The 72,089-nt window shown below is 38.1% G+C and overlaps 1 protein-coding gene across 1 annotated transcript; it reads left to right on the top strand.

The window, feature by feature from the left end:
* Positions 1 to 14,630: 14,630 nt before the first annotated feature.
* On the top strand, positions 14,631 to 65,887 carry UBE2N (ubiquitin conjugating enzyme E2 N). The gene is made up of 4 exons (XM_007503212.2): positions 14,631 to 14,884; positions 62,934 to 63,180; positions 63,364 to 63,504; positions 64,185 to 65,887. The coding sequence occupies exons 1-4, from the start codon at positions 14,855 to 14,857 to the stop codon at positions 64,223 to 64,225; spliced, it is 459 nt and encodes a 152-aa protein (XP_007503274.1). The 5' UTR covers positions 14,631 to 14,854; the 3' UTR covers positions 64,226 to 65,887.
* The last annotated feature ends 6,202 nt before the right edge of the window (positions 65,888 to 72,089 follow it).

Raw genomic sequence — 72,089 nt, 5'->3', positions numbered from 1 at the left:
CCCACTCCCCTCCTGGAGCCAATGAACAATTCCACTGGGTTTTACATGTGTCCTTGATCCAGACTTATTTCCTTATTATCATCATTTGCACTAAGGTGATTGTTTAGAGTCTCCATCCCCAATCACATCCCATCAAACCATGTGATCAGGTAATTGTTTTTCTTCCGTGTTTCTGCTCCCACAGTTCTTCCTCTGGATGTGGATAACGTTTAAAGATAGTAATTTTGGATGCCTTAAGAAATCCCTGATCAATGCAATAGCCAACTGTGATTTCAGGGAACCTGCAATCAATCAATGACCATTGATTAAGTAATTACTATGGGCCAACTGCCGGACTAAGCTCTGGGGATACAGAAAGACGCAAAAGCCAGTCTTGACGTCAAGGAGCTTACAATCAAATGGGAGAGACCTGTAAACATCTACATACAAGCAAGCTATCCAGAGGAACAAAGGAAATAATTACCTGAGGAAAGGCATTCAAATTAAAAGAGGTAGAATAATGAATCCATTCCAATCCAATAAACATTCAAGTACCTACTAGGTGCCTGGCACTGTGCTCAGTCCTGGAGATACAATGAATAAGCAGTTCCTTGCACTCAAGTAGCCTACGGTGGAGTGGAGGGGAAAACTACAGAAAAAGGGAGACAGGAAAGGGGAGAAGGGAAATAGGATGGAGATGGGAACTGGACCCTGGGAGTGTGTAGAGTTGAAACCAGGCAGAGCAGCAGATACAAAATAGAGTGGAGATCTTTACAGGCCAGTCATTTATTTAAATACAGAAACATGGCCACTGTGGGAATTCATTTTTTTTTTTGGACTGGGCTTATTTGTAACAAAGCTGTGTTTTCCCCTTTTGTCTATTTTTAATTGGAGGAGAGAGGTTGTGAGAAGAGAGTATTAGGAACCCGCCCCTCCAAAAAAAGGGGGCCATTTCATTTGTTTTAATTGTATAGTAAATAGGTGAAAGAAGTTTAAAAGGAAGCATGGGTAAGCAGGACAGTTTTGAAAGTAACATGTAGGGGCTCTCTCAGATAGAGAGCCAGGCCTGGAGATGGGAGGACCAGACACCTCCTAGCTGTGTGACCCTGGGCAAGTCATTTAACCCCCATTGCCAAGGCCTTCCCATTCTTCTGCCTTGGGATCAGTACTTATTATAATTTCTAAGACAGAAGATTAGGGTTTTTATAAATAATAATAATTAGGGGCAGCTAGGTAAGTATAGTGGATAGAACTCCAGGCCTAGAGTTAGGAGGACCTGGGTTCAAATTTGACCTGAGACACTTCCTAGCTGTGGATAGATCACTTATCCCCAGTTGCCTAGCTCTTACTGCTCTCCTGCCTTGGACCAATACTTGTACCAATTCTGAGACAGAAGGTAAACATTTTTTTAAAAAGAATTAATAGTAAAGTATTAATTATTAAAATTTAAAAGTATTAATTAAAATTAAAGATGAGTTTTAAAATAAAAAATGTATATTTATAATGTTTTCAAATTTTATAAGAAAGCAATAAGTAGCATTTATTATATTTAAAGTCAGAATTTATAGAGTATCTTCTTTTTGTGTGTTATATGTATCAAAATACTCTTTTTGAGTGTTTTTAATTAAAATTTTTTTAAAAATTCTAAAAAAAAAATAGAAGAGGAAGAACGAACTCGGGTCTTAAAGTCAGAAGCCCTGTGTCCCAGCTTCACCAATTACTATCAGTGAGACGTTGGGCATGTCCCTTCACCCTACTGGGCCTCAGTGTCTTCATCTGTCAAATAAGGAATTATTCTCAATGGCCTTTAAGGTCCTTTCCAGCTCAAAGTCTATGATCCTTTAGCCTTCTCTGATGCTCAACTTCTCCATGGCTACAAACAGGATAATGAAACCCATCCTGTTCCACAAGATAGTTGAAGATCAAATGAGATCTGGCATACAATATGTGTTTAATAAATGGATGTTGATTATTTTGATAAAGTGTATGCAAGAGCTTTTTTTTAAACCCTTACCTTCCATCTTAGAACCAACTATGAATCTATTTATTGGTTCTAAGGCAGAAGAATGGCAAGGGCTAGGCAACTGGAGTTAAATGACTTGCCCAGGGTCACACAGCTAGAAAGTAACTGAGGCCAGATTTGAACCCAGACGCTTCTGACTCTGGGCTTGTCTTTCTATCCACTGAGGCACCTATCTGCCTCCTCTGCAAGAACTTTTTAAACTATAAGTCACCCCACAAACCTGAGGCATTATTATAGTACTCCCTGACAAATAGGAGCTCTGGGGAATTTTTAACAGTCCTAAAGGCCTAGAAGCAAAGTACCATATTATATTAGAACCTGAATTGTCTTTTGCTTGTTGTGGTTGTTCAATTAAGTCATGTCTGACCATTGACGACCCCAATTGGGGTTTATACTAGAGTGGTTTGCCATTTCCTACTCCAGTTTATTTTACAGATAAATAAACTGAGGCAAATAGGGTTAAGTGACTTGTCCAGGGTTTCACAGCAAATAAGTGTCTGAGGCTAGATTTGAACTTTGTCTTTCGCTTGTTGTGGTTGTTCAGTTAAGTCATATCTGACTCTTCCTGACCCCATTTGGGGTTTTCTTGGCAAAAATAATGGAGAGGTTGACCATTTCCCTCTCCGGTTCCTGTTACAGATGAAGAAACGGAGGCAAACAGGGCGAAGTGACTTGCCCAGGGTCCCCCAGCAAGTAAGTGTCTGCAGTCCAATTTCAGTGTTGTCTTTGGTTTGGAAAGAAGCTAAAGCGGAGCTGTCCTTCCATGGAGTCTTCCTGTGAAACTTTCTCCGCCCCGCGCTGGTTCTGTAACATTCCTGTCTCTGGCTGGGGTCTGAAGCAGGACTACGCGCTTCACTTGTCTTCCCCTTCCAGGGCCTGTGTGTTTACATCTCTCCCCGAGGAGCGCGTGGCTCGGCCTGGACCCCAGGGGAGCGGAAGGAGGGGGCGATGACGAATGCTTCCTGGACCCCGTTTCCCCATGACCCGTCCTGTCTGCACAAGCTGGCCCTCAGACGGCCCTCTAGGATGGACAGATCGCAGCCCTGCAAGGCGTGTGCGCGCAGCTATTGTCATGCCCTTTTTATAGATGGGGAAACTGAGGCTGAGGGAAATGTAATGGCTTGCCCAGGACCCCACGGCTAGTAAGCGTTCTCAACGCGGGTCTTTCCTTCTCCAAGGCTAGTCCTGGATGCACTGGAGGATACTGTATCCGGGAAGCAGGCCACAGCAGAATCATGGGGGAATGGTGACAGGGCTCCAAGGGCGGGGGCAAAGCCGGGGTGCCTTTTTCAGGATCCCTTCTCTGTTTTGTCAAACTTTTCTTGTATGCGCTAAAGCTTCAGCGTGAGAGGTTGGGCAGCATACTGGGTAAAGGGTGGCTGTGGAGTTAATAAACCTCAGAGAAAGTACCATACTATGTGTAACACCCTGGATAAGTCACTTATCCTCTCCGTGTCCCACCCAGCTGTTGCTTTTATTTTTTAACACTTACTTTCTGTCTTAGTAACAACTCAGGGACAGAGGGACAAGGGCTAGGCCAACAGTTAGGTGACTTGTCCAGGGTCATACAGCTAGGAAGTATCTGAAGCCACATTTGAACCCAGGTCCTCCTGACTCCAGACCTGGCACTTTGTCCATCCACTGTGCTACCCAGTTGCTGGGCAAGCACAGGTTTCTTGTTATTCGGTTGTTTTTGTCTTGTCTGACTCTTTGTGACCCCATTTGAGGTTTTCATTTTACAGAGGAGGACACTGAGGCAAGCATAGTGACGTGATTTGCCTAGGGTCACCCAGCTGGTAAGTGTCTAAAGCTGGATTTGAATGTAGGTCCTCCTGATGTCCAGTTCTCTATCCACTTGTAGCTGCCCAAGGCAACTGTGAGGAATATGAGGTAGATAGACTAGCTGTTAACTCTACAGCGGTGGAGATATTTTTCAGCTGGGGCATTCCCTTAACCAATGAAGGACCCAAAAATGCCATGAATTCTGAGTTCTAACTCTGGTTAATGGGTTTAAATAACATCACCTTGTAATCTCGGGGTTTTTTTCAGTCCTCTATGATTTAGAAGCAGCTAAAATTATGTTGAATGGCCTCAGACACCTCCTAGCTGTGTGACCCTGGGCAAGTCACTTATCCCCCATTGCCTAGTCCTTATCACTCTTCTACCTTGGAACCATACATAGTATTGATTCCAAGGTGGAAGGTGAGGGTTTAAAAAAACAAACAAAAAATAAATAAATGAAATAAAATTATGTTGGAAAAGACAAAGGCAAATCACTCTAGTTTGCCAAGAAAACCCCAAATGGGGTCACAAAAAGGTAGACACAATAGAAACAAATGACAAATAATAAAAATTTAAGATTTTTTAAAAAAATCTCACAACTCTATTCATAATAACAAATCGGACACTGTATGGTTTTGTAAGTGATCAGGGCAGCTCTTATATTTTCTGATTCCAATATTTCCTCTCTATTTTATTTTGTAAAAACCCTCACCTTCTAGCTAAGCTATGGAGGTCAAGTGACTTGCCCAGGGTCACCCAGCTAAAAAGGGTCTCAGGCCACATTTGAACCCAGGACCTCCCGTCTCTAGGCCTGGCTCTCCAACTACAATTATCTAACTGCCCCACAATAAATATTTATTAAACACCTGCTATAAGGTAGGCTTTCTGCAAAGCCCCAGGAATACTCCTCCTACTATTGCTACTGCTGCTGCTGTTACTGCTACTCACTACTATGCTACTACTACTACTTACTACGACTGCTTCTGCCACTACTACCACTACTAGTACTACTTCTACACTACTAACCAACCAACACTTAGATAGCAGTTACTATTTGGGGGGGTACAAATAAGCCGAATGAAGATCGTCCCTGTCCTCGAGAGGCTTACAGTCTAAAGGGGGGGGGGGTGCTGGGTTCAAATATGACCTCAGACACTTCTAGCTGTGTGACCCTAGACAAGTCACTTAACCCCATTTGGCCAGCCTTCCTCGTCTGTCTAGATTGTTTCTAAGATAGAAGTAAGGATCCACAAAGGAGGAAGAGGAGGGATCCCTGATGTGGGCCTGCTGCTGCTGGATCCAAGGAGCCCAGGGTGGGGAGGAAGAGCTGCCTGGGTTTGGGGGGTCTTCATGAAGGGTGCTTTGGAAGGCATTTTTGCTCCCAGCCTTCCAGTCACGGGGCAGAAACAGCCGAGGTTGCTGATGAGTGTGGCACCCAACGGCAGCCTCGTGGGGGCCGAGGTTCCCGGCCATGGGCGGGATGACGGGGGAGGGCAGTGGCGCCTAGGGTAGGGCACCACCAATGGAGGTCATCAGGAAAGTCTGGGGGTGAGTCAGGAATCCCAGGAGCGGCTCCTCATGATGAAGCACCCAGGTGGAATGCATTGGCCAGAGAAGAGCTGATAAGCCAGCTGCTCTGGAATGTGGAGGGCAGTAATAGGAAATTGGGCGGAGGGATAGGTTGGAGCTCCACTGGGAAGGGCTGAAGTGCCCAGTGGAGGAGTTAATTTAGAAATGACAGGAAGCTTCTTGCCTGGGGGCTGGGTGAGTGGAGGCTGACAGGTTCAGGGGGGTGATTCCGGGATATTAACTAGAGAGTTGACGGATTATGGAGGGGAGAGGCTGGGGGCAGGGCTGGAAGGCTCTTACAACCGCCTGTTGGGCACAGGGTGGTGGCAAACAAAGGTGCCAAGCAAAGGATCAAATAGAAGCAGTCTGGTATAGTAGATAAAAAAGTAGATAAAGATAAACTTGGAAAGGCCTGGAATTTTTCCTAAATGTAAACCAATTTTACTATGTAAAACCAAAGGTAACCAGGGAATGTGTGTTCTTTTTTCTTTGTCTTTTTATCCATTCAGTTTGGTGTGAAAAGCATGGGACTTTGTCAGGAAGTCAGAAAGATCTGGGTTCAAAGTCTGCCCTTATATGTAATAGATTGTATGATACAGGCACATTATTTAACCTTTCTTCTTGAGCATCAGATTCATCACTATAAAATGAAGATAATAATAGCACCTATCTTCCAGTGTTGTTGTGAGGGTGAAAGGATATAATCGTTATAAAGTGCTTTGCAAACCTAAAAGGGCTAGGTAAATGCTAGCTATTATTATTGTTACTTAATTGGTACATACTTTAATTTTATAAAGAAATTCTACTAAAAATTTTGGGTAGGTAGGAGGTATAGTGGATAGAGTGCAAGACCTGGAGTCAGAAAGACCCCTCAAGTTAAAATCTTGTTTCAGATACTTCCTAGTTGGGTGACCCTGGACAAGTCACTTAACCCTGTTCAATTTCTGAATCTGTAAAATCAGTTGGAGAAGGAAATTACAAATCATTTTAGTATCTTTGCCAAGAAAATGCCAAATGGACTCACAAAGAGTCGAACATGAGTAAAAAAAAGGCTGAACAACAACTAAAATTTTAATCCAAATTAAATTTACATGTACTTTGATTCATGAAAAACTCAGATTGCTTACTCTCTGAGAGAGGAGGGAGGGAAGGGTGGAAGGGTGGGAGAGAATATGGAACTAAAAAAATGTTTAAAATGGTTGTCACATGCAATTTAGAAAAAATAAAATATTATTATGAATATTCTTTGATTCTTGGTAAATTCACTGAAAATGATAACAAATTCACTCATGAAAGGATAACAATAAATGTTAGAAAATATGTATCATCAAAAAAATGAGATCAATTAAAGGTTTATACACTGTACAACTGATACAAACCTACCAATTATTAATTTTTTTATAGCCCTTACCTTCCATCTTAGTATTGATACTGGGTATTGGTTCCAAGGCAGAAGAAATGTAAGGGTTAGGCAATGGGGCAAAGTGACTTACTTGGACTCACACAGCTAAGAAATGTTTGAGCTAGATTGGAACCCAGGATCTCCTGTCTCTAGACCTGGCTCTCAATTCACTGAACCACCTAGCTACCTCCTCAATTATTAACACCTTGAGAAGAAAATCAAGAGGTCATAACCAGAGCAAGTACAAATCCCCCCCCAAAATAAATTGCTTATATTTTGAGAGAAAAGAATCAGTTGGCTATCAATTGAGGAATAATTTCTGAATCATCATTCTGGGTACAGTCAGAACAATAATTGGCTAGATCAAAGATCAAACCCCTAAACAAACTAGAGGAGTGAATAAATTTAGAAGATATGGCATGCCCTTGAGGTAATGCTAGTTTGATATATTTAAATAAGCAGTTGAAGCTGAAAAAATGGGAAATGGATAAAGGAACTCACATTGACACTGATAATTTTGATTTCTTAAGGAAGTCTAAATGATAGAAATCCATCTTCATAATAGGGACATCAAAAACCTAGAAATTGCCTCACCCAGAAAAATTCAAGTCTCCCTGTTAAACACTAAGAGTAGCATTCTGATTTAGAAAGTAAAGTACTTTGTAAAATCTTACAAAGGAAGTTGTTGGAAGATTATGATTATTATCTCACAAAGCAGTAAGAATCCATAAAGGGAAAAGCAATGACAGCTTGACAAGAGACCTAAGTAATCAAAGTCATCTCACGAGTCTTTTTTGAAATGAAACTGAAAGGAAGACAACAGACAGAAATGGAAAAGATCCCTGTTTAGGCGCCATTTATAGAGGTCCATCCAGTGGCCTCTCTGAGGATCCAAGGTCTCTCTGCCCAGATGTGATGTCATGGTCGGAATAAGGAGATGAGACACACTGTGTATTCAACCCATGTATGCAGGCACACAGTGCTCTTTGCAGACCCCATTTCCTCAGGCCGTGACCTTGTCAACCAATCGGGGTATGATGGTCTCTGGCAGATTTTAATAAATTCTTTTTCCCATTGATAGTGAGATCACCACATTTAGCCTAGTCCCCCATCTTTTCTAATCATAGGCCTCTGTAATGCTATCATTTATGCCTCTAAAAGTCAGTTCTTCATTGGTAATGTGGTACAGTCTGAAATATAACAGCTCCAGATATGTTTTAAGAGGCAGTTTAAATGGCACTGAGGGAGGCAAATGAGGGAACAACAGCTGGACTAGACCAAACATAAATAAAGGAGGTTTGACCTAGATGATGCTGGCAATCCTAAGGGCACTGAGGGATCATTTCTTAAAGAATTTTGAAAGAGATGAGTATACTAAAGGCTAAAAAACAACCAACTCTCCCCAAAATCCCACCTCCATTTTTATTGTCAAGAAAATTATAAACATTACCAACTATATTTCTATTTTACTATCTTCCATGGACATACCAAAAGCATACAGAATTCCTTGAAAGCTACAACAAAAAATATTTTTTCTTGATGATCATGTGCCTATTAACATCAAACAAAGCATAAAATAAGGAGATATATGTGTTCAAAGATGTTGGCATGATCATGGCATGTCCTGATGAACAACAGGAGTAGATTCTGTCCCTAATGGAATTCAAATGGAAGAGGGATCCCTTAACAATAGTGAAGTTATCCATGTGCTTCTGTTTGCTAATGGCATTGTATTGATTCCATCAAACACTGGAACATTTTCCTACAGTTACTACAGAAAGTTAGACCTAAAATCCATGCAGAAAAATCCTAGCTGATGAAAAATGTCTATAAAGCACAGTTGGAGGGACAGCCAAAGAGTTTGTCTAGAAGTACACATATCTTAGACAGGCGGTATAAAAATTAGTTGGGTCTAGAATTGAACAGGAAGGGTAGAGCAGGTTGAATTGTTTTTGGGAAACTGCATAGAGCCTTTAATGGACACAAAGCTTCTTCCAGGGCCAAAGACCCATCTGTTGTTGTTCTTTTTAAATCCTTATCTTTCATCTTAGAATCAATACTGTATATTGGTTCCAAGGCAGAAGAGCAGTAAGGGGTAGACTATGAGGGTTAAGTGACTTGACCAGGGTCGAATAGGTAGGAAGTATCTGAGGTCATATTTGAACCCAGGACCTTCCATCTCTGGTCCTGGCTCTCAATACACTGAACCACCTAGCTGCCCACAACCCAGTTTTTTTCTTCTTCTTTTCTTTTCTTTGCACAACAATAATCCTTTAGAGGAGCTGTATGGCTACAGGTCATGGAAGAGCATAGTCTCCAAAGAATTCAAGTTGAAGGTCACCAAAAGGTGCATAATGGGTGTCAGTAGACTCCACCATATTACCAATAAAGAACTGAGTATGAAGAGGGGCAAAAAGGATAACATCAGAGAGATATATGACTAGAAAAGAGGAGGTCTAGTGATGTGACATGGGAAAAACCAAGTGATAGATAGCCCATGTGGTATCTATTCAATATAAAGAAATCTAAAGCAGGGATTCTTAATTTTTTTTTGTATCATGGATCTGTTTGGGGAAGTTTATTGGTCCTTTTTCAGAACTCTGTTTTTAAATGCATAAAATAAAACATACCAGATTATAAAAGATTTCAGTTATATTAAAATAAAGATGTATCTTTTACCCTGTCTAAGATCATAGACTCCCTGAAATTTATCCACAGATGCCTTAAGAGTGATATGTTAAAAAAAAACTCTGGCCTACAGAAAGGTCCCCAGCATGTTTGGTAGCCCTCTGTGGAAGATTTATAGAAAGACATAAATGAGAGTTGTGATTTTGCATCTGTGAGATCCCAGATCCATCAAAATACTAATGGCATTATTCAGTCCACTTAGTTGACAAAATCTGGTTGCTGGTCAAGGACAGGGAGGCAACAAAGTTATGGTTAAGATATAGAGTAAATAGTGGTTCTTCTCCATCCTACCCTTGGACTGCCTAAAAAACACAGAAAATATCTTATCCCAGTGTATTCTGAAAGAGCAAAAGCACAGGCAACTAGGATTGCATGCTGTTTTAACATGTGAGAATACCCCATATCTGGATTCTGCCCTATGGAAGAGCAATTCTGAAGTATGAGAAATTGATGGAAATTGAGAAACATTGGCCTACGTCAGGGAAGAAGACAGGGCAGATGGGAGTGTCCTGAAAAGGAGTTTGGGTAAAGCATGTGAAGTGGGAGGAAGGAGAAGTCCAGACCAGGGTGTGTAGATTTTTGTGCCTAATCACAAGGGAAGGAGGGGGAATAAATAGACAGGATGGAGTAAAATGCAAATAATGGTCCCTAATTCCCCCTCTGAGCCTGGATGGTAAGAGGTAGACAGAAGGGAAAAGAGCTCCCTTCCCAGATGTCCTCTTATAGTCAGGCATATGGCAGATGTCTTGAATCACTATCACCTGTCAATTATTCAATCAACAGTTTTTATTAGGTAACTACAATATGCCAAGGGGTGTATGGGGTGCTCAGGGAGGGGTAATATCTCTGGTATGGAGGGCTTGTCGTGCCCTCCTAGGGCAGCTCTCCAGCCTCTGACCCATACCTGAGACCCAGCTCTCACTTGTGGCTCCCAGTAGCTGCTAGCATGCGGCAGCAGCCACACCCCGGGCAAAGGTTTCAACAGGCCAGCTAAACCTTGTGAGGGTAGCCATCGGGTCATCGACCCCTGGTGAACCAGGGCTTTGCTCACCCAGCATGTGAAGACTGCTTCGGCGGAACAGGCAGAAGAAACCAATAAGAAGGTTCAACGGCTGAGAGGGCGACGCAGCAAAGCACTGTGGAGTGCTCAGGGCATGTTGGAGCACAAAAGACAACACGGCCATCCAATGCAGCTGAGGAAGTCTCCAGGTGTAACGACTTTTCGTGTCAATGGACCCAGGCTTCCAATGCCAGAGAGTGGGACTGTCTCTGTGCATCAACTTTTCCACTTAAATCTTCATGCACAAGTGTCTTTGTGCACAAAAACACACAAAGACAATCGTCATCCTCGGTTTGAGAGACAACCAACCAACCACAATATGCCAAGCACTGTGCTAAATGTTGGGATTAAAAAGAAAGATGAAAACAATTCACTCCCTGCTCTCAAGAAGCCCATAATCTAATGGGGGAGATAACATAAAAACAATTATGTACAAAAAGATAAAGAGAGGATCAATTGGGTATAATTAATCAGAGAGAATATCATTATGAGGCTGGGGTTGGGGAAAGGCTTTCTGTAGAAGATGGGATTTAAGCTGGAACTTCAAGGATGCCAGGAAGTAGAGATGAGGAGGAAGTCACATTCTCACCATTTGGGAGGGGGGGAAAGCCAGTATGTATGTGTATGTATGTATGTGTGTGTGTGTGTGTGTTTACACAGAGAAAGGGAGAAGGGAGGAGGGAAGGAGAGAGAGACAGAGAGAGAGAGAGAGAGAGAGAAAGAGAGAGAGAGAGAGAGAGAGAAGTGGAGAACATTCTTGATTATAATCCTCAGATGTAGCACTACCCAGTGATTAGTATAGATTAGTATATTAGTAACAGAAAAAAAAGACCAATGCCCCCATATATCCATAGTCTTTATGTAACCTGTCTGCTAAAGCAACAGGAACTCATTAATATGACTTGTCCTAGCTCCACAGTGTCTGAGGCACTGATTGGATTAAGACTTTTCCAGGGTCACACAGTTAATGTGTATCAGAGACAGGATTTGAACCTAGCTCTTCCTTGTTTTGAAGCCAGTTCACTCTGTAAGATTCAAAAGATATGTACAGAAACGATGTTGTAAAGCTCTATGATTTATTATTATTGTGCTTCAGTTGTTTCTATTATTTTTCATTTAGGGACTATCTGTATTCTCTCTCTGTCTTTCTATCTATCTATCTATCTATCTATCTATCTATCTATCTATCTATCTACATACACTCCCTCTGAGAGTTTAACTAAGGCTGCTTTTACTTGGAGCACAAAGTCTACTTTGGTTGATCATCTGTGGTTGTGCTTGCTGGGTGCCATAGGCTGATAGAGAACCTCAAGTTGCTATGAGATGCTCTGCTGAGTCTGGAGGGCCCTGACCCCATCTGAGTGGACTGTTTTATGCCCTTAGGTGATCAGGAAACCCTCTCAATATGGCTAAAGACTAGGAGGAAGTTGTATCAGGAGATAAGCAGCTTGAGCCATGGCCTCCTAAGACAAGCAAATCCCTGGGTAAGGCTTTGTCACCTTTTAGGGGAAAATTAGGCTAAGAGGCAGCTAGATGGCTCAGTGGATAGAAAGCCAGGCCTGGAGATTGGAGGTCCTGGATTCATATTTGGCCTCAGATACTTCCTAGCTGTGTGACGCTGTGCAAGTAATTTAACTCCCATTCTCTACCCCTTATTGCTTTTTGTTTTGGAACTAAAACACAATATTGATTCTGAGACAGAAGGTAAAGGTTTAAAAAACAAAGCAAACTAGACTAATTCATATTGTGGGGGGCATGGAAAACTCTAGCAAATATTGGTCCTGTCATGGATCTAGAGCTAGCAGGAACCTTCAAGGTCATTCAGTCCAACTCTTTGTTTTACAGATGTGGAAATTGAGGACCAGTGAAGTAAATAAATTGCTCATGCTTACAAACAGGTAGTGTGAAAGGTACCAAATACATCAATTAATTTTGGGGACTATTAAGTGGAATTTGATACATGGATCTGCCCTCCTTTACCTAGGATTATCTTGCTATCAGACCTCATTTGAAGTCTTGTGTTCAGATCTAGTTGCCATATGCTTTTCTTCATATTAATTAATATGTTTTTTTCAACTGGTAAAAATCTTCCTTCTAGCCATCCCCCCAATGATAAAAAAGAAAGAAAAGAAAATGCAAAGAAAAAAGAGCATAAAAGGAAATAAAAATGAAAGAATCAAAGAACAATAAAGCCTGTTACAAACATAGCCAATCAAAGCAAATGTTTACCTTTGGCCCAGGTACCATATTGTAACAAGAATGATGTTCAGTTGAGAAGTATCCAAAAGGTTGGTGGCCAAGATAGTTAAGGCCCTCAAGATCATGTCATATGAGGATCACTTAAAGGAACTGGGGATGTTTGGCCTGTATAAGAGAAGAGTTGATGGGGATATAATAGTGGTCTTCATCAATCTGTCATGGAAAAAGAGAAGAAATATTTGGCTTGTTTTAAGCAATGGGAATAAATCTAGAGAGATGATTTATTGGTTTTGATATATGGAAAAGCTTCTCACAATAAGCCCATCCAAAAATAGAATGGGCTCTTTGGAAGTTAGCTAGATTCCTCTCAGTGGAAGTCATAGGACTGATCAGAGAGCTAGGCCTAGAAGGAACCTCAGAGACTACATGTATTGTTTTACAAGTAAGGAAATGAGAACTTGCCTACGGTCACTCAGATAAGTGGCAGAGATGATATTTAAACCCAGAGCCTCTGACCCCAGACTTGGGGTTCTTTCCATTTCCCCACACTTGCTGGGATGAGCACTTTTGGAGTTTACTATAGAGGAGATTCTCTGTCAATAGATTTGAAGGTCTCTAAGTTCCTGATCACTCCAAAGAGTTTGTAATTCTATAATTCAGTTACTCTATATAGCTTGTATTATTAATAATTCTAGCCACCTCTTTTCTTCCCATTGAGGCTGAGGAAAGAATGATATACACTATTGGAGGTAATACCTTTATCCCTACTTTAAGGTCTAGAGAATCCATGTTATGAATGCTACCTATTTTGGGACTAAAACTCTCCATTCAATGTACTGGGTCAGGTCTGTACCAACTCTGATAAACAAGACACATCCTGTTAAGCAGGATTGGTTAGGTGAGCACTTGTGAAAGATATTGTAGATAAAATTCATAATGTAGATTGGGGTTGGAGTAAATGGTTAAGTTGTGGAATGATCCCTGGATTTAGAATTAAAAGACCTAGGTTCAGCAAATAGGTCTTGATCAATGACACATGTAAAACCCAGAGGAAATGCAGCTATGGGAGGGGGTTGGGGGAAGGAGAAGGAAAGAACATGAATCATGTAACCATGGAAAAATATTCCAAATTAATTAATTAAATAAAATTTTCTAAAAGTAAAAAAATATAAGACCTGGGTTCAAGGTCACATGGGAGTAGGGCACTGAAAGGTGTGCTGAAAAAGGAGTTAGAGGGTCTGGCTTCCAATCCTGGCTCCATAATGGATGACCTCTAATATCTCCCTTAGTTCTAAATCTATGATTCTAAATTATTTAACTCCTATGGAACCTTGGTTTCCCCATATGCCAAATGAGAGGGCTGGACTAGATGGTTTGTGCCTTTACATTTATAATCTGTATGACTTTATGAATGAATGGATGGACGGATGGATGGAGGAATGGATGAATATATAGATGGATGGCTGACCATAGATGGTGGGAAGGAAAAATGGATGGATGAATAGAGGGAGAGATAGATGGATGGAAGAAGGGGTGGAGGGTGGAATGGATGAATGATGGAGAGAGATGAATGGATGGATGAAGAAAGGGATGAATATATAAGTGGATGGTGTAATGGATGAATGGAGAGATGGATGAATGGATGGATGAAGGAGGAGCAGATGGGGGAAGATGGAAAAGGATGGATGAAGGGATGGAGGGAGGAAAGGAGGTATGAATGAATAGCTGGATGGAAGGAAAGATATGAAATGAATAGACAGCTGCTATGCCTGCCTCCCTTACCACCATTTCATAGAAGAAGGCCTGGGCAGCCAATTCCTTAAGAGGTCGGACCCTCCTCCCACAAGGGCGGGGTCCGGAAAGAGTCAGAAGAGAAAGGTGAAGGGTAGCCCCAGTCATCGCCCCTCCAGGCTTCCGTCATTTCCGCTCCCCTCTCTCAGGGTCTCGTGTACGGACGCGCAGGGGCGGAGGGAAGCAGCCCTCGCCTACAGCTCGGGTCAGCCGGGACTACATTTCCCGTGGGGCATGTCGGCAGCGGCGGCTACGACGACGCGGTAGCGTCGCCCGGAAGTGAAGCCTGGGACTTCCACTCGTGCGTGAGGCGAGCGGAGCCGGAGACGAGACCCCGAGGCTGAATTCCGGATCAGACAAGATGGCCGGGCTGCCCCGAAGGATTATTAAGGTAACTGCCACGGCCGCTCGCCTCCACCTCCCTGCGCCCCTTTTGACTCAGCCGCGGCTCCTCCCTTCAGCCCCGTGGGGCCACCGGTGGCAGCTCGGGCCTGGGGCCTCGCCGGAGACGGGAGGAGTTTGGCCGGAGCCCGCCGGGGCAGCGCGCGGGAGGTGCCGGGGACTTCCGGCGGGGCGCGGTGAGGCTAGGCGGTGGGGCCGGGTCCCCGGCTCGGGCTCTTGGAGGGGGCCTCCTCGGGCCTCTTGGCGCGCGCCCGCGTTCGCGCGGCCTCGTCGTCGCCTCGCCCGCGCGCCCTCAGCGGGCCCCGGGCGGGCGGGAGGGAGCACGCTGCTGGCTGCGGCGAATGAATGGGTGCGAGCGGTGCGACCGCGCTGGGCCTCCCGCTCCCCAGCTGTGCTGCGCTCGGGCCTGGCGCGCTTGTCGCAGGCAGGGAAACTGAGGCCCACGGTCGCGAGATGGGCACCAGCGAACGTCCGAGGCTGAATTCGAACCCAGTTCCCTCCCGACTCCTGCCTGCTGCCGCCGGAGGGTTTGACGCCGCGATCTACGGGACCGGCCGAACTCTTCCCCTTCCCCCACCTTACTTCCTCCCCGGTACTCGGCCGGACACGCGAGTTCCTCATTCCCTCATTTGATGGTTCCCGCCAATCAGCCAACCAACTCTCCTGAAGAATCGTTTGCTTTAGGAATAAAATCACGGAAAGAGCCCGAGTTCAAAGCACGGATGGGTTTCGGCCTCTGCACAGGGCCTGGTACATAGTAGGTGCTTAGTGTATAAGCGTGGTTTGGACTGGATTGGATTCGTTGAATTCCACCACCTCCACTTAGGAAGGTTAGAGAGGTTGGGGTGAGATTTGCAAGTTTTGTAATCCAACCGCATACTTTAATTTTGGAAGTTCAATTCAGTAAACAGGGGTCGCCTACTGTGGCAAAATTGGGATTACAAATAGAAAAAAAAATCAATCTCCACCCTTAATTAATTGTTATCGATTAGTCAATAAGTGAACATTTATTAAACGACTATTTTTGGTCAGGCACTATACTAACCTGGGGGTACAAATAGAATTTTCAAAAAAGTAAATCCTTGTCCTCAAGGAATTTTTATCAATTTGTCGATAAAGATACATTTATGAAGAGCCAACAAGATGCTAGGTATGGTGCTAAGGTTGAATGTAATATCAAAAAAGGCCTGATAGTCCCAACCTTTCAGGAGCTTACAGTCTGATGGGGGAAAGCAAGCAAATATAGACAAAACAAGTTTTGAGGGTACAGTTAGGTGGCTTAGTGGATTGAGAGATGGGCCTGGAGACAGGAGAGCCTAGTTTCAAATGTGACTCAGACACTATGTGACTCTGGACAAGTCATTGATTCCAGTCGCCTAGCTCTGACCTCCTCAGCCTTGTATTGACAGTATTGATTATAAGACAGAAGGTAAGAATTAAAAACAAAACAAAATACCAAGCGATGATAAATAGAAAATATTGGAAAAGATCTAACTGAAGATCAGTGGGACAGTAATTCCACTGATTTTTTTTCTCCACAGGGACTAAAGGTTGAATGGTTAGGGCACAGAACTTGGATGTGTGCCCTAACCATTGAACCTCAGTTTCTTCCTTTTTAAAAATGGGGATGACCTCTGAGGTCCCTTTGACCTGTACCTCCCTGATCATCTACTACACCCACATGAACTCTGAGGCCAGGCAACAAGTTTACTGTGTGCTAAGCACTGGACTAGATGGGGAGGGAATAGCCAAGGAATTCCCTTTTCTCTTGGCTATTGGATGCTCTTCTGACAGAAATAGAATTGTCTTTATGCTTTTTTAATTTTTAAAACCTGGGATTTTAGTATGTCCTTTTTTTTTTTAACCCTTACCTTCCATCTTGGAATCAATACTGTGTATTGGTTTCAAGGCAGAAGAGTGTTAAGGGCTAGGCAATGGGGGTTAAGTGACTTGCCCAGGCTCACACAGGGTAGTGTCTTGAGACCAGATTTGAACCTAGGACCTCCCATCTCTAGGCCTGACTCCCAATCCACTGAGTACCCAGCTGCCCCCTAGTATATCCATTCTAATAGCAATGTAATTTTTTTTTCTTGATGGATATGTTAAAATAAGATGTCGTGGTTTAATTTCTTTCCATCCAAAATTTCTACAGTTTTCACTTATTGTCATTTATTTCCATTACTATCACTCCTGACCATATTTCTTAGGCTCATAGAACTAGAACTTAAAGGGACCCTATTGTTTTTGAATGATCTCAGAGTTCATCTAGTCATAGACTCAGATCTTGGAGAAATGGAAGGGACCTTAGAGACTATGGAGTCCGACTCCCTTCCTTAAAGAACTGAAGCCCAGAGAGGAAAGAATTTGCTCAGTCAGAGGCTTGTCTGAGACAGGATATGAAGAGAACTCTTCAGACTTCCAACACCAGAGCCCTCTTTAAAATTTTTATAATATCTTTATAATATTTTATCATATAGATTTGTGTTTTCCTCTTGACAGCCTCATAAAATAAAAATTGACCATTTAGACTTGAGTATTCCCCTCTCTACAACAATGATGCTAGACTGAATGGCTTTTGAGGGGTCTTAAAAAATCTGAAGGCAGTTATTTTGCTTTATTCTTAGCTTATTTCACTTCTAGCAGTGAGGTGTGTGAAAGGCTATCTCAACGACTGTTTTATTCCACAGTAATGCAACTAATTTCATTGTACTTGGTGAATGAATGCTTGTCATCTAATCAGTAATGGGCCTTTTGAGTTATAGGAGCAGGGAACATATTGCAAAATAAAAGCCAGTTAAGAATAACAATACTAGCTAATAACAAGTAATTAATGAAGGCCTGCCATACAGAATATTGTATAGTGTATTTGTTCTCTGATTTTATACATGTGCATACATAGGTAATGTGGTTTTATATTTAATCTGCATTGAGAATATATCAGGTGCTGGCTCAGTAGTTTAAAGTCAATATTTTAAGGTAACAATTCTGAAATTCTTATCAAGGGCACAGAATTCAGTGTAATATAGATTCATCATGTGTCTAGTCCAAGGTATTCCAAGCCAGAAACCCCCAAGAGTTTTTATAATGTGGTTTTACCTTTAAAGCTGTCTCTTGGTGTGGACCAAAATGATCATCCTAGGTCAGTTTTTGATGGATTTGGAAACCAAATAAGAGGGCAGTCAGCAGGTGAGAGACTTCATAATCCTCTCTAGAATTTACATTTACTCTTACTAGAGGGCTTTAGCTTTGCTACAAATGCAAATTGATATGCCAGATAAATCTGAGAAACACAACTGATTGATTTAAGATTAAACATGAATTAGGCTACCCAAATTGTGAACTCTTCCAGAGGAAACTGTGATGCAAAGATCAGGTATAAATAACAGTGTATAAATATAATAAATATAAAAGAGTATGTAAATAACATGACATTATCTTAAACTTATACATTTTAATTTTTAGTTAAAGTAGGGAGTTTATAGGTAGATTTATTGTCTATTTTACTTTCCTTCCAAAATAAAATTCTTCCTTCCTAGTCCAAATGACCTTGAGCTTCTCACCTAAGATCTTTAGGCCTCAGTTTTCTCATTTGAAAAATGATCTCTGGCATCCTTTTAGCTCTAAATCTATCTCATTTTTTCTATCTTCTGGAATTTTCCAGCTTTATACCTGCTTCATCATCTAAAAGTGTTAGAGGCCTACTTTTGCCTTGGGCCCAAGTTTTCTAGTACAGTACTTGACAAGAACAGGTGGGGTGAGCAGTATATTGTTACATGGATACCAGCCTACAGTTTCTCTACATTTTAACTAGACTGTTGGGTCTGTCTGCAGATAGACTTTATTTACCAAATGCTGCATGCACCAGATTATGAGTCTCAAGAAGACATTTTTGAATTCTGAGTATAGGTAAGATGAAACTCAGGTTTTGCAAAGACTTGACTTAATTTATTTAGATGTTGCAGCTTTTTAAAAAAGTTTTGTGGCCCAGTCCTTTTTACACAACAAATACAAGGAAGGATCAGCTATTCTGATTACTGCCAACATAATTTAAATAAATGAATTATATATATATATTGTCAATAACTATTAAAACAATTCTTTTACATTCTAATTATTTCATTGGCTTACCAAAATGACTTCTTTTCCAGAGTAGTTTAAATTAAAGCAACATCCAGTTGTGATCATTGACAGAAGCATCACTACTCTTAGAGAAATGATTTTGTGGTGTGTGGGGAAAGTCCGAGTGAGCCCATCATGGTTAAGGTGTCAGGTTTATTCTAAAATTGAACCTCCCCCCCCCCCCCAGCCCCCCATTGGATTATAGAGCAGGAGATTTAGTCCTAGAAGAGAACACATAGGTTCAGTATACTGTTCAGCCTCCCTAGATTGACATTTGAGCAACTGAAGCTCCCTAAGGTCACCTAGGGAAGTGGCAGACCATAGATTTTAATATAGGCCCCCATCCAGTGCTTTTTCCATCACAGGTTATTTTATTTGGTATATTGCTTCTGGTTTCAAGTCTTTTTATAATACTTTTATCTGATTAACTTTTGCATGAATTGGGTTTGGGGTCGCTTAACTTTTATTTTGGTTGTTAGGAACTCTTTGGGAAATCAAATTAAGTTTTTGCTTGTGAGGATGAAGGAACTGTTCTCAGTATTATTTTTTTTATTATTTAGAATATTTTTCCATGGTTGCATGATTCATGATTCTCCCCCTCCCTCCCGCTCTTTCCTCCCCCTTCCAGAATCTAACAAGCAGTTCCACTGGGTTATGCATGTATCGGTATTATTTTAAAATTCAGCCTTAATTCAGCTTTTCTGACTTACTAAAAAAATGTTTTAAACATCTGTGAAAAGAATGACTAATAGTAATTGGAGCTATTAGACTTATTGGAATTTGAAATTATTTCTAGAACTGATTTATTATTATAGGCAAGCTTCTTTTTGTGATTCATATTCTTTCTTAAAGGGTTGTTAATACCAGTTCAATAGATAAAACATTTATTGATGTTACCTATAATAGCTTAATAATGGGGTTTTCAAAAGTCTTCTATAAGTTTTTAATTTTATCCTCAACAATTCTAGGAGGCGTGTTCTATTAATATCCTTCTTTTACAAATTAAGAAATACAGACAGACTAGGTTAAGTGACTTGCCCAGGGTAACACAATTAGTATGTCTGAGGCAGGAATTGACTTTAGTCTTCTTAACTTAAGGCCCAGTACTCTATACCCTGTGCCACTTAGCTGCCTTAAGTGGGAGTAAACTGTTGTGTTACTCTGGGCAAATCATGTAATCTGTTTGCCTCCTTCATTTGTGAAATGGAGATGGCACTAGCACAGATCTCTTGGGGTTGTTGTGAGGAATGAATGAGATGATAATAGTAAAGTGGTTATCATAGTGCCTGGCACATAGTAAGCCCTATGTAAATAACTATTATTGGGTGGTATTTCTTTTTGATACGTAAGGATATTATTCAAAGAGCGATGTTTTAATTAGGAAAAATGTTCATAAATTGTAGGGAAGTTAAAACATCATTTAGGTATTAGAGATAGAATGTGCCCTCTCTGAAGGATATTCATCACTTCATCAGTAACTGATGATTTAGAATAAAGATCTAGTAACTAATTAAGCATTTTCTCATCTTTTCATCCTGTACCCCAAAAGAAGCCCCAAGTTTCAAACATGGATGCCTGAATAAATAGTTATAACATTGATAGAAATAATGGAGGCAGGCAGCAAGATGATCCAGTTCCATTTTGGACATACTAAGTTTGAGGTTTCTGGAGGTGTTCAGGTTGTTACTGTTAGACTTACTATGTGCCATGTCCTAAATTCACTGCTAGGAATATTAAAGAAGGGCACAAAGAATCATTCCTGAAGGAGCTCACAGTCTAAAGGAGTCAGCAAACATGTAAGGAACCAGGTACATACAGGCTATGTAGGGGAAGAGAAGGGAATAAGTACATAGTAAATATTACTGCATTTGGGTCCTCATGACAAACTAAGTGCTGTTGTTATCCCCATTTTACAGATGAGAAAACTGAGGGGAAATGACTTTTCCCAGAGTCACACAGCTAGTAAGTGTTTGAGACCAGGTCTTCCTTTTTTAGGCTCAGTGCTTTTATCTACTGCCCTGTGAGCTTCCTCTATGTATTGAGTAGGAAAGAGGTAATCACGGAAGGGTAAACACTAACAACTGAGAAGACTGAGAAGAGCCTCCTGCAGAAGATGAGACTTGAGATGTGTCTCAAAGGTAATCGGGAAAACTCAAGACACAGCATTTGAGACATGAGGGATAGTGCAAAGGCATGGAGATGGGAAATGGAACAAGTAGGTCCTAAAGGCTAGATCTTAGAGCATGTGAAGTCTAAGCTGATTAGGAAGATAAGAAGAGGCCAGATTAAGAGGAATTTTACAAATTATACAGAGAACTTTTTCTGTTTTATCCTGGAGGGTAGGAAACCACTGGAACTAGTCGAGAAGGGAGAATGGAGATCAGGCATTTGTTTTAGAGTGATCACTTTGGTAGCTGAATGAAGGGAAGATTGGAGTGAGAAGAGGTTTAATCAGGGAGACCAATTAGAAGAAAGTTATTATGAGTTGATAAAGATCTGAATTAGTTTGTGACTGTGTGAATTAAACACAGGAGAAAATAAGGAGGAGAAAAATAAGAAAGATGTTAAAAATAGAAATGACAAGATTTGTCAGTGGATCCATGAAAGAGAAAAATGGAAGATGACACCAAAGATGGGAGGGAGGTGGTACCTTCAACAGGACAAAGTTTCAGAGATGGTAGGGTTTGGAGCAAGGAAGACACTGGATTATTTTAAGTTTGGGGTGTTAAGTGCCAAGCATCATACTAAGCATGAGGAGTTACAAAGAAAGGCAAAAGACAGTCCCTGCTCTCTTAAGAGCTTACTGTTTAATAGAGAGACAGCATGCAAACAACTGTGTGCAAGATAATCAGCAGGCAGGGCACTAACATTAAGGGGGATTGGGAAAGGCTTCATTGTCGAGGGTGGGATTTTAGCTGAGCTTTGAAGAAAGCCAGAAAGCAGAAATGAGGAAGGAGAGCATTCCATGCATGGGGAACAGCCATAGAAAATATATGCAGTTAGTAGAGGAGTATCTTGTTTGAGGGACAATAAAGACAGTGTTAACTGAATTGAATAAGGGGAGTTGGGTAGGGACAGGGATCACTTGACTTGTAAGGTATAAGAAGATTGAACAAGAGAGATTGAAGATTTTTTAATTGAACCTGGAGGTAATAAAAAGTTATAGGAAGGGGTTCATTACATAGGGAGGTGTTATGGTCAGACCTGAGCTTTAGAAACTTCACTTTGATAGGTGAGGGAAAGATGAACTGGAATGAAAAGAAACTTAAGGCAGGAAGACCAGCCTTCAGACAATTGCAGTAATGTAGATGTGACATGGTGAGAGAAGGGGGCATATGTGAAATGTTTTTTATGAAGCCAGAACTGATAAGATTTTGGCAACTGGATATGGGAGATGAGTGTAAGGAATCAAGGGTAAAAGCTGGATTGTGATTCTAGGAGGATGATGGGTGACCATGACCACTTTGTATGGAAGGGAGGGAGAATTTGAGGTAAAAAAACAAGCAAACAAAAAACACTTGAGTTGAATGTAGCTATGAGATACCCAGTTCAAAATGTGTTGTAGTTGTAGTTGGAGATAATGAGACTGGTCAGCAAAGAGCTAGGAATTGAAGATAAAAGAAAGAGTTAAGATGATAGGATAGAGAGGGTCACTTGAGCATATAGAAGGTTTTGCTTTGGCAGGAAGAGATGTTTAAGATGTCTAAGAAGTAGGGGGATTATATGTGATTAACTCTGGAGAAAGTCTATGGGTTGGTATATGTAAACCTGTGAATCATCTGCATAGGGATGTTAATTGAACTCATGAATGCAAATAAGATTTTCAGGGCAAGATTGAATAAAGGGGAAAGAGAAAGTCAGGACAGAGACCATAGTTGTGGGTGACATGAATGAAGGTGATAGATGATCAGATCTGGAGATAGAGATTTGGAGCTCCTCTGAATATATAGATAAGACCAGCCAAAAGATAGAGAAGAGATAAAAGAGATAAAAAGAGAAGACATAAAAATAGCCAGAACTGGAATACCCACTTGAAAACAGGAAAAGAGAATTATGAGCAACTAACAGATAGTCATGGAGCTTAAAGTTAATACCAAAGATAATACCAAGCTCTAATTCCCTTATGGAATCTCTCCCTCCTGCCCCCAATGTGCTTTGTCTTAAGCTGGGCAAAAGACTAAATATAACATGTATCACCCAGCTACAAGTTGAAGTAGAGATGGAATTGTACTTTCCCTCCGTTCCACTATATAGAAAGTAGAAAAATTGAATAGCTATAGCTGAGCATCTGCCACTCTCCTTCATCTCCAGCCTTATATCAAGATTCTGGAATTGGGTTTACAACATAAGCCCTCACCAATCTTGAATGAAAGAAATCTTAAATGTAAATACTACATTTCAATCACTTCACAAATTCTTCTCTTTCCTTTCACAGCCAAACTCTTAGAAAAAGCTGTCTGTACTCATTGCTTACATTTTCTCACCTCCCACTCACTCCTAAACCCATTTCAATCTGCCTTTCATTCCTACCACTTGACTGAAACTAGGTTCTCTCCAAGGTTACCAGTGAACTTTGCTGCTAAATTAAATGATCCTCTTTGTCCTTATCTTTCTAAACCTTTCTGAGAGGTTAGATTGTGATGACCAGTCTCAGACCTTCAAAATACTCTCTCCTTGTAGAATTTCATTACATTGCTTTCAGTTCTTTTTCTTCCAGTTAGACTAGTCTTTCTCTTCTCTCTTCGTTGTAGATTCTCTATCCTGCTTCTATATACAAATGTGTCCCAGACCTCTATGCTAAGTTCTCTTTTCTATTTTTATCTCTGATCTTATCCACTCAAATTCATTTATACTTCCTAGTCTATGTGTTTTATTTCATGAACTCATGATCCCACATCTTTAATTGCCTCCCTGACATCTTCATCTGGATAATCAATAGGCATTTCAGATCCAGTATATCCTGTTACAGAACTCATCTTTCACTTCAATCTCAACCTTCGACTCTAAATGAAAACTCTAATGCAAATACCAACAACATGAAAATGAGTTCCAATCAAGAACACATGTGATACCCAGTGGAATCGCGAGTCGGCTGGGGGGTGGGGGGGAGAAAAGAAAATGATCTTTGTTTCCAATGAATAATGTTTGGAAATGACCAAATAAAATAATGTTTAAAAAAAAATCTCAACCTCCCTTTTCTATATCACTTGAGGACACCATTTTAGTTATTCATATTTTACAACCTGGCAATGATCTTCTGTGCCTTAGTCTCACTTTCCCTACATATCTGTCCATCTACTCAACAGTTTTTTTCATTTGTCCCTTGTCTCACCACAAACGGGTATTAGGCTACACCTTGGACTGTTGCAGTACTCTAATTGGTCTTTCTGGTATCCACAGTATCATGCTCTTGTAAAAATGGAGATTTGAACCCTAGACTCCAAACCCCAGAAGTCCTTGGTATTTTCCCAGAATTCCCTATAATCTCACCTGAATCTCTACCTGGTCGAGATCTCAATTAGTATTTAACTGGTAGTAAAGCCTCCCATGCTTTTCTCTGCCATTGCAATGATGTAGTAAGTTTAGTGGTAAGCTAAGCACAGGGATTTTGAATGGGCTAATCAGCCATGGGCATGTGGTTTTTAATTTGTATCTTCTTTATTCCTTGATTTCTAAATCCTTAATAAACCTCATAAAAATATAATATTTTTATTACTAGATACTAATTTAATTTTTACACTCTAGTGCATGGGGTGTGCAGGGTGGGAGAACTTAATGAATCCTTTTCAGGACTGCTCAGCCTCCTTTGGTGTCCACCTTTCACCCAACTCTCACCTGTGGCTCCAAAGAAACTAGAGCATGAGCAGAAGCCACATCTTGGTAAAAAACTACTTCCAGATGGACTAAACCAGGATGATGGTAACAGATAGGCCTCAAACCTGTTAGTGAATTAGGGGAATTCTACTCTAAGCATGTGAAGACTTCCCCTTGTTCTAGCAACTGTGAAGGTGGCTGAAGGGTGCCATGGAACATCCAGAGCTTGATCAAACATTGAATATGGTCATCTATTGCTTCTAGGGTCATTCCCAGTAGTACTGACTTTTGTCTTGCCACTGGACTTTGATGACTGGAAGAGAGTGAGGCTTTGTGCAGCTCTGCCTTACTTAAACCTAACATAAATAAATCAAGACATCACCCTGTGATGTCATTGGCCCTTGAAAATGAAGAACAACAATTTTATGCTCAAGAAGGAACCTCGTTGACTTTTCTTTGCCATTAGGATAAAATACAAACTCCTGTGTTAGTCTGCAAAATTAGCCTGCTTATTTTCTATGTCTGGAGTGTTCTTGTCTCTTCTCTCAAACTCCTTGCTTCCTCAAGAATTCTTTTATTTTTTTCTTAAACCCTTCCCTTCTCTCTTGGATTCAATAGCATGTATTGGTTCCATGGCAGTAAGGGCTAGGCAGTGGGGGTTAAGTGACTTGCATAGGATCACCAGCTAGGAAGGGTCTGAGGTCAAATTTGAACCTAGGACCTCTCATCTGACTCTTATTCCACTGAGCCACCCAGTTGTCCCCCTCCTCAAGAATTCTTAACTAGTAATCTAGGTAACATAGGGCACCCTGCCCATCACTTTCTATTTATTTTGTGTATGGCATTTATTTATTTATTTGTTAATATAATATCTCTCTCCTCTGCTTCTATCTCTTTCTAGTAGAATATAAAGGACCTTGCTTCAAGAAACTGTTTTTCATTTTGTTTTTGTTCTCAATTGCCTATTAAATAGAAGGTGATTACTGAATTAATTGCTTGTTGGTTTGTAAGTCTTACATTTTACCCCTCCTTTATTTCACTCCCATCTTAATATATGACTTGTCTTAAGTGAGAACTCTTTTGTAATTCATTTTTAAAATTCTGAGCAGTTAACTTTTTTTTTAAAACTTTACCTTCTGTAACCAGACAGTGTTCTAAGTGTTGAGAAGGCACTAGCAGCTGGGGTTATTGGGAAGACCTGCAGAATGTGAGCTTGATCTTTGATTTAAAGCCAAGGAGCAAGTCACTTATCTTTGGGCTTTAGTTACCCTACCTATCCTTCCAGTAAAGCAGTTAGACTAAGTGATCACAGAGAGATCTTTTCTAGTTCAAAAATTCCATGAGTCAATGCATCTGTGATTGAGCTAGGTAATATTGTTTTGGTCTATAGTCCACTACACTGTGACAATAAAATATCAAAACTGATTTTTTTTTTTTGGAAAGTTTTATTTAGACAATTTAGAACATTATTCTTTGGTTACAAGAATCATATTCTTTCCCTCCCTCCCCTTCCTCCCACCCCTTCCAGTAGCCTATGCTCAATTCCACTGGGTTTTACATGTGTCCTTGATCAGGACCTATTTCCATGTTGTTGATGTTTGCACTAGATGTTCATTTAGAGTCTATATCCCCAATCATATCCCCCTCGACCCATGTAATCAAGCAGTTGTTTTTCTTCTGTGTTTCTACTCCCACAGTTTTTCCTCTGAATGTGGATAGTGTTCTTTCACAGATCCCTCCAACTAGTTCAAGATCACTGCATTGCCACTATTGGAGAAGTCATCACGTTTGATTGTGCCACAGTGTATTAGTCTCTGTGTACAATGTTCTCCTGGTTCTGCTCCGTTTACTCTGCATCAATTCCTGGAGGTCATTCCAGTTCCCATGGAATTCCTCCAGTTTATTATTCCTCTGAGCACAATAGTATTTCATCACCAACAGATACCACAATTTGTTCAGCCATTCCCCAATTGAAGGGCATCCCCTCAAATTGAAGGGCATGCCACCACAAAGAGTGCAGGAATTAATATTCTTGTACATGTCTTTTTCCTTATTATTTCAAAACTGATTTTCTTGTATAGCTTATAAACTGTCTTTGATCATTTAAAAAAAAAGTAACTTAAAAAATAATTTGAGGGATAAAAAGCCACTTTTGCTGTCTACTTTGGAAGATAACACTGAACACCAGATTTTGTTTAAATGGATGCTGAAAAGCCAATTGCATTATTTTATGGTAACATTTGGCAGATATCAGTTAACCTTGCCATTGTAGCTTTGGATGGATTGCTTTTATTTAGTAAATGTTTGTTCTTTGTGGCCATGGACCAAGATAGTATTGGAGAAATGCAGTCGTTTTATATTGAAAATCATTATAAATATTTCTTGGATGTAATACTACTGTGCTATAAGAAACAAAGAAAATGATTTTTTAAAAACCTGGAAAGAAATACATGGGACAGTGAACAGTGAAATGAGTGGAACCAGGAGAGCTTTATATACAGCCACAGAACTGATACTAGAAGACTAAACTGAGAATGTTAACTCCAGAAAATGAATAGGAAGGTAAAACATGAAAAACTTAATTTATATGAACATATTGGCCTCCATGATGATATCCTATGTGATGCAGAAAGGGTGAGATGGGGGACGAGGGGGAAGCTGGGTGGCTGAGAGTGGATTGAGAGGTCCAAGGTTCAAGTATGGCCTCAGACACTTTCTTCTTACTCCTCCTCTGCCTTGGAACCAATATTGATTCTAAGAGTTTAAAAAAAAAAAGGTGAGGGTGAGATGGGATTGGGATACTAGTGTATGAGATCTATTATGTAGATATGAAGGAAGGTATATTAAACATATAGGAGATCTGCAGTTTCATTTGTGTGATATCTTTTTCTTTATATATGAAAAGAAAAAAAACCCTGAAAAAGTATTCCCTGGAGATTGAATGTGTTCTTGGTTTAATTTGTCTTAAGAAATAACGATCTAGTCTTAATGTTATTTCATTTATCCTTGTATATCATTATCAGCAATAAGAATCACATCAGCATTCTGGGCATAGTTGTTTGCTATAGCAGAAAGAGGAATAAACACTAGCAAGGGATATTGATTTTCTGCTCGGATGATCTTGTGCACACCCCTGAAAATATTAGATGAGCTCTAGGGTTCCTTACAGTTCTGCATTAATGACTACTTGTTGTCAGGCAAAGGTGATAAAAGAGGGAGGAGGAAAAAGCAATGGGTTCTATAGGGGAAGATATAAGAAAAAGGGAAAGGAGAAAAATAAAGTAATAAAATAGTGATTTCAAAACCACTGTGATTTACTTTTAAAGAAAATTTATCAGTTCTCTAGAGTGTGTCAAAGATGCATATTTTTCCCAAGACCAACTACCACATCTTAATCTTGGTCACTGTGAGAAAATTAATATAAAAAAATGGTGGGCTTCTCTCAAAGGAGCATTAGTAAGCATGGAAATTCCTATTCTCCAAGTAGGCCCCTGGTTTCCCAAAAATATCAAGTCACCCTGAACTAACAGAAGAGGACACCCCCACTTACCCTATAAGGAATAAAATACAGGTGGATGATTGTGATGGGTTATTGCACCAAGACTGTGAACCCATGTTCACCACCCATGGTGAACTGAGAAGAGGGGTGGGGTGAGGGCTATTGGGATAGGGTCCATATAAGCAACTGCTTACCTGCTTCCCATTTGCACTGCCATATTGAGGGGGTGCCTTTTCTTATGAGAAAGATTAAACTTGCCTCTGCTCACTTAGGTGGTTTCTATTGTCTTTAAGCCATACATACTCAGGATAGTCTTTAAGGGATCCATCAGACCGGTCAATGAAGTTTTACTATTTGTGGTACAAACCAGTTACAGCAAACTCAGAAATGGGCTTTTAAACTATACAATAAGGATTACTGCAGGTGCATATTGTATCTTTTTTAATTTACTCATTACACTTTAATCTGATTGGGTAGTGCTTGGGAGTGGGACTGCATGTTTGCTATTCAGGCATAAGTTTTCCCTTTAATCTTTATTCTTTTAAATGTTATAATTTTTATTCTTTGTGTATAACAATAAAATCATTTCAGTTGGAAGAGACCTTGAGATAGCATCTGATCAAACCAATACTTAATGTGTCCGCCCTATGATCTTAGTACCTTACTAACAAAGATGTTGCTTAAACAGTTTCAGGAACAAAGAATTCACTCCCATCTGGGACAGCCCTTTTTTTTTTCCCCAGTTCTAATTATTGAGTTCTTCCTTATTTTGAACTGAAATTTACCTCCTTATAACTTCTATCCATTGTCCTAACTTTGGCCTCTGGTTTTATACACTAAATAGATCTGATCTCTTCTATTTAATGGCCTTTCAGACAGCTCATGTACAGAAATAGAGACTGGTTCTATGATTTAATTGGATTTGGGAACTCAGCTGTGAAGAAACTGTCTCTTATAATGCAGGTTATATATACCTTTGGAGTTTAGTTGTCCCCAGAGCCATATGTGTCTGTAGGCCTGGAGACTTTGGAGCAAAGTAAAGGTAGTTTTGTTGACTAAGTCAAGGTGGCAGTAGTAAAGACTTGTGAAATGCTTTAAGACTTCAGCATGCAGAAAACCAATGGTCAAACAGTCTTTGCTTGGAAACTAAAATTGAAGAACCTCTTGAGGTAGCCCATTCCACTTTTGGAAAGCTTTTAAGTAGTTTATCCTTAGTTCAAGCCTAAACTTGATTCTTTCCTACTTCCCATTGCTCCATCTTATTTGCCTTAACCATCTGAAAGAAATGGGAGATTTGATTGGGAGTAGGATTGGGAATTTTGTAGAGTTTGACTAGATTTTTTTCATTCTTTTAAATTTTATTTTAAAATTATTTTATTACTATTACTATTTCTTCCCCAGCCAAACCTCACAATTTCTTCTTCCCATTCCAATATCCTTCTCTCCAATTGAGAACAAAAGAAAAATTAAACCACTGTTAAAAACACGTGTAGAACAATGATACATGTAAAACCCAGTGTAATTGCTTGTTGGCTCTGGGAAGGGGAGGGGAGGGGAGGGAAAGACCATGAATCATATAACCATGGGAAAATGTTCTAAATTAATTAATGAAATACATTTATTTAAAAAATAGAGAAAGAAAAGAAAGGACCTAAGTGCCAGTCTATTTTACTCTGTTCTTGAGAAAGAATAAAGGCAGGCAAAGCCAACTCTTATTTCAAAGCTTTATAATGGAAGTGCCTCTATATTCTCTCAAATGCTGGCTTTAAAAAAAATAAAACCAAAACTCTAAAAATGCACATTTAAAAAAAGCAATAATGAGATCGTTTCTTTTAATTCTAAACTTCAGTCTTTTACAGGATAAATATTCAGTAATTATCTCATGGTAGTTTCAGAAGCTAGATTGATGCCTAGTCCTTAGTTGACACTCCTGGGAAGGTGGGAAATTTTAATCTTAAAATTCAGAGGCTGACCTTGAGTGTGATATTATAAGTAATATTACATCAAGTCGAGATTGCAGGGAGATGAAAGGATTATTAAAAAACAAAACAAAACAAAATGTGCAATCGAGCATTTTCTACATTCGCTGTGTTTTTCAAAACAATCTATCCACTCTGAATTCTTCACTCCGCATTCAGGAGATGGTTAGCATTGTTTCTTCATATGGAACTGTATTTGATCATTGCACTGATCAAAGTGAATAGTTCTTTTAGAGATGTTTGTCTTTACCATATTGTTGTCATTGTAGAAATTGTTCTTCAGAATATGTTCAAGTAACTTTGTATCAGTTCATGTAAATATTTTCAGATGTTCCTGAAACCATCCCCTTAATATTTCTTAAAGTATGATAGTATTCCATCACATATATGTATCATAACTTGTTCATCCTTTCCTCAATTGATGAGCATCTTCCCAGATTTTAGCTAGATTGTCTATGTATATGTGGAACTATAATATTACAAAGACAAAAATTAAACTGTTATCTCAAAGAGCTTACATACTATTAGGGAAGACAACATATCTCTATACTGAATAAATAGTGTAGTTTAGTGGGATGGACAGTAACTGAGGGATTCAGATCTGGGGACATAGATAGTTCAGCTAAATAAAAGTACTGCTTAGTAATTTTATGGTTTAGGAGGCTATGGGAGAATTGATTTTTGGACTGTTGATTAAAGCTGTTTATGAATGCATGATACATTTCAGTCATTCAACAAGCATGTATAAAATAATGAGGATATATAAAGAGGTAAAAACAATTTTCTCCCCAAACCATGAAAGTAATTAGGGTGCATACAAGATAGTTGTAAAGTACTCTCAGAAGGGAAGGTATTAGCAGCTGGGGAGGACTGAGGCTCTTCTTCAGATTGTGGATTTGATCTGTCTGGATGGACACCAGAGAAACCAAGAGGCAGCGATGAGGGGGCAGAGCATTTGAGACCTGAGGGACAGCCAGCCAATGCAAAGACATGGAGATGGTGTGTCATGTTTGAGAAACAACAAGTAGGACAGTAGCTGGATCTATGAACATGTGGAGTAGAGGAAAGTAAGATTAGAAAGGGACCAGGGTATAGGGCATATTAGCTTAAGTGCCAGAGAACTTTATTTGATCTTAGAAGTAGGAGGCCACTGGAATTTTTTGAGTAGATACAGGGGGGACCTAGTCAGATATCTGTTTAAGGAAGTCACTTTGGTCCCTGAATGAAGGCTGAGCAGAAGGTTGTTGGAATAGTTCAGGCAAGAGTTGAGGAGGAGCTTGAGCTGGCTGGGTCTTGGCTGTGTGCATGGAGAGATTAGATAAGAGGTATTGTTAAGGTAGAAAGGACAAGATTTAGCATTGGGTAGATTTACTTAGGTCCTGAGAACCAGGGAGGATGAGAACCCAAGGATAACATCAAGGTAGCAATCTTGTTTGTCTTCTCTTCTCTTGTTCTTAGAAAAGTTGAGGGCATGGAACTTTAAGGAAAAGAGTGCAGATTAAAAAAAATTAATTCTAGAGGATTCTGTTGCAAAAACTAAAACTTTGTGAATATTGTACAACCCAAAGCTTTCCTTTTTAGAATCACTATTTTGGGGTTAACAGGCTTCAGCAGACTGTCAAACAGGGTCCCTGAACAAAGGAAGTTAAGAACTCTTAGTTCAGAGTTTTGTTGTAAGCTTTCTTTGTGCCTTAGATCATAATTGTAGAGGGAAAAGAGTTTTAAGACTAAAGTTCATATTCCTATCCTTGAATATAACCTGAGATTGTACAGCAGAAGTTATTGGATAAATTCCCCCCTTCAGAAGGAATATGGTTAGTGTCATTTACTTTATAATGTAATCTGCTTTATATCATAAGCTACTTTTTGAGCCTTTCTTTTCCATTGACATCAACTCCAGTTTCCTTACTGAAAAGTTGTTGGTACAATTCTTTTTTTAAATTTAGGCCATACCCATCAAACTACCAAGAAACTTTTTTACTGAATTAGAAAAAACAATAACAAAAGTTTATTTGGAAGAACAAACGATCAAGAATATCAAGGGAAATAAATGGGGGGAAAAAATGAAGGAAGGTGGCCTAGCAGTACCAGATCTTAAACTGTACTATAAAGCAATGGTCATCCAAACAATATGGTACTGGCTAAGAGACAGAAGGGAGGATCAGTGGAATAGACTTGGGATAAGTGACCTCAGCAAGACAGTCTATGTTAAACCCAAATATCCCAGCTTTGGAGACAAAAATCCGCTATTTGACAAAAACTACTGGGAAAATTGGAAAACAGTATGGGAGAGATTAGGTTTAGAACAACATCTCACACCCTACAGCAAGATAAACTCAGAATGGGTGAATGACTTGAATATAAAGAAGAAAACTATAAGTCAATTGGGTGAACACAGAATAGTATACTTATCAGATCTTTGGGAAAGGAAAGATTTTAAGACCAAGCAAGAGTTAGAAAAAATTGCAAAATGCAAAATAAATAATTTTGGTTACATTAAATTAAAAAGACTTTGTGCAAACAAAACCAATGCAATCAAAATTAGAAGGGAAGCAACAAATTGGGAAAAATCTGTATAACAGAAACCTGACAAAGGATTAATAATTCAAATTTATAAGGAGCTAAATCAACTGTACAATTTTCAGATAAAGAAATCAAAACTATTAATAAACACATGAAAAAGTGTTCTAAATCTCTTATAATCAGAAATGCAAATCAAAACAACTGAGGTATCACCTCACACCTAGCAGATTGGCTAACATGACAGCAAAAGAAAGTAATAAATGTTGGAGGGAATGTGGCAAAATTGGGACATTAATATATTGCTAGTGGAGTTGTGAATTGATCCAACCATTCTGGAAGACAATTTGGAACTATGTCCAAAGGGTGCTAAAAGACTGCCTATACTTTGATCCAAAGAGATAATAAGGAAAAAGACTTGTACAAGAATATTCATAGCTGCTCTCTTTGTGGTGGCAAAAAATTGGAAAATGAAGCAATGCCCTCCAATTGGAGAATGGCTGAACAAATTGTTTTATCTGTTGGTGATGGAATACTATTTGTGCTCAAAGGAATAATGAACTGGAGGAATTCCATGTGAACTGGAATGACCTCCAGGAATTGATGCAGAGTGAAAGGAGCAGAACCAGGAGACCATTATACACAGAGATGGATATACTGTGGTACAATTGAATGTAATGGATTTCTCTAGTAGCAGCAATGCAGTGATCCAGGACAATCCTGAGGGACTTATGAGAAAGAATGCTATCTGCATTCAGAAAAAGAACTGTGGGAGTAGAAACACAGAAAAGCATTGCTTGATCACATGGGTCATGGGGATATGATTGGGGCTATAGACTCTAAATGATCACCCTAGTACAAATATTAATAATACGGAAATAGGTCTTGATCAATGACACATGTAATAATACCCAGTGGAATTGCTTGTTGGCTAAGGACAGGGGTTGGGGAGAGAGGGGAGGGAAAAACATAAATCTCGTAAAACCATGGGAAAATATTCTAAATTAACTAAATACAATTTTAAAAAGTAAATAAAATAAAAATTTAGGATCCGCCATCAAAGTTCTTTTCTATTAACTCACAGTAATGTGGAGATACCAGCAAAATAAAGTCCTACTATGCTAGAAAAGATTGAAAAAGATTGGTGTGTTAGACTTGCCACTTTAGGAATAGCCAAATTCAGTAAGTCATCTCCAGGATACTACACTGGCTATCAAGTGGCCACTATATTAATATGTAGGAAAGTTGAAGTTTTGACAATTAACTTAATTGTTTAAATTGTACAACTTAACTTTGGGATCTCATCTTGATCTTTGGGTAGAGGGGTATCTTGCTGCTCAGTAAGCAGAACACAATTTGAAAATCAATTAATCTCTTTAAAAAGGTCTCCTTCTTTATTTCTGGCCTGTTAATGGAATAAAATTAACATAGCCCAAATATGATTCCCATCAGGAGTCCATGGGATTAGAATAGTCCATAAGAGAGGGTTTTGTAATAGTGAGATTTGCTGGTGAGTTTTTTCTTGTCAATATTTTATTTTTCCTCAATTGCATATTAAAACAATTTTTTAAAGTTTTCTAAAAATTTTGGTTCCAAATTCACTTTCCCCCTGTGAAGATTGATTCTCCCCTGCCCATTTTTACATTTAACCAGCAGCATATACACCCCATTAACACTTGAGAGGGGGAGATCTTTGACATTTGTATGTGATAGTGGGTGATGAATCAGAATTCGTCTGACTGCTCCCTGTGCAGTCCTAAGCAAAGCTTTAGCTGTAATTGGTAAAGGTAAAATGGAAGGAAGTCACAGTGACAAAAAAGGAATGATCTTTAAAAATGCCAAGAACGGGGGCAGCTGGATAGCTCAGTGGATTGAGAGCTAGGCCTAGAGATGGGAGGTCCTACGTTCAAATATTACCTCAGCCACTTCCCAGCTGTGTGACCCTGGGCAAGTCACTTGACCCCCATTGCCTAGCCCTTACCATTCTTCTGCCTTGGAGCCAATACACTGTATTGGCCTTGGAGCCAATACACAGCCAATACACCGCCCCAAATGGGCAGTCCTCAGTTTAAATGCCTCAGACTTCTTGGCTGTTTGAGCCTGGGCAATTCACTTAATACCCATTGCCTTGCCCAGTGATGGGCAACCTTTTGAGCTTGGTGTGCCAAATTCAGCAAAAAACTAAGCATAACTTGGGTGGTGTGTCACTTCAAGAAAAAAACATAATTTTATGATATTTGTAGTTTAAACAACAAAAATGTATAATTGTAATACATAACTAATAAACCAAAAGCTAATCAACTTAGCTGCTTAATGACTTCTTTGTTCATCTGTCAGTTTCTTTTGTTGGTCTTGATATTATTTTTGTGTGGAATGCTGTGAACTAAGATAAGTGAGAGGTGGGGGAGTTCTTTAACCTGCCTATTAGTGACTTTTTTGTTGCTGAATTCCATTGGCTAAATTTTCAATTGAAAGTTGGTATTTTGTACACTTCAAGCCCAAGCAAGCACTACTAACTTCATCTGTCAATGTTTCTTTTGTTGGGTTTGATATTACTTAATGCTGAGAATAAGGTCTCAACAAAAGTATGTAGAGGGAAAAATTGTGAGTAAAGCCATTGCCATATTTTTCAGGGTGCTGAAAGTGACTGGTAATGGGTTCCAGGCACTCCTCTGTTGCATGTGGTCCAGAGCCCCACCCGAGCAGGCTACTTCCCCAAGTGTGCTCCTCCTCCCCACCTCTGTGGGAGCCCCATGGGCCCCAGCCACCTGTCTCACACCACCTGTCACTCCTGCCCCAGTGGCCAGCTTGTGGAGCAGCCTCCCCATCCCAGGCTAGGCCAGGCTGGGACATGGCTATGGCCGCAGCTCCAGATGTGTGGCTCCCTGGCATGGCCCCAAGGAGTTCTGAGCCTGCATGCGGGCCACGTGTCATGGAAAATGGCTATGTGTGCTAGTGTGACACACACAAACATGTGTCATAGGTCGCCATCACGGGCCTAGCCCCTCATTACTCTTTTGCCTTGGAACGAATACATAGTATAGATTCTAAGACAGAAGACGGGGGCTAAAAATACATTTTTGGGAGGCGGTTCTGTTCTGCATCTTAAGTAGTAGGTCTTATTATTAAGCAGTTAGATGTGACATAGTATGCGAGACAGTGTGAAGTAGAGGATAGTGAGTCTGTCTACCTTTATCAGGCCTTATCCTTCCCCTTCTCCCTTTACCTTCTATCTTAGAATCAATACTGAGTATTTTGTTCCAAGGCAGAAGAGTGGTAAGGGCTAGGCAATTGGGGTTAAGTGACTTGCCCAGGGTCATTCAGCTAGGATGAGTCTGAGACCAAATTTGAACACAAGACTTTCCATCTCCAGATCTGCTTCTCAACTACTGAGCCTACTAGCTGTCCTCAATATTATTTTCAATATCTGGTTTGTTGGTACCAAGCATGCTCAGTTTTTATAAAAATATGGAGAAAAGTCGACAGAGCAGATTTTATAAACTGAAATAGCAGAACTTTTTCAGCTTCTTAGTTATCCTGATTCAACTTTGCTTATAAAATCCCATTTATTGTGGAAACAGCTATGTAAAATATTTAAAATAATTTGGGGGAAAATCAGAAAGATAGGCAAAGTAATTGATTTAATCTGACTTAAATGTTTCCAAATTTGTATTCTATTACTCTGATATTTGGGAACAAGAAATCTGAATTCCTGAGAATTCTTGGAAATTTGTTATTCTGTATTTTTCATAATATCTTATGTTTCAGAATAATATTGAATGCTCATAATAAGAAATGAATTTCCCCCCTGTAACAGGATTAAACCAAAAGTTTCAGAAGTTTTCTGTTAAAAAAAGATATACTAAATGTATGGTTTGTTATTATTGTGATCCTATATATTGTAACTGCATTTTGAAGTATCCGGAAGGGTGCTATAACTGATTTCCTTTGCTTTTCTTAATATGCTTTCAATATACTTTACATTCTTTACTCATTATTATGCATAACTTTAGAACTTTTATTTAATAAATAGAAAATATTTCATTTAGTGGGTTTTATAGGGAACTGTAGCCTAAAAGGAATATTCAAACTCTGAAGATAAATGCCCACAAACATTACGGGGGTAGTATTTGAATTATGTAATATTTAAGTTAATCACACCACACAGTCACATACTGCCAACATTTTACTTTTAAAAATTTGTTATTTTTAAACATCACTCATAGAATATAAACTTATTATTTATTTTATTTGCAAGAATGACTCAGCCATAAACATACTCGTGGCAATAATTATGAGCAACTGACTTCTTTTGAAAGCTTATTTCCTACTTTGGTCCCAGCTATGGAAATTTTAATTTTAAAGTCTAGCTCCATTATTTCCTTCTCTTGATCTTGACTTGTCATCAGTTGATTCCTTCAGAGCAGTCTCTATGTTGTGATTGTTAACCTTTAATGTGACTTTCTCTCAAAATCCTGGGATGGAATTCCTTCTATCCTGACTAGTGTTTGCTTTTTGAACATCTCAAAGATGTAGATTCTCTCCTTTAGGCCCAAGGACAACATAGCATATTCTATGAAGCCACAGAAGGGAGAAAATCTTGCTGGATTCTTTATACCAAAAAGGATTATTGGTTCATTTAATCCAAACAAGAATGTCAGTGTGTACTCTCCTTTGGCAGACTGGGCAAGTATGGTGTTTAACACTACCATCATCCCCCCCTCACCCCACCCCACCCCCAAACACACAATGTCACGATATTCAACTTTCCTACCCTTCATCTGGATGAAAGTCTCACCAGGGAAGCCGTCCTTGAGCCCAGGTAAATGTGGAAGTAAAGTGGTATAGGAGGGTAACTCCAGGAGACTCTGGAAAGCAACTAGTGGATATGAGAAGGAGAAAAAAATACAAATTCCTCTTGCAAAGGGACTTGAAGCCAACAGGGGTATCACAGATATCACTATCTCCTGTAATCTGATTTGAAGCTAGGTCTGGGTTCTGGGAGGATTGTGGGGAGCAGAGAAGCAGAGGACCATTGTCATTCCCCATAGTAAAAAAATGTAAATAACTCTGGATTTAGGATTTGTATAACAAGGAGAAAAAGACTTGAACCTGCATTGGGTTTCAGGAGATTTATATGAAATCTAGTTAATGTGATAGAAGGTGGTACCCAGACCCTTCCAATCTCATCCAGATAGGCAGCCACACAGAAGTGAGTGGAAGAAATTAAACAAGATATTAAAAAATAAATTGAGGATTTAGGGAAAAACATGGGAAGGGAGAATGAATAGTTTAGAAAAACCCACGTGGTGGATTCTGAATAAAAAAATTGGAACAAACATTTCAGTGATTCTTTGAAACAGGAAATATTGAAACAAAGTCTGAAAAGGATATTTAAAACAGTTGACCTAGAAAATAGGACAAGGATAGATATTATACGAAGTATTAAATTCCACTAAAACCATGACTAAATAAACCTGTTCAGGGTTTTTCAAAAAATCATTAAAAGAGAACTGACTGTGTCTGCTATATCAGAAGCCCAAGTAAAAATAAAAGGAATTTTCTGATCACATCTTGGAAAAGGCCCACTAAATTTAAAGCACTTGGGAATGCCAAAGGAAAATTTTGAAGCATTCTGAAAGTAAGAGCTCTAGTCCGAAGGAACCATAGTCAGATCACAAGACTGTACTTTTCTACAGAAGAGAAAATCTGGGAATATGATAATTTATCCATCAAAAATGGGCTCTAGTAAAATAGAGAATTTTAAAACATTCCTGATGAGACTAGAACTGAATAGAAATTTTGAAATGCAAATTGAGAAAAGTAAATACACCCAAGCTAAATGAAAATGAAGTGCTTATGTCCTAATGGAGAGAAGAAACAAATGCCCTTTAAGAATTCTAATGCTGGGGCAGCTGGGTAGCTCAGTGGATTGAGAGTCAAGCCTAGGGATGGGGGTCCTAGGTTCAAATCTGACCTCAGATAATTCCCAGCTGTGTGACCCTGGGCAAGTCACTTAATCCCCATTGTCTAGCCCTTACCACTCTTTTGCCTTGGAACCAATACACAGTATTGATTCCAAGACGGAAGGTAAGGGTTTAAAAAAAAGAATTCTAATGTCTTTTAAAAATTAAAAAAAATTTTTTTTCAAGTAACTAATATTTTAAGGTTAACCTGCCCCATCCATTTACCACAGTAACCCCCCACCCTCTGTTAGCCCTCAAGCTCTCAGTTCATATCTATATAAATTAACAAAATGTTCCCAAGTATGCCATGTTGGAAAATGTATGTTTCCACATTTTAAGTTCATCACCTTTCAGAAGATGAGTGGCATATTTCATCTTCATTTTATTGGACTTTCAAAATATAAATATGTTGATTCAAATTCTAAAGTCTTTCAAAGTTGTTTTCTATATCATCATTGTATGAATTTTCTAGTTTGTACTTTGCTCTGCATCAATTCGTAAGGGACTTCCCCATTTCGTCTGGAATTATCCTTTCACAATTTCTTATGGAACAATTCTATTACATTCATATAGCATAATTTATTTAGCCATTCCCTAGCTGGACAGCATTTTTGTATATATGTGCATATTACCTATATGTGTGTAGGTATATGTATATATATACATATATATAGTCAGAAGATATGCCTGACTTTCAAGAATGGTGGAACTAATTCATAGCTCCATAAGCAGTACAGTGAGTGATGTACTTGTTTTTCCACAACCCCTCCAACATTTGTCATTTTCCTCCTTTGTTATCTTTGCTAGTCTGATAGGGGTAGAGTAGAACCTCACATTTGCTTTAATTTGCATTTCTCTAATATTGATTTAGAAAATTTTCCCCCTGATTTTTGATATCTGGGGTTTTCTTTAGCCACATATCTATTGGGGGTAGGATCTTCATGTCTTTAAATGTTCACAGTAGGAATTAAATAAGACAAATATTGAAACTGGATATGATTTTTCTGTTTTGATGGTTTTAAAAGAGGAAAAGGAATTCTAGAGAGGAATTTACTCTTCTAAATGAGATTCTTGAGAAGGCCATATAAACATGGAGGAAGGAGTAGAGAAAATGATTGTCTCAGGACCATTCTTATCTGCACCAGAGAGAAAAAGATTTGAGTACCTCCCTATTCCTTCTCAAGAATTTGATGTAGAATTAAAGTAAACCCAATAAGGAGACTTGTAGCAACAGGAAAAGGAGTGGCTGCAGGAAGTAGAGTTGAGGACAAAATAATCATGAGCAAAACAGACTTCACTTTCAGAGAGTTGATCATAAAAGGTGCTTTAAATTAAAAAGGGCGAACATGCAAGAAACAAATCTGTTTTGGGGTTTGGTAAAAAAGGAGGGACAGTTCATTTTATAGAATGCTAGTCTTATCCAGTTACTTCATCCTTCAACCCCTTCTTTGTAAAACTGAAAATGTATAAATCATGGTGGAGAGAAATATAAAATTCATAAAAGTGAATGTGAATAGGCTGAACTCACCTAAAAAATAGAGAGTAGCAGAGCATATTAGAAAGCAGAATCTAATGATGTGGACTTTTAAAAGAAACATGTGGAACAAAGATTCCCTTAGCATTAAAATAGTGCTGGAGAAGGATTTATAAATGCTTTAGGCAAATTCAAAAAAACAAAGAGAGCAATTATGATCTTAGACAAGGTAGCAGTAAAAGTTGACATGGTTAAAGCAGAAACCCAGGATTTCAGGGTAGAAATTGAAAGCATTAAGTTGGAGGTGGAAACTGTAGTGTAGGAGCAGAGCAGCTTGGAGATGTGATGCCTCTGGACCGAGGATACTATGTCAAATGCTCACCAAGCAATCAGGAAAACATTCCTGATTTGAGATGCTTATATTCTGGAGAAACCATGTACAGTCAAATAAGTGATTTCATCATATTTCAAGCCAAGCATTGAGAATTTTTAGGAAATTATCTTACTCTAATTGTACAACTTATCAATTGCTGTGTTTCATATGTACTGTAAAATGTGTTATGAATGAATAATTTGATATGGTGGTATAGTGAGAAAAATGCTTAGTAGGAGGCCTGGGTTTGGATTACGACTGTCATTTATTATCTTTGCAGGCTTGTGGAAGTAACTTGACCTTTTTGAGCCAGGGTTTCTGCATATATGAAACTAGAGGGATTGAATTAGATGTCATATACTATTCTCTACTAACAAATTTTAAGTTCAGTGATCCTTCAGAAAATTAGATTTTTAAGTGGATCTCTGAACTAATGAATTTGGGAGCTCCTTCTCAACCCACCTGTTTTCATGCAACTCTCCTGCCTATTGTCTTATCTGTCACTCCAGAGTCCACTCATTTTGCTTGAGACATTTCTTGATTACTCCTGTCATTGCAAAGAGTATTTTGGGTTTACTTGCTATCCATGAATCTCGCTAAGAGATCAAGGCTTCTTTTCTTCCCATAATAAATTATATTCCCTTTAGTCTTACGTGAAGTTCTTTCATTATGTATTTAAATCTACTCACATTTACAGGAAATTCTGCAGGCCTCTCCATTGCTCTTTGTGTGATAATTAATTTTTAGTTTTTTGAAGGCAGTTTTATTCCATGTTTTGATGCAATATATAGCAACTCTGTCCGAGTGGAAGTATTGAAAAGATGGAGGTCTTTGCTTTTATGGGAATATTACATCAGTAAAAAAAGTTTTGAATTTTCCCAAAGGTAATTCAGCTCAGGAAAACTGTGGTTTCAAAAAATTTTGTTCAACTCTGTATGTCTACCTGAATTGCCTGACCCAGATATATGCGGTTGAAATTTGGGGCAGTATATAGTCTTCATGTATTTGGTCTGGTTCTCTGGATGGTCAGACTCGATGACTTTGTGATTACTGATTTCTTCCAGGAAGCTCTGCTTTGTTTGTAGGATTTTATGTAATCAGCATGATATCATTGACAAACATGAGCCTTAAGAAGACTTTACCATTTGGAGGGAATACCTCTTGAGTTTAGATTCCACTCTGAATTTCCTCCATCACAATGGCAAATATAACTCCTTGTTTTAACGCCTTGTCCTGATGCTTATTATCACAGGAGGTCATTGAGAAGACCTATTTCTATTATTATATCTTGTAAGGAATCCTGAATGATCTTAATATATGTTATTCTCCAAATCAAGTGCTTTTCTGGGTGATAATCATCAAATAAGCACAATGGCAGTGTATATTCTTTATATCTTTCAATTAATTATGAAATGGTAAAGATGTGGTCCTTTGTAGAAAATGACTTGTGAAAACAAACTTATTCCCTACTAATAGTCTCTTCCAGGGATCTTAGGTAGATGGTAGTTATCTTTTTTTTTGTTTTGCAAGGTCCCTTTCCACCCCCCACCTACCTACTTTCAGATACCTTTTATATTGACCTTTTAACACCCTCACAATTGTGTTACCACTAGAATGGATCTCTGCTCTATTATAAAATTATCAGTAGTAGAATAAGAGATTCAGTGTCTGTAGTGAGCACTGTCTTGGTAGCTAGGTCTCTCTTGTTTTCTCTTGGTTACTGATGGGAATGATGTAGTAGAACCTCATTGGCTAGAGGATTTTGAAAGCTGGTAGCCGAAGAAAGAATGTAGTGTGTTGATTTGCCAGGTTTCTGTATAATTAGTTAGCTGAATAAATTTAGCCAACTGTTTTGTTTTAATGTCTGAGTGGTTTTTTTTTCCTGCAAAGGCAACTTTATAGAAACTGAAAAGGTCATATAAGAATTTGTAAGGATGTCTTTGTGTTCTTGTCCTTAATTCTTTTGTTATGAATCTCTTTATCAAAACAATTTTATTTCATAATTTCCATAGATGGGGGGGGGGCATTTACTGCATTCATTCTGAATGAAAAGTAGGGAAATAAGAAAACAGAGAGTGCTTGTTTTTGTATGGTGAATACTGACATCTTAGGCACAGAAAGAACTGACAAGGGCTTCGACGTTTAAAAAACTGTAATTTTTTTTAAAAAGTGATATGTTTGGGTCCAGTTCCATTCTGAATTCACTTTTCCTGGTCTAGAGTTTTAACTGTTTTTTTTCCCCCCTATTTTACAGAAATTTTTTTATTTGAAAAATGTTATTTCATTAATTAATTTAGGGCATTTTCCCATGGTTATATGATTCATGTTCTTTCCCTTCCCTCCTCCTCCATGCCTCCCCATGGCCAATGCACAATTCCGCTGGGTTTTACATGTCATTGATCAAGACCTAGTTCCATATTATTAATATTTGCATTAGGGTGATCCACTTAGTCTACATCCCCAATCAACCCATATGATCAAACAGTTTTTTTCCTTCTGCGTTTCTACTTCCACTGTTCTTTAGATGTGAATAGTGTTCTTTTTTTATAAGTTCCTCAGAATTGTCCTGGGTTATTGCATTGCTGCTAGTAGAGAAGTCCCTTACATTCAATTTTGCCACAGTATATAAGGTTCTTCTCCTTTCATTCTGCATCAGTTCCTGGAGGTTGTTCCAGTTGATATGGAATTCCTCCAGTTCATTATTCCTTTTAGCACAATAGTATTCCATCACCAACATATACCACAGTTTGTTCAGCCATTCCCCAATCGAAGGATATCCCCTCCTTTTCCAGTTTTTTGCCACCACAAAGAGCGCAACTATGAATATTCTTGTACACATTTTTTTCCTTATGATCTCTTTGGGGTATAAACCCAGCAGTGGTTTGGCTGGATCAAAGGGCAGACAGTCTTTTAAAGCCCTTTGGTCATTTAGTCTTAAATTCATTTCAAGGTTTATCTTTCTGACATTTTACGTTAATCATTCCCAGAATTCTCTATGGTTTTAGAAATAAAAAGATCTCTTCTTGACCTGGATTAAACATCAAAAAGGGAGTGGTAGAATGAGTATTGGTAACTTTGAACCATAAAATCAGTCAACAAGCATTTATTAATATTAAGTGCTTACTATTTGCCAGTCACTGTTGAGTCTTTGTTTTGGAATTGACATGCTTTCATTACAACTAATTAGTTCAAATTTGACTTCAGAAACTTATAGCTGGTAAACCTGGGCAATTTATTTAATCCCAATTTAGTATCAATTCTTAAAAAAAGTGTGGGTATAAAAAATAAAATTTTAAAAATTAAACAAAAAACCCTGCACTCTAAAGTCAATATTCAATGTACCAGCTATGGAACATTCACTAATGTGGCTGTGAGAATTGACTTGTGATCTCCATAGTTTACCCATAAGTGATGGTGAGCCAGCATGGTTGGCAGTGAAAATAAGACACCCCACCCCCAACCAATCAAAACAAAACAGCATTCAGAGTTCTTTTCAGGTCACTTCTTGGTAATCAACTTTTGGGGGTTATACTAGGCTGGCTTTCTTATGTCCATTAGTGTGGAAATTAAGACTGTCTTTCTTACTTTTTACTTGGGGAAAATCTCATCAGTCTGCACTCTTTAAAAACTTCAAATTACAGTCTTCATGAGTTGTGACTAACTTTCTGAAGATAAATAGGTTTCTCTTAAACTGATAAGTAGACTGTAAACAGTTATATTGGTGTACATGTTACAATTGTGCTTGAAGTCATAAACATTAATGAAATTAATGAAAATGTAGAGAATCCTGATGGAAATACCCTTTCATAGTAATCTTTTTAGTGGGGTAATTTTGTTTTGAAAATTTTGAATATTTTTAGAAGGCTTTAACTCTGATTCTTTATCATGGCATGAAAGTGGCTTTGGATTCTTAAAGACTATGCTGGGGAAATGTGAGTGTGACTCTAATAACAAATGGAGTCTGTTTTCCAAAAACCATCCTAGCTAATCACAGAGACTGCGTATTGTCAGTAGTTTAACCACCTGTGATGAATCCTTTGTGTTTCAAGGAAGTTTATCCCCTCCCCCTCCTCAGGAGCTTTACCTGTCTATCAAACATTTCTGAAATAACACAGTTAAGCCAGTTTTGTGTCCCTCTACATACTGTGCATCATAAAGGTCAAGGTTTCAGGCTTCTGGGGGGGGAGAATCGAGGGAGAATCAGGGGAGAACTGAGAAGAGGACAGAGGAGGCAAGTGAGGGAAGGAATGAAGAAGAGACTGGCACCATGCAGTCAGGTTACTTAGGAACGTTTGTCTACCCTGCCAGTAAACTTTATAAAATATCTATCTGAGTAGAAATGTTATTTAATTCTTACATTTGGCAATGGCAACTCATGAAGTGTAGCAAAATTTAAAATTATCTTCAGTCCAGGCTGAGCTTCTTTCTCATTCTGCAGTGTTGGTGGCAAAGGAGACAGTTTCCGTCTTTTTGGATACTTTGTTAGCTTACATTTAGAAGTGGATGTGATATGAGAGAAATTGAATCAAATGTGTTCAACTTGCATGGCAGTGCTTTGAAGTATTTCCTAAAAGACCACCCTGAAAATAATTAGAGACCTGTGCACCAGCAGTGTTGGAGAGGATGAAGAGGTAGAGAAATATGGGAGACATCCTTTAAATTAAGTTAGCCTATATTTTAATACTAGGTAACTAACAAAAACGGGAAGAGATGAGAATGGCAAGTAATGCATTGGAAAATGTGAATCTGGGAATATTGAATGAGAGACCTAAGACTAATAGGCTTCCCAGAAGCCTCACACTTATATTGTGAATACTGTCTTTGAAAATAAGGTTGCTAGCTGCTGGACAGAGCACGAGCACTGAACTTCCTCTCCCCCCCCCCCCAATTGAATTTATTATATTTTAACAGGAAATAACTAATTATTGATGTGGGAGTCATTTATATATCAGTACATGTATATAGCTATTGTGTTTGAGCACAGATCAAAATTAGTACAAAGGGGGGCAGCTGGGTAGCTCAGTGGGTTGAGAGCCAGGCCTAGAGATGGAAGGTCTTAGGTTCAAATCTGGCCTCAGACACTTCCCAGTTGTGTGACCCTGGGCAAATCACGTAACCCACATTGCCTACCCATGCCATTCTTCTGCCTTGGAACCGTTTAATACACTGTATTGATTCCAAGACGGAAGGTAAGGGTTTAAAAAAAAAAATTAGTACAAAGCAAGAAGAATGAAAATGAGAGGTGTGTGTAAGATAGAGAATAAATATACTTGAAATATAATTTAATCCTCATTCTTTCAAGTAATTTATAAGTTTTGAAAATCAAGGAAGAAATAACAATAATTTTATGCACAATAACTAGCAAATAAATATTTGACTGAATTGCCACATGGAGAGATGTGTCAACCATGGACAGCACCAGCTTATAATAAAATTGTGAAATCTTATGTAGAAACATAATGAATGGTTCTGAACAATATTGTCCCATAAAACACAATGACCATTAAAAGTATTTTTTTCTAGGTTATACATGTATTACCATGCAAAACATTTCCAGATTATTCATTTTTTAAGTAAATAATCTTATGAAAACAAAACCCTAAAACATATACCCAAATAAACAAGTAATAAATCATATTCTTGTTACCCTGTATGTGGATAGCATTCTTTTTCATTAGTCCCTCAGAATTGTTCTGGATCATTGTATTTCTTATAGTAGCAAAGTATCCCGCTTGATCTTGATTCATAATGTTGCTGTTACTGTGTGCAGTGTTCTCCTGGTTTTACTTATTTCACTCTATCAGTTGATGCAAGTCTTTCCAGCTTTTTCTGAAATCGTCCTATTCGTTATTCTTTATAGCATAATAGTATTCTATTACAATCATATACCATAATTTGTTCAACTACAGAATGGCCATTTTAAAGACCTTACTGAGATCCAGTCAAAAATGATCTTGAGGAAACATAAAGACAAAAGACAAACAGAAGAATGGAAATGGTATACATTGATTTCTATAACAGTATTTTCACAGTCAAGTCTTGTTATGAAAACTTTTATTAACACATTATAGTCATTATTTGGGGAAAGGAAGGGCTTTAAGTAGTATTCTATAAAGAGTGATATATCACAAATGGATGGGATGGAGAGATGAGGAAAATAAAAAATACCACTATGCTTATTTGCTTCCAACACGGTGTCTCCCATTTATACATCAAAATTGTTTGAATCTTAGAAATCTATAGCAATAACTTTCTGGACATAAATACAATGGTGCCTTGATACATGCGTACCTTCAGTCACAAGCAATTTGAGATCAAGCAGTCATGATTGGGATTTTTTGCTTTCAGTCAGGAGCATATATTTAAATCACGAGCTTCTGCCACCCTCCACTGGATAACCTGTTGAACGTTCAGTTTCACAGGTTACATAAGGCTGTCTTGTTCAGTGTTTATCTGGCCATATTGAGCATCTGTATTGAATTGCTTTTTCTTCTTCATTTTTGTTTTTATTATCAGTTTTTTTGGGGGCAAATTTCTTAATTTTTAACCATGGGTCCTGACAATGGAAGGAGTTATAGCAGCAACAGCATGTAAATGTTTTGCAGGAAATTGGTGGGGAGGATCCTCAGGTGTATGAGGTAATCAGTACATGTAATATTAAGGAAATGGGTTTTTTTTTTTTAAGCCCATACCTTTTGTCTTAGAATCAATACTGTGTATTGATTCCAAGGCAGAAAAGTGGTAAGGGTAGGCAAGGGGGGCAAGTGACTTGCCCAAGGTCACTCAGCTAGGAAATGGCTGAGGCCAGATTTTAACCTAGGACCTCCTGTCTCTAGGACTGGCTCTCAATCCACTGAGCCACCCAACTGCCCCCGAGATTAAGGAAATGTTGAGGATTTAGGGAAAAATTAAACAATTTATTGAAAAGACACACCCAGAAAAAATGACTACAGGTCGTGTGTTGGAGCTGTAAAAGGGAGGAAGAAACAAACTTCCAATGGAAAGTTTTTTTTGAAATGGCCTCTAAGTGAAATCTAAAATAAAGGAAAGTGTGGCAAAACAGCTAAAATTTAATGAAGAAAATGATAATGAAGTAAAGTTAAAAAATAGTAATAAAGTTTAGCAATAAAGTTATATATCATAAGTAATGTGTAAGGTCAGTTTTGCATTTAAATATTACATGTGTAGAGAGTAAGTTATATTAAGCAATAGCACACAAAATGAAAACCTCTGCTAGCATCTTCACCTGATCTTCATTTCTTTACATTCTTTCTTATTATCTGCAAATATATTTACTTATTATTTATAAAGTACATTTTTGCATTTAAAAGCATACAAAGCAAAAAATTAGTGTTTTTTGTTTGTTTTTGCCAGAATGGATTATTTGCATTTCCGTTCATTTAAGTGGGGAAATTCGATTTAATACATGAGCAAATTGATTTATGAATTTGGACATGGAACGAATTAAATTCATGTGTCAGGGTACCACTGTATCAAGTAAGACGAGAAATGGGTTTTCACCACATACAGAGTACAAGTTGAAGAGATTTTGATTGCGTGGATCTTCCAGAATCTCATTTGTGAAAGACATTGATTGGCTAGTTGCCTTAAGCCCTAGAACATTACACGCTCTTCTGGAAGAGATCAATAACTTCTCAAGAATTTGGCAAAGCCATCTCTACAGGAAAAATCAAATAAATGATGAATATTTAGATTATGATATAATTAAATGGACAACAAATAGGACCCATGGTTAAACAGAAGGAAGATGGGCTGGATCCAGTCTTCTGTAATATTAAAAGCCCATGTTTTTAATGCCCAAATTCTTCAATTATTGGATGGCTATGATTTATAGAAGACTTCAGACTGCAAAAAATAAAAAATGTTAATACAAAGGAGAGCTGCATGGTGAGTGGGAACAGGTTGCAACTTAGGAAAAATGACAAAATTCTAAAGAAGGTGGTTTGTCAATGTAAGAGTGAAGTATAATTGGTGGACAGCAGTAGGTTCTTCACTGGCAACTTTGGAATGCCAATAGAGAGCAGAAATGTCTTAGCACATTGAGCATAAACTGGTGATCCTACTGGGAAGACCTGAACAAGAGTTGTGCAGGATGAGCAAGCACGAATGGATTAATTATCTATATTGTTGGAGGGAAATCCAAATGGCTGTTTATCATAGGTGTTGGCTGTTCAGTTGCTCCTGACTCTGTGACCCAGTTTGGGATTTTCTTGGCAAAGATACTGGAATAGTTTGTCATTTCCTTTTCCTGCTCATTTTGCAGTTGAGGAAACAAGATTTAAACAGGGTAAAGTGATTTGCCCAGAGTCACATAGATTGTAAGTGTTTGAGGTTGGATTTGAGCTCAAGCCTTCCTAAGTTTAGGCCCAAGCTATCCACTGTATTATCTAGCTGTTTCACCACTAATGTAGTTGAGTGTTTTTAGTATATTCCATAATACTTTTTTTTCATAGATTTCATTTTGGTAGTATAGACTATCTTAGAGGCAGCCAAATGATATCTCTACAATTTTCACTGAAAAACTGCATGTTATAGGGGAAGAGTACTCGACTGAGTAAAAACCTAAAATTTTTAGCTTTATTGCTGTTGAACTTTGGACACACTTAACTTTTCAATTTCCTTGTTTCCAAAATGAAATGGTTAGACCACATAATTTGTCCCTCCCAACTTCTAGTGTCCTGACCCACCATAGAGGAAATGATCTTTTTTTTTTAATAGTCATTACCTGTCTACAATTTAAAATATGACTTCTTCTTTGATGTTTATTCATAATATCTTTTTTTTTTTAACCCTTACCTTCCTTTTTGGAGTCAGTACTGTGTATTGGCTCCAAGTCAAAAGAGTGGTAAGGGCTAGGCAATGTGGGGGGGGTCAAGTGACTTGCCCAGGGTCACACAGCTGGGAAGTATCTGAGGCTTGATTTTAAATCTTAGGCTTGACTCTCAATCCACTGAGCTACCCAACTGCCCCCTATTCATAATATCTTGATCATTCCACTATTCTAAATTTTATAATTTTATGTTTTTTATGTTTGTAAAATGTCCACTAGGGGGTAGTGTGAAATTACTAAAGTGAAATAGATTTACTATTAAAAAAGCCTGGTTTGAATTCTGAATTGTGCTTTAACTTATATTTTAAGTTGACTTTTTTCAAATGGAATTCTTATGGCTTTAGTAGAGTTTCTGATGTATATATTTCTGTAAGGGCTTAATAATGTCAGAGAGCCCCACTCATTCATTTCCTAAAGTTCAGCTCTTATATTTTGTCCAATGCTGGCAAGTAGAATAGATTTGAAAAGATATCCTGGGTCTAAGTTCCAAAATCAGAGTCTTTGCAATTTCTAGAATTGTTGGATTCCTTTCCTCTTGTATAGTACTCCTTGATGCCCTTCTTACTCCTCCAGGTTTGCTTCTCCCCTGTTATTCTCACCCTTAAATATCTGCTTGGTCTAGATGCTCTGGATCATTTGACCAACTATATAACATGATCTAGAACCTTATTCCTTTATATCATTTGGTATAGTGTAGAGATGGTATAAAATGAGTCATTTTGGACCCTAAGGCAGTTTTATAGTTAAACCCAAATGAGAAAAACACATTTAATAGCTGCCAAGTACCATTGGTACAGTGGGGATGATAGGCTTAAAGTAGAATGTATGCTAAATGTAATTTAGGTTTCCTTTGACAACCGAGTCTTTATGAGTGAGCAATTGTATTAGGTTACATAATATAGCAGGCTCCAAAGGCTCACAAGATATATACATGACTGTACATACTAACCTCATACTGTGCTTTTTTTGTTTGCTTTTTAACAGATTTCTGTTAACTTATCTCCTTATTGTCACTTTATATTGCTGGGTTCTAGATCTCCTTTCTTCCCTCCCTTTCTGCATTTCAGCTAACCCAACCTTTGTGTCCTTCCTATATGCTATTTTGTGTCATGATACTTTTGCAAGGCAGAGTCCCATGTGCTCTGGCCCTACCGTTGCTTCTTAAAAAGTCTTAGCTTTCTTCCAATTTTTGTGCCAACTCCTATATGAGGCCTTTTCTGATATTTCCTTAGTTGCTAGTACTGACCACCTATACCATTCCCCCCCCCACACACACACATATTCACTTTGCATCATTTTGTTGTATGTATACATGTTGTTTCCCCCATGTAATATAAGCTGCTTCCTGGCAAGTAGAAAATCACTTTTTGTTTTCCAGTAAGCAGTATTTGGTAAGAGTAGGTACTTAATGATTTTTGATTGCCTGTGCTTAACTAAAGGGTGTTATAATGAAGGATTTAGAATAGTGAGCATAGAATGCAGACATTTTTCTCAAGGAGTAAAAACCAAAGGGGGAAAATGGCCATAATATCTATGGGATGGCAGGTTGAAGATTTTTTTAAGGAGAGGGAAGATATGAACATGTTTGTAGGCAGCAGGAAAGGAGCTAATAGGAATAGGAAGGGAGTAAGTAATACATGCTTACTATGCTCCAGACACTGTGCTAACTGCTTTACAAATATTATGTCATTTGATCTTCATAAGAGCCCTAAGAAGTACTTACTTTTCTATGTTTTATAGATGAGTCAGACTGAGGTTGTGACTTGTCTAGGATCACACAGATAGTGAGAAGCTAGAGAGAAATTGAAGATTTGAAGATGGGAGTGGGAACATTTTTCAGGAGAGGTCAAGAGGGAATGGGTTAAAGAGTGCATGGGAAAGGGGCAGATGGGTAACTTTTTGGATACAGAGCCAGGCCTGGAAACAGAAGACCTTGGCTTTAAATCTGACTCATACTGCCTGTGTGACCCTGGGTAAATCACTTAACCCAGTTGCCTAGCCCTTGCTGCTCTTCTGCCTTCAACGGATACTTAGTATTGATTCTAAAACAGAAGGTAAGGGTTATTTTAAAAAAGGAAAGGGGGGGAGGGGTATATGAAAAATTGGCCCACCCAAGGAAAAGGGAACAAAACTTCCTCACTTCCTCTTCATCCAGAACTAGACTGAATTTGGAGATTATAAGTGAATATGTTTGAACTCTTAGTGAATGGTTGTGATGGGGGGGGGGGAGCTAAATATGGAGGAAGTACTGTGGAAGTTTTGAGGAGAGCTGAGAATGTTTGGAAGTGTTGCTGTGGATAATTGAATAGCAAAACAGGGAAGAATAGAATCTTTGTCATGATTCAGTGAGGGGCCCATTTGAGGTGGTAGTTCTTCCCCACCCTTCCATTCATTTTTTGTCATCATTTAAACCTAATAGAATCATACCCAAATCTTCTGTAATTAGTCTCTGAGACCCCTGTTGATAAAATTTTGAGTTGGTTACATGTATTAACTCTATATAAAAATGTAAAACATTTTAATGTAAATAAATGTAAATAAAACAATGTTTTTACACAATGTAAAAACAGTTTAAATATTGTGTTACTTGGAGTTGATTATTCTTGGTTGTAATCCTAGGTCTTTTGCTTTCTGGAAAACCATATTCCAAGCTCTTAATGATAGCTCAGCTCTGAAATCTTGTTGAGACTCAGTAGTACTTGAATTCTTTGTTTCTGGTTGCTTCCAGTACCTAAAAGTTCTGGATTCGGATTATAATATTCCTGGAAGTTTTTATTTTGGAATTTCAGGAAGTAATTGGTGAATTCTTTCAGTTACTATTTTACCATTTGTCTCTATAATACCCCGACAGTTTTCTTTCATAATTTCTTGAAATAAGATGTATTTAATTTCTGACTTTCAGATGATCCATTAATTAAATTATTTCCCTCTTTTTTTTTTTAGGTTAACTGTCATGAGGTTTCGCATTCTGTTTTTTTCTTCAGCCTTTTTTAAAAACTATTTCTTGATTTTTAATGGAGTTATTAATTTTCATTTGGCCAATTCTAATTTTCCTTAGTAAGATTTTGTCTGTTTTACTAAGCTGTTAATCTTTTTTAAAAATATTTTTTATTCCCCTTCTACCACTCTCACTTGGCTTTTAAAATATAAATTTTTGCTTTTTAACTCTTCTACAAATTCTTACTGGACTTACTTCCAATCTGCATCTTTTCTTTTGAGATTTTTGTTCATTGATAATTTCAAGACATTGTCACCTTATGTTTTTATGTCTTAAATTTCCTTATTACTATGGATGAGTTCTTTTCTTTTTTGTTTGTTCATTCTTCCAGCTTTCTTAACTTTGATATTTCTATACTTCCTAGGGAGTGGGAAGGTTATAAGGTGGTATCTAGCCTAAGCTTTTGTCCTTTTATTTTCTTTTGCTTTCACAGCTCAATTTGAAGATCTGCAGGTTTTCAGTGCTCCCGAAGTGTGGTACAGGGAGAGTTCTCTGCTGAGTTCTTTCTGTCAGTTCCTAACTTAGATTTAGATCTTTTGGTTTATGTATGTTTGAGTTTCATTAGGCTTTTACTGCTGGATGCAGTTGCTGTTAACCTGCTGGGACTCTCTGCAGGTTCATTGACTGAAATGCTGCTTTCCTTTGGTTTGGGATGCCTGTCCTCCTTATTCTACTATAGGCTTATATGATGAATCAAAGCTAGAACTGAGTTGCTGCCTTGCTTCAGGACTCACAGCTACTTAATTCACTCACTCTTGATTACACTATCTTTCCCACTTTGAATCTAGGGCCTACATTTGTGACTTGGGCTACAGGGCTTCCGGTCACATGTTCCTGCAACCAGTAATAGTTCAGAGACCCCTTCGAATATTTTTTTATGTTTAGGTGCTTCCTGTTCTTGTGCTTTCCTTTCCATTCCAGGGTGCTGGAGTACTACTCCTTTGGTGCTGTCACCCTGCCTTTCATCCTGACTATTGCCTCTGTCTATTGTCCATTCAGATTTCTGTCCTTAAGCTATCCTGGGTTGGAAGAATGATTCACTGTGCCTTTTTTTTTTTAACTTTCCCTCCCTATTAAAATTTCTAGGTCATTATAAGTTTGTGATTTCCTTTAGCTTCATTCAGCAGTACGTGAATCAGTAGCAAAGGAACTTGGCTGTAGAAGTAATCCAAGATTGGGGTAAAGCAAGGCTTGAGCAAGATAGCAAGGGCTTCCAGGGTAGAGGATAGTGAATGGAAAGTTGAGTATTCACCAATAGGTCAGGACTGACCAAAGTAGGAAAATGTAGCCACTTTGGGATGATAGAGAAAAAACTGCTGGGTAGAAGAAATGAAGATAATAGTGAAGACGAAGAACAAAGTTAAGGTTTTGTAAGGAATAGTAAAAGAAAATGATACTTCAATTGCTCAGTTTTTCTCTCTGGTTTAAATATCAAGACCGTATTTGTATCCATACAAAGAATTTGGTAGGATCCTCTCTCTCTCCAAACAGCTTATCAGTTTATATAGTGCTGGAATTGTTCTTTGAATGTTTGAGAGGACTCATTTTGTTCTTTTGTTTTTTCCCTTGGGTTTATGGCCTGTTTCTTTTTCTGAGACTGGTTAGTTAAATTCTCTATTTCTTGTCCTGTTAATCTGTGTGTTTATATTTCTCTCTTCCATTTAAGTTATCTGATTTTGGGGGCATGTAATTAGGTAAAATAGTTTCTCAGAATTTACTTTTTTCCCTTTCTTTTAAATCCTATTTTTAATACTTACATTCTTCTCCCCCCCCACCCCCCCAATTTTCTTAATCCTGTTAACTATGGTTTGCTTTATTAGGTTTTTTTTTTCCCCCCTTCCAAAGGCAGCTACTAGTTTTACTTCATTTCGGGAGGGGAGTATTTTACATTCAGGTTTTTTTTTTATTGCTTTAATTTTCATAATTTCTTTTTTGTGTTTTTAGTTTGTGACTTTTACTTGCAAAACTAATTTATTTCTATGGTTTATTCTTTGATACACTAATTCTTTGGGGCTAAATTACTTAGTATACAGTTAAGTTTTAATTTTGAGTTGTGATTAGTAAAGGATGTGTTTAATATTCTGTTTTTGTTTTAGCACTTGGTTAATGTTATAGTTTTGTTCTTTATGATTCCCAATTAATAATCACCAGAGATTCATCATATTGTTTTCTTTTAACCCTTACTTTTTGTCTTAGTAGTAACTTTAAGAAAGAAGGGCAAGGGCAGAACAAGCAGAGATGAGTGACTTGTCCAGAGTTACACAGCTAGGAAGTATTCTAGGCCAAATCTGAACCCTTTTTCTCCTGACTCCAGCCTTGGCACACTATCCACTTAGTCCTCTAGTTGCCACCTCAGCATATTAAATATTGATATTTCATTGCCTGTGGTGGCATTAAGTGTAGTTTTCCAATTATCTTTTAAAATCTTGTCTTGTTTTTACTCTATCCTTGCTATTATGAGTTCTCTTCAAACCTGGTAGATATTATTTCAGTTATGTTTCTTATAAACACATTGGTCTTTTTTTCTAATGCTGTCCTTTTTTATTCTGTGAGAGAATTCATCTTTTTCATTCTCTTGGCAATGTTTGTATTTACTGGTTCATTACTTCCTGGTAGGCCTCCTCTGCTCATCTTTTCCTGTTTCCTTCCTGTATATATCATGTGCTTGCTCTGGTTAAGAGAATTTCTGCCATTATAGTGTGAGGGTAGGGATTGCTTTTTTACTTTCTTTGAAGCCCCAGAGCAGTGATGGCAAAACTTTTAGAATTTTTAGGGACTCTGTTCCATGTCCTCCCTACCCCTGCATTTGGGGTAGGACTAGGATGCGGGCTGGGCAAGTGGAGAAGGCTCCAATGCCACATTGCAGGGGGGAGAGGGGGGCAGGCTACCAGCCCTGGGCTTGCTGTGCTCTACCAGCAGGATAGTGCAGTCCCACATCTAGCCTCCCTCCCCATCTACTCCACCTTTCTACTTTCAGAGGCAGGGCCAGGTTTCCAATTGGCCAAGACAGGGCTGAAGTCTACCTGGAGAGAAGCTCTAGTGTCCCACCCCCTGAGTTGGGGATGGGGCCAGGGGCCTGTGCATGCCCACAGAAAGATCTCTGTGTGCCATCTTTGGCACATGTGCCCTAGGTTCGCCATCATGGCCCCAGAGTGTAACACATAGTACCACAGTGGTTATTGACTGATCACTCACTCTCTCCTTTTTTTGTTCCTCTTTTTGCTTCTCCCATTTCTCAAAAGAGGAAGACTAGAATAAAAGTGGGAATGTGGTTTTGGCTAAATTGGAGCAATATTCTTCATTTTCACTGGCCTGCACCCTTCCTCCCTTTTCCTCTTGCTCAAATTCTATTTACTAGTTCTTTGCCTTTCTTTTTTTAATATATACTTTGAAGTTGAAAATTTGTCTTGTTTGAATCTACTTCCCCTTCCAATGTCTTTGTCTTTGTCTCTACCTATTTTCTTGTTGCCTTTAATAAATTTCTTCACCAAATCAGTCAGCAAATACTTTTTTTTTCTTTTTATTTCCATTTGAATTAATTTATTTAGTCAATTTAGAACATTATTCCTTGGCTACAGTAATCACATTGTTTCCCTCCCTCCCCCCACCTACCCGTCCCACAGGCAACTTGTAATTTCATTGGGTATTACTTGTGTCCTTGATCAGAACCTATTTCCATGTTGTTGTTTGCACTAGGATGTTCATTTAGAGTCTACATCCTCAACCACATCCCTTCGACCCATGTATTCAAGCAGTTTTTCTTCAGGTGTTTTTACTCCCACAGTATTTCCTCTGGGTGTGGATAGTGGTTTTTCTTGTAGATTCCTCCAGGTTGTTCGGGGTCATTGCATTGCCACTAATGGAGAAGTCCATTACATTCCATTGTACCACAGTGTGTCAGTCTCTGTGTACAATGTTTTCCTGGTTCTGCTCCTCTCGCTCTGCATCACTTCCTGGAGGTTGTTCCAGTCTCCATGGAATTCCTCCACTTTATTATTCCTTTGAGCACAATAGTATTCCATCACCAACATATACCACAAATTGTTCAGCCATTCCCCAATTGAAGGGCATCCACTTATTTTCCAATTTTTGGCCACCACAAAGAGCGCAGCTATAAATATTTTCGTACATGTCTTTTTCCTTATGATCTCTTTGGGGTACAAACCCAGCAGTGCTATGGCTGGATCAAAGGGCAGACAGTCTTTTAGCACCCTTTGGGCATAGTTCCAAATTGTCCTCCAGAATGGTTGGATCAATTCACAACTCCACAAGCAATGCATTAATGTCCCAACTTTGCCACATCCCCTCTAGCATTCATTACTTTCCTTTGCTGTCATGTTAACCAATCTGCTAGGTGTGAGGTGATACCTCAGAGTTGTTTTGATTTGCATCTCTGATCATAAGAGATTTAGAACACTTTTTCATGTGCTTATTAATAGTTTTGATTTCTTTAACTGAAAATTGCCTATTCATGTCCCTTGCCCATTTATCAATTGGAGAATGGCTTGATTTTTTGTATAATTGGTTTAGCTCTTTATTAATTTGAGTAATTAGACCTTTTTATGAGCTTTTTGTTATGAAGATTGTTTCCCAATTTTTTACTTCCCTTCTAATTTTGGATGCATTAGTTTTGTTTGTACAAAAACTTTAATTTGATATAATCAAAATTATTGATTTTACATTTTGTGATTTTTTTTTTCTAGCTCTTGCTTGGTTTTAAAGTCTTTCCTTTCCCAAAGATCTGACAAGTATACTATTCTATATTCACCTAATTTGCTTATAGTTTCCTTTTTTATATTCAAGTCATTCATCCATTCTGAGTTTATCTTGGTGTAGGGTGTGAGATGTTGATCTAAACCTAATCTCTCCCATACTGTCTTCCAACTTTTCCAGAAGTTTTTATCAAAAAGTGGGTTTTAGTCCCCAAAACTGGGAACATTGGGCTTACCATAAATTGTCTTGCTGAGGTCATTTACCCCAAGTCTATTCCACTGATCCTCCTTTCTGTCTCTTAGCTAGTACCAAATTGTTTTGATGACCACTGCTTTATAGTATACTTTGAGATCTGGGACTGCAAGGCCTCCTTCCTTTGCATTTTTTTTTCATGATTTCCCCGGATATCCATGATCTTTTGTTCTTCCAAATGAACTTTGTTATGGTTTTTTCTAATTCGGTAAAAAAAAAGTTTTCTGGTAGTTCAATGAGTTTGGCACTAAATAAGTAAATTAATTTGGGTACGATTGTCATTTTTATTATGTTAGCTCGTCCCACCCATGAGCAATCAATGTTTTTCCAATTGTTTAGATCTAGTTTTAATTGTGTGGAGAGTGTTTTGTAGTTGTGTTCATATAGTCCCTGTGTTTGTCTCGGCAGATAGATTCCTAAGTATTTTTTATGGTCTAGGGTGATTTTCAGTGGAATTTCTCTTTCTAGTTCTTGCTGCTGAAATGGGTTGGAGATATATAGAAATGCTGCTGACTTAAGCGGGTTTATTTGGTATCCTGCAACTCTGCTAAAATTGTTGATTAAGTAAACCATCATATATCATCTGCAAAGAGAGATAACTTAGTCTCCTCATTGCCAATTTTAATACGTTCAATTTCTTTTTCTTCTCTAATTGCTACAGCTACTGTTTCTAGTACAATGTTAAATAATAGAGGTGATAATGGGCATCCTTGTTTCACTAGTTTATCCCCATTGCAGATGATGTTTGCTGATGGTTTTAGATATATACTGTCTATTATTTGTAGGAAAGGCCCTTCTATTCCTATGCTTTCTAGTGTTATCAGTAGGAATGGGTGTTGTATTTTATCAAAGGCTTTTTCTGCATCTATTGAGATAATCATATGATTTTTGTCGGTTGCTTATTAATATGGTCAGCAAATACTTTCCATGTAATTGATCCCTATGCTAAGCACTGGAGTTAAAAGTACAAAGGCTGAAATGATCCCTTCACAGGAAATGGGTGACTGTTTTTAATTCCCCTTGCCTTATACAGATAATAGCGAGGGCCATTCATTGGCCTTCTACTTGCCCACTTCCATGTTTATGGTGTGTATTTTTGTACATCCATTTATAAGAAATAGTAAAGTCATGCTCCCCCTCGCTTTTCTTTCCTCTCCTTCCTCATAGCTTTCAAAACAATAGTTCCAAGCCAGCATCCTTTTGCTTTATCTTGTTTACAGTAAGATTCTGCATAAAGGCCACTCTCTCCTGATCCCCCCACAAACATATCCAATTCTAGTTCTCAGTGATTAAGATGTTCTGTGGGTATCTGGCAAAGAAAACAAATATTGGTGAATACTGAGCCTTGAGATGGATATGACTAGTCATTGTGACCCATTGTTCACCAGTATCCTTCCTTTTTTTAATTTTCTATGTTGTTTAATCTCACTGGTTTCCTAGTTAAGTGATTCCTGCCCCCAAAAGATATTGAATTAAGAAAGCTTTGCGTTTAATTATCTAAATTGATGGCAGAAAAAATTAGGTTCACATTAATATTTCACTCTATACCAAAATAAGTTCAAAATGGGTATATGACCTAAACATAGAGTGATATTATAAGCAAATTAGGGAAACATGGAATAGTCTACCTGTCAGATCTATGGAGACAGGAAAAATTTAAAAAGAGTTTTTGTGCAACCAAAATTAGAAGGGAAGCAACAAATTGGGAAAATTTTTTAATAACATTTCTCTGACAAAGTCTAATCCTCAAATACACAAAGAACTAACTAAGTCAAATTGATAAGAAATCAAATACTCCCCAATTGACAAATGGTCAAGGAATATGAATAAGCAGTTTTCAGATGAAGAAATCAAAACTATCAATAGTCGTGAAAAAATATTCTAAATCCCTCCTGATTAAAGAAATGCTGAGGTATCAGATTGGCCAATATGACAGTAAAGGAAAATAATGTTGGAGGGTGTGTGGCAAAGTTGGGATACTAATGCATTGTTGGTGGAGTTGTGAATTGTTCTAACCATTCTGGAGGGCAATTTGGAATCCTGCCCAAAGGGCTTTTAAAGAATGCCTACCCTTTGACCCAATAATACCACTACTGGGTTTATATCCCAAATAGGGAAAAAATATCTGAGCAGGGATCTGTTTGTTCAAAAATATTGATACCTACACTTTTTGTGGTAGCAAAACATTGGAAAATGTCTGAACAAATTGTGGTATATGGTAGTGATGGATTACTATTGTGCTATAAGGAATGATGAATTGATGGATTTCTATAAGAACTGGAAAGACTTCCATGAACTAATGTGGAGTGAAATAAGCAGAACCAGGAGATACACAGAAACTAACATTGTAGGCCAATTAAAGATAATTGACTTTGTTAGAAAAAGCACACTTCTGAGGGATTTATGAAAAAGAATGCTAACTACATCTAGAGAAAGAACTGTGGGAGTAGAAATCCAGAAGAAAACACATGATTTATCACATGTTTATATGGGCATATGTGATTTGGAGTCTTGGTTTTAAAGGATTACTCTTTTACAAAAAATGAATAATGTTTAAGTGGGTTTGAGTGATTTTTTAAATTTACCCCTGTGGAGTTGCTTGTCAACTCCTGGATGGGGGAGTAAACATAAATTGTGCAATAATGGGGGAAAATTAAAAATGACAAATTTAATGAAAAATGATGGCAGAAAGAAAAAGAAACTTGTAAACTTGATGTCTTTTTAAGGGTGAAATAGTTGACTAGTACGGAAAGGAAGGATTCTCTTATTCACTTTATATATACTGTCTTCAGTCCCCTTCCCCTTTTACTATGGGAATTTTCTGGGAAGTAGTAGTAGTAGTAACCATTTACCCTGTATATGCATTATTATGTTTGGATGCTGAGTATGTCAGCAGTGGTTATCCCAGGTGATTCCTCAGCAAATATTAGTCTGTCTATTAAGTATCTCTCTGAGCACAGCACTGTGCAAATGGAAAGGCAATTCATTAAACGTTTACTATGGACTGACCTGGACGGTTGGGGGAGAAAAAGAATAAAATTTAGATCTTACCCTTGCCCTCTACTAGCCCAATCTGGTGGATATTATTGCACATACACAAGATAAAGATGTAGAAGAGAGGATAGGAAACAGTTATGTAAGAGGCCTCATTTGAATGAGACTTTAGAAACTTGAGTGGCATTGCCACAGAATGGTCTATGGTAGGGAAGAAGATTCTGAAGTCAAAAAGAGCAATTTGAACAGAAGGCACAAAGACAAGAATTGAGGGTAAGGCAAGTCTAGTTTGCAAGTATGTTGGAGGAGAAAAGGATTAAAAGAATTCATTAAGATTGTCGGGAACAATTGAAGAGTTTTGAGTAGATCAGTGATAGGAACTGATCTTTGCATAAAGAAGGCTTAATTTGGTCACTTTGTAAAGGGTCGATTGCAGCAAAGTAAGTGAGAAGAGTTCTGAAGTAGAGCTTGAGGCATCCTTTGACACTCAGCTGTGCCATTAACTATGACTGTGGGCAAGTCACTTCTTGGCCACAGTTTTCCTAATCTATAAATTGGGGAAGTTGGTATCTATTAGGGAATTGTTTAACTAATTGTAATATAGGAATGTAATGGGTTATTGTACTTTAAGATGAGAAATATAAGCAGATGGGAATACTTGCCTACATTGATGAAGAACTAGCAGAACAAAAAATCATAGTCTCAGAGAGCAGATAAAAACTGGATAAATTTCCCTAGCTAGAGAGATGAACAACTATAGGTATATAGAACGTGAGATTTACCATGTCACTGTGTCCCTTAGGGGTTTATTTTATTATAAAAGGGAGCATTGCTAGTGGTGAGATATACTGGGCATGACTGACTTAAAAATTCTTCATAGAGTTCCAAATTCTTTCCTTCTCTCTAGCCCCTCCTCCCCCCCAAGCAATATGATACCTATTATAGATATGAAATCATTCAAAATATTTCCATGTTAGCCATGTCATGAAGAGAAGAAAAATAAAGCAATAAAATTATTCTTCAGTTTGTACTCACAATTCTTTATCTGGAAGTGTATAGTATTTTTCATTGAGAGTCCTTTGGAATTGTTTTGAAATGTTGTCTTGATCTGAGTAGCCAAGCTTTTCCCAGTTTATTATCATTACAGTTTTGGTTTTACTATGTATTGATTCTGCTCACCTCACTTTTCATCCATCCATAAAAGTCTTCCCAGGCTTTTCTGACACTGTCTCCCATATCATTTCTTTTAACACAATAGTATTCCATCACTATCATGTACCACAACTTGTTTGTTTTTATTATTTCTCAATTATATGTAAACAAAAATTTATTTTTAAAACATTTCTGAGTTCCTAATTCCCTCCATTTCTCTCCCTTCCCTCCTCCTTGAGAAGGCAAACAGTTTAATATTGACCATACATGTAGGGTCATGCAGAACATTTCCATGTTAGTCAAATTGCAAAAAAGTTAAAAAATAACAACAACAACAACAACAAAACTTCAATCTGCATTCAGATTCCATCAGTTATTTGGGGTTAGACAGCAATTTTCATCTTCCTAGTCCTTCTTCAGAATTGTCTTGGATCTTTGTATTGCTGTTACAATGTTCTCCTTGATTTCCATTTGTATGCCACCACAAAAAGTATTTTCATATATATAGGTTCTTTTCCTTTTTTAAAAGCATTTCTTTTGGAGTACAGACTTAGTAGTCTATATAAATCTAGTATAATTGGATCACAGGATATGCACAATTTTGTAGCCCTTTTGGCATAGTTCCAAATTGCTCTCCAGAATGTTGGGAGCAATTCAAAACTCCACCAACAGTGCATTAGTGTCTCATTTTTCCCTCCTACCCTCCAACATTTATCATTTTCCTTTTCTCATCTTAGTCAATCTGATAGGTGTGAGGTTGCATCTCTGACTTGTTTTCATTTGCATTTCTCTAATCAGAAGTGATTCAGAGCATTTTTTCATGTGACTAGATAACTTTGATTTCTTCATTAGCATTGTGTTTAAGAAGGGAATCTCTGAATAGCCTTAAAAAAACTACTTGCTTCTACTGTGTCAATGTATTGGTATTTGTGTAGAGCTCTTATCCTTTGGTTCTTTAGACATTAAAAAAAGTATTCATATAGAGTGATTTTGTGCCTTTTCACCTTTTTGATTGTAAGCTATTTGTGATCAGTTTGTTAATTTTACATACATGTGTATGGAGCTGGGATAAATTTTTCAAACATGTTAGATGTCTCTGTGGTCCCATCCAGACTCTCATACATTTTAGTTAATTGTGCTGTTACATTCCAATATTAGAAAAGCTTTATGTTTAAGGAATACAACTAATGAATTTTATAGTTTGTACCTAAATAATAGCAATTCTCCTGAATTGCTTTCACATAATATTCTGTAGAAAGGATTTGATTTTTTTTTTTGTGTGCCCAATGAAATTACATTTATTAAACATTTTTTGTGTGTTTTTTCTTTCTTAGGAAACCCAGCGTTTGCTGGCAGAACCAGTTCCTGGGATAAAAGCAGAACCAGATGAAAGCAACGCACGTTATTTTCATGTGGTCATTGCAGGCCCACAGGATTCCCCCTTTGAGGGAGGGACTTTTAAACTTGAACTATTTCTTCCAGAAGAATATCCAATGGCAGCTCCTAAAGTACGTTTCATGACCAAAATTTATCACCCTAATGTAGACAAGTTGGGAAGAATATGTTTAGATATTTTGAAAGGTAAGTGGCATTCTTATCTAGTATTAACATTTCTTCTTTTCTCTTAAGTGTGGCATATGTATCTTTTCTTTAACAATCTTAACTTGATTTGGTTTATGTCTAGATCTGAGGGAGGAAAGTGCATGAATATTGCTAGGCTACTCTTTATGTTTTTATAATCCATTCGAACCAATGTCTCCTTAGATAAATGGTCTCCAGCATTGCAGATCCGTACAGTGCTGCTTTCAATCCAAGCTTTGTTAAGTGCTCCCAATCCAGACGATCCATTAGCAAATGATGTAGCCGAGCAGTGGAAGACCAATGAAGCCCAAGCCATAGAAACAGGTAATGGCCATATGAAATTGTATTGAGTCACACATTCTGGACTTTACGTTAGCATGGATCACGTCTTGTCACACCAAAACAGACCATCAAACAACCTTCTGAGCATATTTGGTGGCCTACTTATACGTGCACATTTGATGCAACAACATCCTAATACAACCAAGTGTTTACTTAAAACTTATTTTCAGGGGAGCTGGGTAGCTCAGTGGATTGAGTCAGACCTAGAGACAGGAAGTCCTCAGTTCAAATCTGGCCTTAGACACTTCCCAGCTGTGTGACCCTGGGCAAGTCACTTGACCCCCATTGCGTAGCCCTTACCACTCTTCTGCCTTGGAACCAATACAGAGTATTGATTTCAAGACGGAAGGTAAGAATTTTAATTACAAAAAAAGAACAACTTATTTTCAAGTGCATTTGGCCTCTAAATTGGGTGTCTTTCCACAAGTATTTGAGTGCTAACCATTTGGGTCGTGTTATAAATGTTTCAGAGTGTTCTGTATCCAAAACCCTGTTCAGTTTATAGAAAGTACTCATCTACTTATGAAATACAATTTATGTTTAAATGTGAATTTCAGATTTTCAACTTCGACTAAAGTACTTCTCCTATTTAAAGTTGTTTGATGGAAAATAGTATATCGAACTAAGTAATCTATGATTGCGTGTTTGTTTTTTCTTTACAGCCAGAGCATGGACTAGGCTATATGCCATGAATAATATTTAAATTCAATCTCAACATCAAGTGTGCATCACTTCTCCTGTTCTGCCAAGACCTCTTCCTTTTTTGTTTGCATTTAATGGACACAGTCTTAGAAACATTACAGAATAAAAACCCAGACCATCTTCAGTCCTTTGGTGATTAAATGCACATTAGCAAATCTATGTCTTGTCCTGATTCACTGTTGTAACGCATGAGCAGAGGCTAGAAGTATCATCTGGATTGTTGTGAATTGTTTAAAAGCAGTAGCAGCCCAGCTCTGCTTTTATTCATTTCTCCCATCATGGTTTAAGTATAAGCACTGTGAATGAAAGTAGTTGTCGGTTAGCTGCAGGGGTGTGTCTTTTTTCCTTCCAATTTTGTGGGCTCCTTTTCCCTTTTTATGGTGATGCTAATTGCGTTGGTTAAAGCAGCTAACCAGTTGTACTTTAGAATATGCCCTCTAGCCAAGTCTAACTCCTTAGACGCTGTAGATGGACAAGCTTGGTTGTTTGAACAAAAATGGGAACATTAAACATCACAGCCCTCACTAATATCGTGATTCTGCTGTCAAGTGTAGAAACTTCCCTTCAAGAAAAGCTTGTGACCATTTTGTATGGCTTGTCTGGAAACTTCTGTAAATCTTATGTTTTAGTAAAATATTTTTTGTTATTCGACTTTGCCTTTGTACAGTTTATTTTGCTGTGTTTATTTCATTTCCCTGATGTGACAATCGCATTTGAAGATTAAAGCTAGTCTAGAACGTTTTATGTTTGGGTCTTTACCATCTGACATTAAGTAGTTAGTAAGACATGGACTTTGCCAATTTCTTTTCATTGATGCAGATAAGTGATAAAATGCTGCTAAATGAGTCCTCATAAGTTGACCCTGAGAATAAAGAAATATCTTCAGTGACTGACAAGTTAATTAAAATAAGCTTAAAGAGTAAAGAATTATCACTATCTGGTCAGTTATATGACGATTGGTATCTAGAACCTAGAATGTTAAAAAATTACCATCCAGGGAAAGACTGATCGCAAGCAGCAGTTGTGATTGGCACATGTGTAACTTTTGTGCCACATCATGCTTGGCATTGATATTGACATTATTTTCTTTATTCCCAGTTTGTCTGAATTTAATACACAATCTTTTATATTTTATAGGACAACAATGATAGATTTGCTAATTATTCGATATCTGCTAAGCCATTTATTACAATCTTTATCTACAAACCAGATGAACAAAATGTTGGCCAGCTAAATTGACTATTATAAAGGTTTCTTCATTTGAAAGCCCTGTTTTTAGCAAAATATAATCAGTCTTTAGAGTTCTTGCATAATCATTTCCTGGTGGTCCCTCTAGGTATTTCATAAAGGAGCCCTTTTTTTCCTTCTTTATTTTGATTTCCCATGATTTTTTTTTCAGTTGTCCTATCCTTTTCTCTGCATATTTGATTTATTTTTATTTTTAAGCCAATCATATGGCCAGTCAGTCTGAGTTATGTTCATGTTAATTTGCAGGTGGAACCTTTGTCTCTTGCAGTTCAAGGTGATGGTTATGTAGCCCATCTGAATTTTCCCCCACTCTTATCTCGTATCATCTGGAGTTTCTTCAGAATGTGGTGTATTTTATTGTGCTCCTATGTAAGATGAAGAATTATCTATTAAAATTACATTTTCAACATACAAATGCTTTTGATGACTGGTAACTGGTAAACCTCAAAATGCCTTGCATGCTAACATATGTTGAAATTTAATCCATAATTAGTTTCTGTAAACCCTTCTATCAACTAACATTTACATATGTGATGGATGACAACCTAGGAAAACCTATTCCTCTTGGAAAACTGATAATTTTCCAAGAGAAACAGATATGTACCAAACATGCATCATGAAAGGTAAACATATGACTTTCAGATGAGTCTCTATATAATCAGATAGCTTTAAGACCTATCTTAAAAGGAATTTTCACCTTTGCAGTGCCGGAAATGATCAAATAAAAATAAGTCAAATCTCAGCCCAACAAGCTCAGTGAAGCATTTTTTTCCATTATTCTTAGAATGCCGTTTTCTATGTTAACTGGGAATGAAACAGAAGCTTCTGTTTATTCCCCCTAAGGAGCTACAGTTTGATCCTTTATACTCCATGTATACTCCATTATTATTTGAACTAGCTCTGGAAGAATCTAATGGGTAAGCTCAGTTTTAGGATAAGGAAAATCTTTTTATAGCGTACCATGGGGTTCATACCTGGGAAGTTTGTAGTCTTCTTTTGGCAAGGACATGGCATATAAACCTTTCTTCTTTGTGCTAATCTTTGGCCGGGTCATTCAGCACTACCGAGGACTCAAACTTGAGTTTATTCTGAATATTAGTTTGACTAGATACAAGTTCAAACCAGAATATTCAAAATAAATGGCATATTAAATTGGGTCAATTATTTATGTCACAAAAATTGGTTGCATGCTTTTAATTGTTTTAGATGGAGGGGAAAAGAAATCTGCTATTTTGCTATTTATATTTGACTTCCACTTCTCAATTAGTTTTTAGTTTCAGGAGAAACAAAACCTTTGTGAAAAAGAAGCCTCAAGTGGAAACCAAGTGTACCTCACTTGGAACCCAATTTACCCAAATTCAAGTCCCATCTCTTCCATTTAGTTTGTGTCACAACTTATCTCAGCCTTGCTTCCTCATGCATAAAAGAGGATGAGACTTTGAGGTCAAGAACACATGTTCAGGAACAATGAGAAAATTGTAGCCTCTCAGTCCTTTAGGCAGCTCTGGCTGTAAATTATAGAAACCAATCTACATAAGAAATATTCTAACAGTTTTACCAAGTTCTTTTGAAACAGTTCCTGGAATTTCCTTTGGAATTTTACATAATCTTTTATCAGTAGTTCACAGTTGTTACTCAGTTAACTTATGTAGGGCCATGTCAATAGTGGGTTGTTATTAACTGCCTCACAAACGTTAAGTTGAAAATTTGCTGTCAGTGTTGCCTCTTTTTACTGTAAATTTGAAACAGACCCAATGGCTTCAAGGCTGGTACAGTTGCATTTCTCAAGCTGAACTACTTTTCTAGCAAGCAGGTTGTGTGGAATCATTGCTGACATGAATTTTAGCTTTTTCCTCTCTTGATGTCTTTAATACATAGATGGTTCTTATTTACATATGCGACTGGTTGACATTTTTTTAAGGGTGGATATGGGCACTTTGTGGCTCAGGTTATGTACATGATGGTGATTAAGGGATCCCATTTCAGTTGACAGAAGAACATAGCCAGTCATTTCTTGGATTCATTACTTCTCTGCCACAATCTCCTCTAAGAGCAACAGCTAAAGAAAATGCCTATTCAATTGCTAGGCTTTTGTTTTTGAAAAAAAGTCTTTGGATTTCATTAGTCCTCTTCCCCTTTAATTCCTCCTATGGGGCATTCATTGACTTAGTTACTGAAGGGGCACTTCTTTCTCAATTATATCTGAACAATTCCCCAGGTTTTGGAATAGGCCACATCTGTAATCCAAAATGGCTTACTGTAGCCCAGTGAATTAACATCTTTGAATTTTTCACTTATTGAAAAGCTTTTTAAATCATAATGCTTCAGATAACACATATGACTTTTCCTGAACAGCTATATTGTTTACAGTGCATTTTTTAAAAATGGTTTAGCACAATATTTTAAGAACCAAATGACTTGGAATCACATGCTAAATTATTTTGTTTCCTTACTCTTTTAAATGAATGCCACCTGCCTTTTATTTCATTGGCAATAATGGATATCTCTTTAAATTTGTCATCTTGAGATACTTTTAGTGGATCAACTGTTTGAGATGGCAGAGATTTGATGATAAGTGATGCTTATGGACAAGAGTGAGAAAGACATTTGCATTATACCAAATACCTCAGGGATCAATTTTGTTGTAAAGGGATCAGCTACTTGTTTTGATCAGACCAGCTAGAATTTTATTGGAGTAGTTTTTGTTGTTAATGTGCTAATTATCAGCTTAATTATGATTGTCATTAAGAAGCCTATAGGTAAAGGGATAAGTTGAGCTTATTTTTATGTGCCTCATAATGATATATTCAGTTAGCTTCAAGATATCTCTTACCTCTCTGGCCCTACTTGCATTTACATTAGAAGAAAAGCTATAGGGGGCGGCTGGGTGGCTCAATGGATGGTGGCCAGGTCTAGAGACAGGAAGTTATGGGTTGAAATCTGCCCTCAGATACTTCCTAGCTGTGTGACCCTGGGCAAGTCACTTAATCCCCATTGCCTAGTCCTTACTGTTCTTCTACCTTGGAATCCATACACAGTATTGATTCTAAGATGGAAGGTATGGGGTTAAAAAAAAAAAAGAAGAAAATATACCCCAAATGGAGAGAAATTAGTCAATTAGATTAGTTATTATTGCAAAATAATTTTGAGTGCTATTTTGGGGACTTTTTTTTTAAGGCACTTAAATATTGATGGAAAAGTCACCTCAGTGCTTGGGATTTTGCCCTCAGTTTGTAAATTAGAGAAAATATGTTTACTTCAGAAAGATTTTCAGGTCTCCTTGGGCTGTTTGTGAGGATCCTACTAGCCATGCTATTACAGGAATGTGCCTCAACAGGCTGACTTCTCTGGTAATTTTGGGACTGCTTTCTGCATATCCAAAAGTGTTGATATAAAATTACTTCCTTTAGAAAGACTAATAATGTACATGTCAGGAAGCTCAAGCCCTAGCAGGGATTCTTAATCTGAGATCCCTTTGGACTTGTTTTAACTATTTTGATTACTGCATTTCAAAGAAATTGTTTTCCCATTTAATTTTATATCTTTACATGATACTAATTTAAGAAAGGGCCTAGGCTTCCCTAGACTGAGAATAAAAAGGTAAAGAGTCCTGACCCCAAAGCATATGTGGGTATTCTTCGTTATCTGTTTCCTCTTGTGCTTACATCCCAGGGCAACCTCTCCAAAATCTTTCTTTACTTCTATCCTATATGATCATGGTTTCAGTACCAGATATGAATCTTAGCTGTGTGACCCTGGGAAAGTCACTTAACCCCCATTGCCTAGCCCTTACTGCTCTTCTGCCTTGGAACCAGTACACAGTTTTGATTCTAAGATGGAAGGTGAGGGATTAAAAATGAATCTTAGACCTAAAAATTAGACCTCATTGGTGTGAATTAGGCCATGTGCTATCGTGTCTTCTATATCTAAGATCCATTCACTGGGGCAGATTGCAGCACCTTCCAGCCCTATTTACCTTTGCAATTCTTGTCCATGACTTTCTGCAGATTCTTAATAAAATTCCTACCCATGATGGGGGGCATTGCCTTCTTGTTCGCTTTGTATTTATTTCTTGGTTGCCAGTGTCTTAACTGTGATGATCACTCCATTGCAAATTAACCACCATCTTTCCCAGGCATGTGTGCCTTAGTTTCTGCCATATTGGGATTGTCATTAAAGTTAATATGCTGCCTAGAGTTTGATTTTCTGAGGTGATTATGAGGCAGCTGTACAAGGTCGTGGGGGTGGGGGGAATCATCTTTTATGTAACACGGACCAACTTTGGTCTTTGAAAGCATCCTACAATTCCCAAAATGTTATCCAGCCTGGTCTCTTGTTCATTGTCTGCAGGGCCAGGCCAAGGTAATCTATGCTGATGGGTCAATTTGCTGAGAAGCAAGTTGTAATCTGAGAAATAAGCATTTCCATCACTTTCCATTGTGAGTGGTTAGGCCAGTCTGTCAAATGATGTTGGATTTCACTGATGAGGCTTTCTAACTTGACAGAATCAGTACAGTGTCCTCTGTGAAATTAAAACAATAAGCATGTATTAAGCACCTCCAATGTAAAAGACATTTGTTAAATGCTGGCCATACAAAGGAGAAAATATTTTCCTCAAGGAGTTTCTACTGTGAGGATGCAGACAAACTAGTAAGTAAATATGAGATGAATTGAAGAGGGAAAACATTCTAACAACTAGTGGGATTCAAGGAGGAAGGCCTCCTTATAAGAAGTGTTACTGAGGTGGCATTCAAAAGAAGGAAGGAATTTAGGAGGAAGAGGCAAGTTCATTGCATGCTTGTGTATAGGATGGAAGGAGATGGCATGCTCAGTTTGCGGCCTGTTTGGCTGAAACAGCTACTCGAAGGGAATGAGGCGATGTAGTGTTAGGCCAGTAAACTCGAGCCAGATTGTGGGGAGTCTTCACTTAGAATAAGGAATGCTCTGTGATGATGTCAGTGCAGGAGGTGGCATGTATATGTCTTGTTTGATGTTAGTATTTAGGGGAAACAATTATCCTAATGAACGTTGATAAAAATTTTAAATGAAATTACAGCATTCTAACACAAGGCTCATACACCATTATCAGGTGGGGTTTATACCAGGAATGTAGGGATGGTTATTAAGAAAACCATCAGCATAATTGAGCACATCAATAACCAGAGCTATAGAAACCATGTGTTTCTTTCAATAGATACAGAAAAGGCTTTTGATTAAAAAAAAGAAACAACCATTCCTTATGAAAACAGTGAATAAATGAAACTTATTATAAAGTAATAAATGGTATATCTGCAAGCATTCTGTAATGAGGATAAACATACTTTCCCACTAAGACAAGAATTTGTTAAGCAAGGAGGACCATTATCACCACTACTAGAAATGCTAGCTATAGCAATATGAGCAGAAAAAGAAATGGAAAGAATAATAGGAAATGAGTTAACAAAAGTTTCCATTCTGCAAATGATATGATAGTTTTCTGGATGCTTCCCTAGGTAGACTAACAAATAATTAACAACTTTAGCAAAGTCAGGATACAAAATAAACCATCAGCATTTCTATTTACCACCAACCAAGTCCCCAAAGCAAGAGATAGAAAAGGAAATTCCATTCAGAATAACTCTAGACGGTACAATATATAAACAGCAGTACAAAATTTTCCACAAGTAGTGTTGGACCTAAACAATCAGAAAAATATTGTCCTTGGATGGACTGAGCCAATATAATAAAAATGACATGGTGATACCTAAAATAATCTACCCATTAGGTGCCATACTAATCAAAACTACCTAAAAATTATTTCAAGAACTTGAAGAACAAATGGGGGGGGGGGGGAGACAGGGAGAATGAAGATGGCATAGCTATACCAGATTTCAGACTCCTAAAATCAGTACTAGCCAAGAAATATAATAGTGGGTCAGTACTCAGTGAATCACATTTAATACGTAGCAGACACCACCTTTGAATCTTTGGAGTCTCTATTACTTGTAGAATAAAATACCAATTCTTGTCATTTAATGCCTTTCATTACTGGCTCCAACTTAACTCTTTTCAGTCTTGTACATTCTAGACATCCTGGTCCTCAAATGAGACACTATCTCATCTGTACCTTGTAAGGAATTTGGAATGCTCTCCTTCCTCACCACCTCTGGCTCCCAGACTTTGACTTAAGTGCCCCATTCCTAATTCCTCAGTACCTTTATTTGGGTACCTAGTGAGGGCAGGCATTGTTTATTTGTCTACATTAATACTTGCCGTGCTTGGCATGAAATAAGCACAATTATTCTTTGAGATTAAACATGAAACATCTTTTATCAAAATGTGGTTTTGTCATTACTTGACTTTCATTTTTATCAAGTCTATAATGTATGCATAGACCAATTTTCTAGAGATTTAACAGGTGAAGAAAGGAGGCACTAATGTCTTGGCTGCCTTCATCCTGATCTTTTTCCTGTTCTTTCAGAATCTTGTCTTGGAGATTTAGATTTGATACTAAGTAGCTGGTTCCAAGATAAAAAATGGTACGTTTGGGCAATTGGGATTAAATGACGTAAGTGTTGAGAGTCACATTTGAATTCAGGACTTCCTGTCTTTAGGCCTTACTCTGTTCACCTAGCTGC

The sequence above is a fragment of the Monodelphis domestica genome, chromosome 5 (assembly GCF_027887165.1).
Source record: "Monodelphis domestica isolate mMonDom1 chromosome 5, mMonDom1.pri, whole genome shotgun sequence".
Taxonomy (NCBI): domain Eukaryota; kingdom Metazoa; phylum Chordata; class Mammalia; order Didelphimorphia; family Didelphidae; genus Monodelphis; species Monodelphis domestica.
Note: the sequence above shows the minus strand (reverse complement) of the source record. Positions and strands in the feature narration are given on the sequence as shown.

What these genes read in the sequence shown, in the direction of transcription:
- UBE2N (XM_007503212.2), top strand. Translation starts at nt 14,855, where the DNA reads ATGGCCGGGCTGCCCCGAAGGATTATTAAG. An exon ending in TGCCCCGAAGGATTATTAAG is followed by an intron (nt 14,885 to 62,933) that starts GTAACTGCCACG and finishes TTTCTTTCTTAG; the next exon opens with GAAACCCAGCGTTTGCTGGC. An exon ending in ATGTTTAGATATTTTGAAAG is followed by an intron (nt 63,181 to 63,363) that starts GTAAGTGGCATT and finishes ATGTCTCCTTAG; the next exon opens with ATAAATGGTCTCCAGCATTG.